Raw genomic sequence first — 72,089 nt, 5'->3', positions numbered from 1 at the left:
AGACAATGAAGGAACAGTGATAAGTTCCAAGTCAGGATGGTGAGTGACTTGGAGGGGAACCTCCAGGAGGTGGTGTTCCCAGGTGTTTGCTGTCCTTTTCCTTCGAGATGTAGTGGTCGTGGGTTTGGAAGGTGCTGCCTCAGGAGCCTTGGTGAATTCTGTCATAATATCCACTCATGTATAGAATGAGATGCAGACAGGCAGTGATTGACACACAGGATAACCAATGAACACACATGACACAGAACAACCAATCACCAGACAGGACACCACCACTATAAAGCCCACAGGGCATTAAGGCTCTCCCTCTCTCACAGGACACGGCTAAGGAGATAGGCACAGTGCACAGGCCAATGAACATCATCACCATGTGGTAGAGAGCTAGTCTGGTCAAGCCAGTAGGAGGTTATCAGTTATGTTAATAGAGTGTCAACCCACAGCAGATTATGTACAGCAATTAGCAAGTTCAATGAAACAGCGTTGGGCCATCTCCTGTGTCGGAAGCCTGGTTCTCGTTTAACTGCATCCAGTTGCAGTCGATGTTAGACCAACACAGATAACACATCAAGTTCCTGCAGTGCATCTTGTAGAAGGTACACACGTCTGCGTCTGTGCATCATAGAACAGTACAGCACAGAACAGGCCCTTCGGCCCTCAATGTTGTGCCGAGCCATGATCACCCTACTCAAACCCACGTATCCACCCTATACCCGTAACCCGCCAACCCCCCCTTAACCTTACTTTTATTAGGACACTACGGGTAATTTAGCATGGCCAATCCACCTAACCCGCACATCTTTGGACTGTGGGAGGAAACCGGAGCACCCGGAGGAAACCCACGCACACAGGGGGAGGACGTGCAGACTCCACACAGACAGTGACCCAGCCGGGAATCGAACCTGGGACCCTGGAGCTGTGAAGCATTTATGCTAACCACCATGCTACCCTGCTGCCCGATAATAATAATCTTTAGTGTCACAAGTATGAAGTTACTGTGAAAAGCCCCTAGTCGCCACATTCTGGCGCCAGTTCAAAGAGGTAGGTACGGGAATTGAACCCACGCTGCATTGTTCTGCATTACAAACCAGCTGTCTAGCCCACTGACCTAAACCGGCCCGGTCCGGTCAGTGGTGGAGGAATTGAGTGTTTGCGGAAGGGGTTCCAATCAAATGGGCTGCTTTGTCCTGGATTGTGTTGAATTTCTTGAGTGTTATTGGAACTGAACTCATCCAGGCAAGTGGAGAATATTCCATCACACTCCTGAAATGTGCGTTGTAGATTGTGGACAAGCTTGGGGAATCAAGAGGTGAGTTACTCATGACAGGAATCCTCGATAGTGGGGGATTCAGCAATAGTAATGCCATTGACTGGTAAGGTCAGATTCTCTCCTGTTGGAGATGGCTATTGCCTGCCACTTTGGTGTGTGACTGGTACTTGCTATTTCTCAGCCAAACCTGGATACTGTCCAGACCTTGCTGCATTTAGACATGGACTGCTTCAGTACCTGAGGAGTCGTGAATGGTGCTGACCATGTGCAATCATCAGCGAACATCCCCACTTCTGGCCTAATTATGGAAGTAAGTGACGTATCATCAATTGAACGCGAGACGAGTTGCTGTACAAAAATATGGCTTTAATCAGCTAGATGTTAGCCCTGCGGTCGATTACAGTATATGGACGACCGCCGGGAGTACTGGGTATTTATACCCCGCCCTGGAGGTGGGATTAACTCAGCCTTTCGACCAATCGGGGAGCCGTCACATGACTGGTCTCAACCAGTCGGACGAGAGGCACATGACCAACCAGGGCCAATGGTAAGCCGGTGTTCTGCACCAATGGCAGGCAGCTATGCTAATCGTACCACCACATTCACCCCTTGCAGAGAAAGAAGCCGGGGGGGGGGGGTGTCAACGAGAGCTGGGGGGGGGGGGGGGGGGGGAGAACTGGTGGTATGAGTAGTAATGAGAGAAGGAAAAAAAATGTATCCTTGGCTTCCCACTGGCCCAGACATTTAACAACAGTACATACTGTCCATACAAGGTCCCCCGAAGGGCCTGTACTGTGCTGTAATGTTCTATGTTCTATGGTGGTGTTGAAAGTTAAATGGACTCGATCAACCTTTTCGTTGCCCATGATGTCCTGGCAGACCGCCGCAGTGGAGTTGGTGACGCTGGTTCAGCCGATGGTGGTGGTTCAGCTGATGTCCTGGACTCCGGGAGCGATGGTCCTTGAACTGTCTCCGTAACCCGGGCTGGTGGTGGAGACGCCATGGATGGGGGAGGGGTGGCCTGGGTGGGGCTCTGGGGGAAAAAGAACGGGGGGGGGGTTCTATGGTGAAGGGGGGAGGGCCGCACGCCGGCGGGTGCCAGGTCCCGGAGGGAGACCGTGTCCTGCCGACTGTCGGGGTACTCCACGTATGCATACTGCGGGTTAGCGTGGAGTAACTGGACTTGTTCCACCAACGGGTCGGACTTGTGCACCCGCATATGCTTCCGGAGCAAGATGGATCCGGGGCGGCCAGCCACGTCGGGAGAGGGGATCCGGAGGATGACGTCCTGGGGAAAACAAGAAGACGTTCATGAGTTGTCTGATTTGTTGTGGTACAGAGGAGTGAGCGGATAGAATGTAGGGCATCGGGGATAACCTCTTGCCATCGGGAAATAGGGAGATCTCTGGACCGGAGGGCCAGCAGTATGGTCTTCCAGATGGTACCATTCTCCCACTCGACCTGTCCGTTACCCCGGGGGTTATAGCTGGTCGTCCTGCTAGAGGCAATGCCCCTGCTGAGCAGGAATTGACACAGCTCGTCGCTCATAAATGAGGACCCCCGATCGCTGTGTATGTACGCGGGGTAGCCGAAAAGGGAGAAGATGGAGAGGAGGGCCTTAATGACGGTCGATGTGGTCATGTCGGGGCAGGGAATGGCGAAGGGGAAGCGGGAGTATTCATTGATTACCATCAGGAAGTAAATGTTGCGGTTGCTAGAGGGAAGGGGCCCCTTGAAGTCAATGTTGAGACGTTCGAAAGGGCGGGATGCTTTGATCAGATGTGCGCGCTCGGGGCGGTAGAAGTGCGGTTTGCACTCTGCGCAGATGTGGCAGTCACGGGTTACTGTCCTGACTTCCTCGATGGAGAAGGGCAGGTTGCGGGCCTTTATGAAATGATAGAAACGGGTCACCCCTGGATGGCAGAGGTCTGCGTGGAGGGAGCGGAGGCGGTCTATCTGCGCGCTGGTGCAGGTACCATGGGACAGGGCATCAGGAGGCTCATTGAGCTTCCCAGGATGATACAAGATATCGTGGTTGTACGTGGACAACTCGATCCGCCACCGTAAGATCTTGTCGTTCTTAATCTTGCCCCTCTGTGCATTATCGAACATGAAGGCCACTGACCTTTGGTCTGTAAGGAGGGTAAACTTTCTGCCAGCCAGATAGTGCCTCCAATGTCGCACAGCTTCGACTATGGCCTGGGCTTCCTTCTCCACTGAGAGTGGCGGAGTTCGGAAGCCTGGAGGGTTCTGGAGAAGAAGGCCACGGGTCTGCCCGCTTGGTTCAGGGTGGCAGCCAGAGCTACTTCTGATGCGTCGCTCTCGACCTGGAAGGGGAGGGACCCATCGATGGCGCGCATCGTGGCCTTTGCGATGTCCGCTTTGATGCGGCTAAAGGCCTGGCAGGCCTCTTACGATGGCGGGAAGGTCGTGGACCAAATGAGGGGACGGGCCTTGACGGCGTAATTGGGGACCCATTGGGCGTAGTAAGCGAAGAAACCCAAGCAGCGTTTGAGGGATTTGAGGGTATTGGGGAGAGGGAGTTCCATCAGGGTGCGCATGCGTTCGGGGTTGGGGCCTTTCACTCCGTTACGCACTATGTAGCCGAGGATGGCTAGACGGTCGGTGCTAAACACGCACTTATCCTTATTGTAAGTTAGGTTAAGGAGTTTTGCGGTTTGGAGGAATTTTCGGAAGTTGGTGTCATGGTCCTGCTGATCGTGGTCGCAGATGGTAACATTATAGAAGTACAGGAAGGTAGCCCGTAATCCGTACTTGTCGACCATTTGGTCCATCTCCTGTTGGAAGACCGAGACCCCATTTGTGACACCGAATGGAACCCTGAGGAAGTGGTAGAGGCGCCCATCTGCCTCGAACACGGTGTACTTGCGGTCACTCGCGCGGATGGGGAGCTGGTGATAGGCGGACCTGAGGTCCACAGTGGAGAACACTTTGTATTTCGCAATCTCGTTTACCATGGCGGAAATACGGGGGAGAGGATACGCGTCCAGTTGCGTAAACCGGTTGATGGTCTGGCTGTAGTCGATGACCATCCGGTTTTTCTCCCCAGTCCGGACCACCAGCACTTGGGCTCGCCAGGGTCTGTTGCTGGCCTCGATGACCCCTTCCTTCAGCAACCTCTGGACTTCGGACTTGATGAAGGTCCGGTCCTGGGCACTGTACCGTCTGCTCCGTGCCACAACGGGTTTGCAATCGGGGGTGAGATTAGCGAACAAGGAGGGGGGGGGGTCCACTTTGAGGGACGCGAGGCTGCAGACAGTGAGGGGGGGTATAGGGCCGCCGAATTGGAAGGTCAAGCTCTGCAGGTTGCACTGGAAGTCCAGTCCTAGGAGTGCCAGTGCGCAAAGGTCGGGGAGGACACGGAGTTTATAATTTTTAAAAACCTTCCCTTGGACTGTGAGGTCCACGATGCAGCACCCGGTGATGCGGACGGAGTGCGAACCTGAGGCTAACCCGATTTTGTGTTTTACAGGGTGGACAGGGAGCGCGCAGCGTCTTACCGTGTCAGGGTGTACGAAGTTTTCCGTACTCCCGGAGTCCAGCAGGCAGCCCGTCTCGTGGCTGTTGAGGTGGATTAGCGTTGTCGTCTTGGCGAGCATGCGTGGACGTGACTGGTCGAGCTGAATGGCTGAGAGCCGTGGAGAAGATCCATCGCCGTTGTCGTCGTCGGCCAAGTTGGTGCTGGCAGAACCTTGTGTGCCAGTCCAGGATGGTGGTGCCCAGGATCCGCACGTGGAGTCGGGGCCCCAAGATGGCGGCGTCCAGGACCCGCACGTGGAGTCGGTGCCCCAAGATGGCGGCGCCCAGGACCCGCACGTGGAGTGGGTGCCCAAAGATGGGGGCGCTCAGGACCCACACGTGGCGTCCGGGGCCCAAGAAGGCGGCGCCCGCGTGACCCTCGTGGTTGCTGGGGGCGGTTTTAATGGTGCCAGCGGGCCGATCGGAGCGGCTGAGAGCGGGGGCAGAGAGGCGTGCAGGCCGGGCGCAGGGGCCCGGAGGCGGTGGGGGAGAGATTGGCGCGGTGCGCTGGAAGGGCCTGGAAAGGCCCATGGGGGGACCCCCGGTCGCTGAGCGGCACGGCAGCGACCGGTTTGGCCTGGCAGACTGACGAAAAACGGCCCTTCTTCCTGCAGCTCTTACAAAGGGCAGAGCGGGCCGGGCAGAGCGGGCGAGGGTGTTTGGCGAACCCACAGAAATAGCAGCGGGGCCCCGCAGACTTGTTGGGGCGTCCCGCGGCGCAGGCCTGAGGCGGGTCGGGAGCGGCGGATGGCGGTGGGGATGCGTGCCAGGAGGCCCAGGGCGCTGCAGTGCGTCTGGGGACATAGGCGCGGGCGTTTAAGTCGGCGACCTCCAGGGAGGTGGAGAGAGTCCGTGCCTCAGTTAGGCTGAGGTCGTCTTTTTCCAGCATCCGCTGGCAGATAGCGGCGGACTGCATCCCAGCCACGTAAGCATCTCTAATCAAAAGTTCCATGTGGTCACTGGCTGAAACTTGGAGGCAGGTGCAATTCCTCCCCAGGACAGCGAGGGCCTGGTAAAAATCGTTTAAGGACTCACCGGGGAACTGTTGTCTGGTAGATATCGGGCGAACACTCGGTTTACCGGTTTAAGAAACTGTCCTTTCAGCTTATCCATGGCCGCGTCGTAATCTTTTTCTTACCCTATCATCGCGTAGGCCGCCATTCCCACGCTGGAATGGAGAATATGAAGCTTCTGTGCCATGGTGGGGGGGCTGCTTGCGGACGCCAGGTAGCCATCGAAACACGCCAGCCAATGTTTGAAGATTTCCGATGCGTTCTGAGTTTGTGGGCTGATGCGGAGGCATTCGGGCTTGATCCGGAGCTCCATCTTCAAAATTCTAGCTGATTAAATTGATGTACCATCAATTGAACGCGAGATGAGTTGCTGTACAAAAGTATGGCTTTAATCAGCTACATGTTAGCCCTGCGGTCGATTACAGTATATGGACGACCGCCGGATGTACTGGGTATTTGTACCCCGCCCTGGAGGCGGGGTTAACTCAGCCTCTCGACCAATCGGGGAGCCGTCACATGACTGGTCTCACCCAATCGGTTGAGAGGCACATGACCGACCAGGGCCAATGGTAAGCCGGTGTTCTGCACCAATGGCAGGCAGCTATGCTAATCATACCACCACAGTAAGGTCATTGATCAAGTAGCTGAAGATGCTTTGGCCGAGGGCACTGCCCTTAGTAACTCCTGCAGTGATGTCCTGTAACTGAGATGATCGATCACCCAGCCACTATCTTCCTTTGTGCCAGGTGTGACCAATGAGATGCTGCTATCCCTTAAAGGCATATTAAAACAATGTATCAACCTATACTTCAGAAGATGTTTTGTTCCCCATCAATTTTGAGGATGCCTCTCTGAATCTGGTGAAACAGCTCATCTACATGGGTAATATTTTACATCCACTTTTAATTAGGAAGGAGGGAACTTTCATTTATATCACATTTTCACACCCGATGTCCCAAAGTACTTTACAATCAATTAACTACTTTTAAAGTGTTGTCACTGTTAGTTTAGAGCAGCTGTTGATTTCACTCCAATCACTATACATAAGCAGTTGAAAAAAAATACAGGATCTGTTTGTTGAGTTGTGTTATTTGAAGGTAGCCAAACCAATTGGAAACCTAAGACGGTAAATTAATTAATGTGTATGGTCAGAAAAGATTGCGAGGAAGGGAAGGCTACATTTATCAAAGTTATCTATGAAACAATAATTTAATATTAGGTTTTCACTCAATGGCCTGGATCTTCTGGGCAGCGATACTGCTGGCCGAATTGCGACTGCTCGCGAAGATTTGCCCAACCCAACAGCACTCTGCATTTCTTCAGGGATCTTCTGATCAAGGATGCCACAGAAATGCACAGTGTGGCATCTGCTTGGGAACTCCATCAGAGTGGATTAGAGCCAGGGCAAGAGCTGTGCCCTTACATACGCTCTTTTTACAGAACTAGCTGCAGTATTCTGATAATGTTCCGTCTTTTAACTGTATAATGTGGGTTTGTCAATGAATAAGTGAGTGAGTGAGTGAGTGAATGGTTAGGTAAATAGGTGGGTGAGGTTTGTAAATGGGTGAGGTGTATGTTGTGGGTGAGTGGGTATTCAGGCTAGGGGTGCAGTTGGGTGGTCAGGGGGTATTTGAGTTGAGCTGGGAGTTAGTCAGCTGTTTGAGGGGTAGTTGAGTCATAGTAGGTCAGGTTGAATGGGTATTTGGGTGGGCAATGGGGGTTGATTGTGCCGGAGGGTTTGGTGGGGTGGTCAGAGGGTCCTTGGATCAGGTCAGAAGGTGTAATCAGAGAAAGAGTCAAATGGGGTAGTCGTATTGTGGGGTAGTTAAATTAGAATGGGGGCAGTCAAGTTGTCAGGGGGTAATCGGGTTGAGTCAGGGGAGTAGTCGGGTGGTCAGAGATGTGATATGAGGGAGGGGACAGGAGCTGGGATCAGTTGTAGAGTTACCCAAGTGTAAGACTGGATTTTAAACAGTCAAACATTTCTAGGGTAACTATCAAGGTAAGTTGCATGAATCTATCCCAAGTCTCCGACTAATTCAGAGTCTGCGACATTGGTGAAGGGTCCCGGGCAACAGGGAAATTGTCTCCGACAAGCTTGAGACCATAAGATTTGGATCATTATTGGACATCTTTGAATATCAATAGACTCCCAGGTGATCCTTGTAAATATTGACACTCTCATTGTTATGCCTAATGAAAACTTCTGAAAGGTGCCTTTAAGTAACAAAAGGAAAATAATGTATAAAATATAGTGACATAGAACATAGAACATAGAACAGTACAGCACAGAACAGGCCCTTCGGCCCTCGATGTTGTGCCGAGCCATGATCACCCTACTCAAACCCACGTATCCACCCTATACCTGTAACCCAACAACCCCCCCTTAACCTTACTTTTATTAGGACACTACGGGCAATTTAGCATGGCCAATCCACCTAACCCGCACATAGACATAGAACAGTACAGCACAGAACAGGCCCTTCGGCCCTCAATGTTGTGCCGAGCCATGATCACCCTACTCAAACCCACGTATCCACCCTATACCCGTAACCCAACAACCCCCCACTTAACCTTACTTTTATTAGGACACTACGGGCAATTTAGCATGGCCAATCCACATAACCCGCACATCTTTGGACTGTGGGAGGAAACCGGAGCACCCGGAGGAAACCCACGCACACAGGGGGAGGACGTGCAGACTCCACACAGACAGTGACCCAGCCGGGAATCGAACCTGGGACCCTGGAGCTGTGAAGCATTTATGCTAACCACCATGCTACCCTGCTGCCCATGTTGCAAAGATTTTTTTAAAGATGCAATTTCTAACTTTTCTTTTTTAGCTGAAATTCTCTGAAGACATTGGAAACTGACTAGATGGCTACAATATACATCTTGCATTCCATCAATTCAATCAAGTTGGTCAGGAGTGACCGCCCCTTAACAAAACATTCTGACTGTTCTTGATTAATCCCTGCCTCTCCAAATTCAGATTATTTCTATCTCTCAGAATTGCTTCCAATAGCTTCTCACCACTGAGGTTAGTATGACTGGCCTGTGGCCTCCTGGTTTATCTCTTCCTCCCTTCTTCAATAATGGTACCACATTGGCTATCCTCCAGTCCTCCAACACCTCTCCTGAGCCCAGAGAAGAGTTAAAAATTATTACTAACGTCCCTGCTATTTGCTCCCTTGCTTCACTTCACAACTTGCAATATATTTCATCTGGAACTGGAGGTTTGTCAACTTTTAAGTATGACAGACTACTCAGAACCTCCTCTCTGTCCATATTAATTTATTTAATTTTATTACAGTCCTTCTCCAGGATTTCTATGCCCACATTTTCCCTCTCATGAGTGAACACTGACGCAAAGTATTCATTTAAAACCCTACCTGTGAGAGGGTAGCACGGTGGCGCAATGGTTAGCATTGCTGCCTGTGGCGCTGAGGACCCGGGTTCAATCCGGCCCTGGGTCACTGTCCGTGTGGAGTTTGCTCATTCTCCCCTTGTCTGCGTAGGTTTCACCCCCACAACCCAAAGATGTGCAGGGTAGATGAATTGGCCACACTAAATTGCCCCTTAATTGGAAAAATAAAAAATAATTGGATACTCTAAATTGGTTTTTAAAAAATCCTACCTACGTCCTCTGGCTCCACACACATTACTGTCAGAGGTAGGTTCTTTACCCAGAGAGTAGTGGGGGCATGGAATGCACTGCCTGTGAAAGTAGTTGAGTCGGAAACATTGGGAACCTTCAAGCGGCTATTGGATAGGTTCATGGATTAGGGTAGAATAATAGAGTGTAGATTAATTTGTTCTTAAGGGCAGCATGGTAGCATTATGGATAGCACAATTGCTTCAGAGCTCCAGGGTCCCAGGTTCGGTTCCCGGCTGGGTCACTGTCTGTGCGGAGTCTGAACATCCTCCCCGTGTGTGAGTGGGTTTCCTCCGGGTACTCCGGTTTCCTCCCACAGTCCAAAGATGTGCAGGTTGGGTGGATTGGCCATGATAAATTGCCCTTAGTGTACAAAATTCTATGATCTATGATTAACCTAGGACAAAAGTTTGGCACAACATCATGGGCCGAAGGCCCTGTTCTGTGCTGTATTTCTCTATCTATCTACCTATCTATCTACTGTGGTCCTTAACGGGCCCTACTCTTTCCCTAGTTATCCTTTTACCCTTAATGTACTTGTAAAATAACTTAGGAGTTTACTTTATTTTCCCTGCCAGTATCCTTTCATGTCCTCTTTTTGCTCTCCTAATTCCCTTTTTAAGTTCCCTCTGGCACATTCTGTACACTTCTAGGGCTTCTGCTGCTTTGAACCCTGGATATCTGCCATAAGCCTCCCTTTCTCTCCCTATCCAATGCTGTATATCCCTTGATATTCAGGGTTCACTGGATTGTTGGTCCCACCCTTTTTCTTGATTGGAACATGTTGACTCTGTATTCTCCCGATTTCCTTCTAGAATGCACCCCACTGTTCTATCACAGACTTAGCTAAAGGTGTCTGCTCCCAGTCCACACTGGCCAGATCATATCTTATCTTATTAAAAATCAGCCTTCCTACAGTTTAGAACTTTGATTTCAGACCCATCTTTGTCCTTTTCCATAACAATAATGGAATTATGATTGCTGTCTGCAAAATGTTTCCCCACTGATACTTCAACCACTTGCCTGTCGTCGTTATCTAAAATTAAGTCCAGGAATGCCCCCTCTCTTATAGGACCTTCTACGTACGGGCTTAAAACTATCTCCTGGATGCATTTGAAGAATTCCGCTTCCTCTGAACCTTTCGCACTATAACTGCCCCAATTAATGCTGGGGAAGTTGAAATTCCCCCACTATCACTACCCTATTACTTCCACATTTTTCTGAAATTTGCCTCCATATCTGCTCTTCTATTTCTCTTGGACAGTTAGGGGGCCTGTAGGACACTCCTAGCAATGTGATTGCTCCTTTTTTGGTTTTTGAGTTCTACCAATATGGCTTAATTTAAGAGCCTTCTAAAATGTATCCCCTTACTGTTGTAATTGATTCCCTGATCAAAATTGCGACACCCTCCTCCTTTCACATCCTTCCCTGCCTTACCTGAAGATCCTGTAATCTTGGAATATTGAGCTGCCAATCCTACCCACTCTCAATCATGTCTCAGTGACAGCAATAACATAATACCCCCATGTTTTATTTGTGCCCTCAATTCATCTGCCTTGTTTGTCAGACTCCTTGCAATGAAGTAAATACCATCCAATCTTACCAAACTCCCTTGTGACTGACCTGGTTTAGAATTTCTGTGCCTTCCTGATTCACTTGATGTGTCTTCTAATTTTGGCTGTGCATCTCTTCCTACTGACCCTTCACTCAGGAACCCAGCCCCCTGCCACGTTAGTTTAAACCCTCCCTAATAGCATTAGAAATCTCCCTGCAAGTACTCTGGTCCCATTTCTGTTCCATATCTGTTCCATACAACTACACTCAGGCAATGGAATGAAACACCTCTGATGTGGAATTATTGCGTTCAGATCAGCCAAAGAACAATTAACCGTATATTGGCTGGTTTTATCTTCTTCATGAACTGTAAAGAATCCTTAAATATTTTATTCTGCCATCTGTATTAATGTGTGTGTGTGTGCCCAGGTGAGTGTGTGTGATGTATGAATGGTGGTCGTGGTTTACCATGTTTTTTTCTAAATTCAGGAGAAAGTTTCAATAAACTTATCTTGTTTTTTGTTAAACTCAAGAAAACCTGTGTGATTAATTCTTTACAAAAAGCATGGGATGTGGATGCTGCTGTCTGGGCCTGCACTTATTGCCCATCCTGAGGGCATTTAAGAGTCAACCACATTACTGTGGGTCTGGAGTCTCATGTAGGCGAGACCAAGTAAGGACGACAGATTTCCTTCCCGAAAGCACATTCGTGAATCAGATGGGGTTTATGACCATTGACAATGGTCTCATGGTCACCATTAGACTTTTAAGTCCAGATTTTTAAAAATTGAATTTAAATTTCACCATCTGCCATGGCACGATTAAACTTGAGTCGCCAGAATATGACTCTGGCTTTCGAGTCCAGCGACAATACCACTCCACTGCTTCCCCTGATGAAAATGGGACTTTTACAATGTTGACAAGGCACATGCTCTCTAAATACACAGAAAATGCCTTGTTATGGTCAGATCTGGAGAGGGAGAATAGGGCAATCATTTCACCCCTCCTCACATGATTGTAACAGGCAGAGGTAATGAGCTGAATTTTTCCCCACCTCATGTGTCAGATGGGTGATTGGGACAGTAACAGCAAATCCTGTTGGGAAAGCTTGTCACTGCTGTTCCATCTCTGTTTAACATTCTCAGGGGCAGTGATTGGGAAACTAGCAACCAGGTCTATGGAGGTGAGCAGCCAATTGCTCCAATTAAGATCTCAATCCAGGGCCATTATTCCCATGCCAAAGGAACTGCCACTCCCACTGAGCCAGGAGTCCAGAAACCACTTGGAGACAAGCCTAGTTGCGCATGGTGAGCAACTGGGGCCATCTCTCAAACCCAATTTACAGAATTAGAGGCTGAAACAAATTGCCCTCTCCACCGATGGCACCTAACATCCCTGGGCCTTCTTTCAGTCACCACCCAATGCTGCGGGGCGGGGGGCCCTCTCATCAGGCTTCCCGCCTTGCGATCCTGCCAGCCATCCTTAATTAGATGGCAAAAGCACTCTGCATAAAACAGCCACACGTTTTGAACATTTTATACAAATGGTGAAAAACTGCTGATTCCAGATCTCAGAAACAAAAAAACCCCAAAAAACTTCCAGAACCATCTGACAGATCTACCAACAATATAAAAGCAAAATACTGTGGATACTAGAATTCTGAACTTAAAACAAAGAAAGCTGGAAATACAGTTCTGACAAGAGCTTATCAAGTTGAAACATTAGGAATCTTCTCTCCACAGATGCTGTCTGACCTATTGAGTATTTCCAGCAGGCTCTGTTTCTATGTTAGCTCATAGAATCCCTACAGTATGGAAAGAGGCCATTTGGCACATTGAGTCTGCCCAACCTAGGCCCTATCCCCGGCCTGTAACCTCTAAGGGGCAATTTAGCATGTCCAATCCACCTAACTTGCACATCATTAGACTGTAGGAGGAAACCGGAGCACCAGGCGGAAACCAACGCAGGCAGGGGGAGAAAGTGCAAACTGCACACAGTCACCCGAGGCTAGAATTGAACCCGGGTCCCTGGCGCTGTGAGACAGCAGTGCCAACCACTGTGCCGCCCAGATCAGTCAGCACCCATGGAAGGAACTGACGACGCTTCAGGTCTGAACCATGCATCAGAAGATTTCTCAATAGCGCAGTTGTTTTCAATAATTTGTTGAGACAAAGTGGATGAAATGTTATTCTTCAGCAAGCTGTGTTGTATGTCTCCTGGGAGACGACTTAATTAAGTGTCTGAAATAACAAAGCTGCCAATTCCCAATGCATACATCCTTCACTTAGGCAGTGTGCTAACCTGCTTGTGGTTGAGAACAATACCCGTTCATTTATCAATTGATTTTGTTGTTGCTTTTTAAACAACAACAATGAACAGGAGAAGGAACAAAAATTTGTCTCAGGCATTATTAGTTTTCAGAGGAATAAAACCATGACTGGAGAAGAATGTGAAAGAGCTGCTAATAGGGATCAACGTTTAAAAGAACATATAAAGGTCATTAGCACTGCAAGCAGTGGTCTCAACGCCAAGTGGAACATTAAAGAAAGTTGGCTTGGAGGTAACAGAGGCGAGAACTATTATTTTCCATAAATCTTCGAAATAAGAATGTTAGAGGGCTGGCTGGTTGCAAATGGATAAGCCAGGAAATTACAGCTCATTAGTCTTATCTCAGTTAAGGATAGACTTTGAGGGATCAATTTGCATGTCCTTACTGCCATATTAACTGGGATAAAAGACTGGAAAAAAGCCCATATTTGCACAAGGTCCAAATCTCCACAGAGTGGGCGAGGTTGAGGGTATGAGTAGAGATACAGTTTGAGCAGGAAACCAACGATCCGCTGTCGAATGCCGCAGCAGCTCATAACACACCCATACCCACCATCACAGCTTCCGAAGTCAGATTGGCCTTCCTGAAAGTGAACCCTCGGGACGGGATCCCTAGTCGTGTACTCAGAGCCTGCGCTGACTAGCTGGCAGATGTGTTTGCGGACATCTTTAACATGTTGCTACTCCGCTCCGAGGTCCCCACCTGCTTCAAGAAGACCACCATCACACCGGTGCCAAAGAAGAACCAGGCAACAAGCCTCAATGGCTACTGTCCGGTGGCCCTGACTTCAGTCGTAATGAAGTGCTTCAAGAGGTTGGTCACTGCGATTTGCATACCGCCGCGACCGGTTCACAGCAGACGCCATCTCCCTGGCCATACACTCATCCCGAGAGCATCTCGACAACAAAAACTCCTACATCAGACTCCTATTTATTGACCACAGCTCTTACTTCAACACCATATTCCCAGCCAAGCTCATATCAAAGCTCCAAAACCAGGACTTGGCTCCTCGCTCTGCAAAAAGATCCTCGACTTTCTGACCCACAGATCACAATCAGTAAGAATAAACAGCAAGACCTCCTCCACAATAGTCCTCAATACCAGGGCCCCGCAAAGCTGCGAACTATACTCCATGTACACACACGTCTGCGTGACAAAATTTGGGTCCAACTCCATCTACAGGTTTTCTGACGATGCGACCATAGTGGGCCGGATCTCGAATAATGACGAGTCAGAATACAGGAGGGAGATAGAGAACCTAGTGGCGTGGTGCACCGACAACAATCTATCTCTCAATGCCAGAAAAACTAAAGAGCTGGCCATTGACTACAGGAAGCAAAGTACTGTCCACACCCCTGTCAGCATCAACAGGGCTGAGGTGGAGATGGTTAACAGCTTCAAATTCCTAGGGGTACACATCTGCGAAAATCTATCCTGATCCACCCACGTTGACGCTACCACCAAGAAAGCACAACAGCGACTATACTTCCTCAGGAAACTAAGGAAATTCGGCATGTCCACATTAACTCTTACCAACTTTTACAGATGCACCATTGAAAGCATCCTATCTGGATGCATCACAGCCTGACAGCACGTTAGCACATGTGGCTACCACTGTGGCTTCACAGCGCCAGGTTTGATTCCCCACTGGGTCACTGTCTGTGCGGAGTCTGCACGTTCTCCCCGTGTCTGCGTGTGTTTCCTCCGGGTGCTCCGGTTTCCTCCCACAGTCCAAAGATGTGCAGGTTAGGTGGATTGGCCATGCTAAATTGCCCTTAGTGTCCAAAAAAGGTTAGGAGGCGTTATTGGGTTACGGGGATAGGGCGGAAGTGAGGGCTTAAGTGGGTCGGTGCAGACTCGATGGGCCAAATGGCCTCCTTCTGCACCGTATGTTAGGGGCTGGTTTAGCACAGGGCTAAAGAGCTGGCTTTTAAAGCAGTCAAGGCAGGTCCGCAGCACGGTTCAATTCCCGTACCAGGCACCCCGAACAGGCGCCGGATTGTGGCGACTAGGCGCTTTTCACAGTAACTGTATTTGAAGCCTACTTGTGACAATAAGCGATTTTCATTTCATGTTCTATGTTCTATGTATGGCAACTGCTCAGCCCAAGACAGCAAGAAACTTCAGAGAGTCTTGAACACAGCCCAGTTCATCACACAAACCTGCCTCCTATCCATTGACTCCATCTACACCTCCCGCTGCCTGGGGAAAGCGGGCAGCATAATCAAAGGCCCCTCCCACCCGGCTTACTTCCAGCTTTTTCCTTCGGGCAGGAGATACAAAAGTCTGAGAACACGCACAAACATATTCAAAAACAGCTTCTTCTCCGCTGTTACCAGACTCCTAAGCGACTTTCTTATGGACTGACCTCATTAACACTACACACCTGTATGCTTCACCCGATGCCGGTGTTTATGTGTACATTGTGTACCTTGTGTTGCCCTATTATGTATTTTCTTTTAATTTTCTTTTCTTTTCATGTACTTAATGATCTGTTGAGCTGCTCGCAGAAAAATACTTTTCACTGTACCTCGGTACACGTGACAATAAACAAATCCAATCCAATAACCCATGCATGAAATGGGCAGGAGTTTCATTACAACTTTCAAATAACATGGAGATAGCCTCTGCACCTTTTTTCAATCTTCACAGCACTTCCAAGTTGTTATTATATATAATGGACATCTCATATTCTTTGGCACTGAGCTATATTTGGAAGTCACTTTAAATGACCCAGTCAGAAGGTATATTCATTAAAGAGGATTACACAGCACAGAAACAGACCATTCACCCCTACCCCACACCAGCATTTATGCCTCAGTCATAGAATTTACAGTGCAAAAGGGGGCCATTCGGCCCATCGAGTCTACACCGGCTCTTGGAAAGAGCACCCTACCCAAGGTCAACACCTCCACCCTATCCCCATAACCCAGTAACCCCACCCAACACTAAGGGCAATTTATCATGGCCAATCCACCTAAATTGCACATCTTTGGACTGTGGGAAGAAACCGGAGCACCCACAGGAAACCTACACACACATCGGCAGGATGTGCAGGCTCCGCACAGACAGTGACCCAAGCCGGAATCGAACCTGGGACCCTGGAGCTGTGAAGCAATTGTGCTACCCACAATGCTACCGTGCTGCCCCACTCAAACCTCCTCTCAGCCTTTCTCAGCTAACTCCGACAGCATAACCTTCTATTTGCTTCTCCTTCATATGTTTATCTGCCCTCCCCTTAATGGCATCTGTACCATTTGTTCCAGTCACTCCCTGTGATAGCAAGTTCAATGGGCAAAATTCTCCGACCCCCACGACGGGTGGGAGAATAGCGGGAGGGCCTTCCCGACATTTTTGCCGCCCTCCCGCTATTCTCCCCCCCCCCCCCCCCCCCCGCCGAAGTCCCGACCCGAATCACTGCCGCCGTTTTTTTACGGCCGGCAGCGATTCTCAGCTGTTAGAAGGGCCGAAGTCCCAGCCCTTTCCGCCGTTTTTACGAACGGCAAACACACCTGGTCTTGCCGTTTGTAAACACGGCGTCACAAACTCGCTTTTTATAACCATGGCACCGATTGGCACGGCAGTACCACGGCCGTGCCAAGGGTGCCATGGGCCTGCGATCGGTGGGCACCGATCGCGGGCAGCGGGCCCAATGCCCGCGCACTACTTGTCCTTCCGCCGCCCCGCAGTATCCATTCGCGGGGCGGCTGAGGGGCAACCCGGCCCGCGCATGCGCGGGTTTCGCGCAAAAACGCGATGACGTCACCCGCGCATGCGCGGGTTGGAGTCTTCCAAACTGCGCATGCGCGGCTGACGTCATATGACGCGTCAGCCGGCGCTAACTCCGGCAAGCGGGCTTAACGATTTTCGTTAAGCCCGTCTTGCCGGAGCCTACGGCGTCGGGCTGCTAGCCCCGACCGGGGACCAGAATCGGTCCCCGGTCGGGAAGGGGCGCGCTGCCATAAAACCCGCCCGGGTTTTACGGCAGCTTTACGATTTCTCCCGTTTTGGGAGAATTTCGCCCAATATTCTTACCACTCTCTGGGTAAAGAATATTTTCTGAATTGCTATTTGAGCTCTTGGTTACCATCTCATAGAGCTGGCCTCTTCCCTACAAATAAAAACATTGGCCCTGGTCTTCCATGGAACAACAGTTATCCTCAGATTGCTGTTCCATTTAAACTTTCCCTCAACTCGATACCACTCCGCAGTTCTGGTTGTGTCTTCCAACCCAGCTCTGCCAGAAATGTGGGGCGAAATTCTCCGCCCCCCACGACGGGTGGGAGAATAGCGGGAGGGCCTTCCCGACATTTTTCCCGCCCTCCCGCTATTCTCCCACCCCCCCGCCGAAGTCCCGACCCGAATCGCTGCCGCCGTTTTTTTACGGCCGGCAGCGATTCACAGCTGTTAGATGAGCCGAAGTCCCAGCCCTTTCCGCCGTTTTCACGAACGGCAAACACACCTGGTCTTGCCGTTCGTAAAAACGGCGTCACCAACTCGCTTTTTATAACCATGGCACCGATTGGCACGGCAGTACCACGGTGCCCACCGATCGCGGGCAGCGGGCCCGATGCCCGCGCACTACTTGTCCTTCCGCCGCCCCGCAGTATCCATTCGCGGGGCGGCTATGGGGCAACCCGGCCCGCGCATGCGCGGGTTTCGCGCAAAAACGCGATGACGTCACCCGCGCATGCGCGGGTTGGAGTCTTCCAAACTGCGCATGCGCGGCTGACGTCATATGACGCGTCAGTCGGCGCTAACTCCGGTAAGCGGGCTTAACGATTTTCGTTAAGCCCGTCTTGCCGGAGCCTACGGCGTCGGGCTGCTAGCCCCGACCGGGGACCAGAATCGGTCCCCCGTCGGGAAGGGGCGCGCTGCCATAAAACCCGCCCGGGTTTTACGGCAGCTTTACGATTTCTCCCGTTTTGGGAGAATCTCGCCCGTGGAGTGTAGAGTTACTCGGAGAGCTCTGTTGTAGTGGAGTAGAGTTGGGGGTACAGCTCATGCCCCCTTTTAGTGGCACCAGCTCCAGTTCTTTCAAGGAATTGATTGGGGCACATATTGGGTCACCCAGGCTGCTGTTAACTGGTGGACCAAGAGGACCAGTGACCATATGACCTATTGATCTGACCTGGGCAGTCAGACAGAGAGGTGCATTGGTAAGTGCTGGAAATACTCAGGTACTCAGGCAGCATCTGGATAGAGAAACAGAGTTAACGTTTCAAGTCAGTCACCCTTCATCGAAATTGGGAAAAATTAGATATGTACAAGATTTTGAGCAAAGGGACTGGACAAGGACAAAAAGGAAGTTTGTGATAGTAGGGGCTGAATGCCTCACAGGGCCAAAGAGAATGGTGATGGGACAAGAAAAGAAACAAAAGATGCGCTGAGAACAGTTGAACTGCTGACTGAAAGAAAATTTAAAAGAAAAAGCTAAACACAGAAAGAAAAGGAAACAAAATAGGGGGACAGAATTTCTGGGCAGAAATTGTTGGACTCAATGTTGAGTAGGCCTGAAAAGCCTAACCGAAAAATGAGGTACTGTTCCTTAAACTTACATTGACCTTCATTGGAACAGTGCAGCAGGCCAAGGACATAGATGTCACAGCGAGAGCAAGGCAGAGAATTAAAATGACAGGCTGCTGGGAGCTTGGGTTCATTGTTTAAAAGGCTCTTTCGCAGATCGTGGGCATCACTGGCTAGGGATATTGCTCATCTCTAATTTCCCCTTGAGAAGGTGGTGGTGAATCACTTTCTTTAACCACTGCTGTCCATGCCATGTAGGTACAGCCACAATGATGTTAGGAAGCAAGTGAAAGGAGGTATTCCACAAAGCAGTTACTCAGTCTATGTTTGGTCTTCCCAATGTAGTAGAGAAGGAGTTTTTGAGGCCCTGAATGGTGAGAGGAGAGGAGGTAAGAGGATAGATGTTCCAAATCCTGCCTTTGCATTGAACTGCTTCATGGGAGGGGGCAGGGTGTTGGGGTAATTGAGCAGTGATCCAGGTTATCATGGAGGGAATGGTCCCTTTAGAATGCAGGAAGAGGAAAGGTGGGGGAGAGGTGGTGGCATCATTATGAGGTGTTGGAAGTGACAGAAATTTATCCATAGGATACAGAGGCTGGTGGGCAGGAAAGGTGTGAGAGCACAAATGTGGGAAATGTGGTTGATACAGTTGAGGGCCCTGTCAACCATTATAGGGAGGGAATTTTGGTTGAGGAAATGAGAAGATATCTCAGTAAAATGGTGTGGAAAGTATCATTCAAACATATGCTACAGAGGCAGAGGAACTTGGAGAATGGAATCCTTATATGGTGCAGGTTGTGAGGAAGTGTAGTTAAGGTAGCTGTGGGTGTCAGTGGGCTTATAGTGAATATCAGTTGACGGCCAATCACCATAAATGGAGAAGATAAGTCAAGCAAATCTGATGAAGATTGTGAGTTCTGCGTGTGAGCAGGTCATCTGTGTACCAGGAAAAGAGTTGAGCAAGGGAGCTCATAGGCTGCCGAAACTAGCACTCAAAGGGAATTTCAGGGGGTCACAGCAATCTATTCTCCAACAGTTAACTATGATTGCTGAGATGCTGCCCCTGGTGATTGGCAGTGGCTTGACAAAGCAAAAATCCACTGTTCTCTCGATGGTAAACAAGTAATTTTGTCCCAAGTCACAAGTGTCTTGGGGAGTGTTCCTTTAAGACAGGTTTTTGTCTTATCACATGGCTTCAGTGATGTCATTTTGTAGGTGGAGCTGAGCTGTGAGGTTTTTTTTAGTTTCATTTTCAGATTGACTGCTGTGGACTCAAGGAGAAAGAAGTGTTCCCTGTCTTTCTATATTTTCATTGTAAAAACTGTTCCAGAAGTAAACAGGTTGTGGCTACCTGCTTTAGTAACTTAAAGATATATTCAGGGAAAGACAGTCTCATTGAAGTGAGAATGCAGAGTGCTGGGCCACGCCCTTGAAAAAAGGTTTTTTAATTTATTGGATTTTGTTTTTGAATTGCAACAGTTAAGGGGGAATTCATTCAGTGTTGTAGATCACTGTAGCTAGGTGGTGTATTTAGGTTTGTAATTGATAGGTTTGTAATTTAGGTTTGTAACACACCAGCTGTGTGTTTTTATATATATGTTAACTAAGTTCTTAGAAGAAAGCTTGTTTTGATTGAAGTGTCTTGGAAGACTGATGGGTCACACCTGAAGGGAAGGCTCTTGTGCTCATCCTAGCTAAATTCAACATAAATGTTGTAGGTCAGGTGAACTCCATAATATACTTTGGAGTTTCTAGGTCCTGGCCTGTAACAAAATTGGGGGCTCGTCCAGGATAAAAGTCTATCTTTCGTGATTGGGTTGGCTTAGTGAACTTATAGACAGTGAGGGGAAAGAATATTTCTGTTTGCTTGTCAGGTGTTGAACTCAAGTTTAAATAGGAAGTGTGTGTGGATAATGGCGCTTTCAGAGGCTCGGTGGTTTTTGGGGGTGGAGAAGGTCACGTGCAGTACCTTACAAATGGAGACTAAAACATTTAGACATATAGGCTTTTAGAATTGGCAAAAACATTGCAGTTAACGTTACCTGACCAAAGTACGGAAAGAAGGGTAACTGTGGCAATAGCTGAGCGTTTAAACTTACCTGAGACACTGTCAGAATCATTGGAACTGGCAAGAAGTCAATTACAAATGAAAGAACTTGAAGATGAAAAAGAATTAAAGCTGCTTGAATTACAGATCAGGGCACAAGAAAAGGAGAGAGAGGAAAAGGAAAAGGAAAGAATAGCCCTAGCAGACCAAAAAGACAAAGAGAGAGACTTTGAACTTCAGAAACTGGCCAGGGAAAGTGAACATCAGTTAAAATTGGCAGAGGTAACAAGAAAAGTCCAGTCTGAGGATAGTGATGATGAAAGTGAGAAAGAGCAAGAACTTTGTAGTCGAAAGCTTGGTGGGGATCTATATAAATATGTCCAAGCATTGCTAAGGTTTAATGAGAAGGATTTAGAAGACTTTTGTATTTCAGTTGAGAAGGTGGCTAAACAAATGAAATGGCCACAGCACAAGTGGATAATACTAATTGAAACAAAGTTAGTAGGTAGAGCTAGTGAAGTGTTTGCATCACTATCATAGGAGGTATCTGGGGCGTATGAGGAGGTATCTGGGATGTATGAGGAGGTGATAAATCCATCTTAGGTGCATATGAACTAGTGCCTGAAGCCTACAGACAAAGGTTTAGAAATTTAAGGAAAGAATTTGCTCAAACATACATGGAGTTTGAACGGCTGATACAGAGTAATTTTGATAGGCGGATAAGGGCTTTGAAAATAGACCAAATGTATGAAGCTCTTAGAGAAATGATAATTTTGGAGGAGATTAAAAATTCAATTCCTGATGAAGTGAGAACTCATGTGGAAGAGCAGAGGGTTAAAACTGCGGGATTAGCAGCAGAAATGGCAGATGATTATGAATTAGTTTATAAATCAAAGTTTGGTTTCCAACATCAGTTTCAGCCTGTGAGGGATAGAAACTGGGGAAAAGAGAAATACTCAAGTGGTAAAGGGAAAGGGGATCTGATGGGAGATAATAAGGATAGTGACCTCCGATTAAAAAGGAAATCCAGGAGGGTGGAAGAGAAATGAAAAGTTTCAGATGTTTTTACTGTCATAAACTAGGCCATGTAAAGTCACAATGTTGGGGGTTGAAGAAAAGCACGGGGAAGGCTGATGTGGTAAAATAGGATAAGCCAGTTGGGTATGTTAAAGTGGGAAAAGAAAGCACAACTGAAGTGAAGGAGGTGCAAAAGAATGTACAGCCTGATCAGGAGGTGATTGAGAAGAAGGTGCCAGATCTCTTTAAAGGATTTACTTGTGTTGGTAAAGTTTACTCGTGTACCAGGAGGAGCAGGTAAAGAAGTCATAATTCTAAGAGATATGGGAGCTAGTCAATGTTTGATGGTAAGAGATGAGGAGTTATTTAGTTTGGGAGGAATATTGCCAGAAAAGATGATAATATGTGGAATTCAGGGTGATAAGAGTAGTGTTCCATTATATAAGGTGAGGTTGGAGAGTCCAGTGAAGAATAGTGAAGTGGTAGTAGGAGTAATAAAGAAATTATCTTGACCAGAAATACAGTTTACCTTGGGTAGTGATATAGCTGGATCGCAGGTGGGAGTGATGCCTACTGTGGTTGATAAGTCAGTGGAAAATCAAACAACTGAATTGTTGAAGGACGAATATCCTGGGATTTTTCTGGATTGTGTAGTAACAAGGTCGCAAAGTCACTGGTTAAGACAAGAGGAGAAATCAAAGAGTGAAGATAAAGTTGAAGTTCAATTATCAGAACCGATTTTTGATCAGATGGTTGGAAAAGAACAGATGGAGGATGAGGCACATATTTTTAGTTCAGGAAAGTTGGCAGAGTTACAACAGAAAGATATGGAAATAAAACAGATGTATCAGAAAGCATGCACAGAAGAGGAAACTGAGTGTATACCAGAATATTATTACCTTAAAAATGATGTCTTAATGAGAAAATGGAGACCTTTACATATGCAGGCAGATGAAAAGTGGGCAGAAGCTCATCAAGTGGTATTGCCGGAAGGGTATAGAAAGCAAGTGTTGCGAGTAGCACATGAGGTACCAATAGCAGCACATATGGGAGTAAGAAAAGCTTTGACAAAGGATCATCTGGACTCGAAACGCTAGCTCTTTTCTCACCCTGCAGATGCTGCCAGACCTGCTGAGATTTTCCAGCATTTTCTCTTTTGGTATCTTCAATATATCTATAAGACATAGGAGCAATATTAGGCCATTAGGTCCATCGAGTCTGCTCCACTATTCAATAAGATCATGGCTGATCTGATATAATCCTCAACACAGCTAATAACTAGTACATTAATATAATAATTTGCATATATGCGCAAGTGTAGGCATCAAACTGTGACATTTTAATAACACAGTCAATGGTGATCAGATGGGTGTCAATTTTTCTCTGGTTACCTGCATACTTTCGGGACTTTGTTATTTTTGAACCTAGATGTAATTTCAAGTTCTCCAGTAGATGTCTCTACGCTGGAAAGCATTACAATCTCTTTTTCCAAGGGAAGATTAGTAGTAGCAAACACTTCTGGTCCAATCTCTGCTTCTGTAGATGGACTAGAAGTTACACGATCAGTTGGAACGGGGACTATTACCACCTGAGGTAGTTCTGGCACTGGCACATTAACGCATGTTGACAATAATTGATCCGCATGGCGCCTCCACATGAGGTTGTATGTCATTTGGACCATGTAGGATATTGGACCCATCTGAGCCAACACCATTGCACAGACCCTCTTCTCACTAATGGTGTAGCTGCACGTTAACACTTGTTCTCCTTGTTGAAATTAGCATTTCCTTGAATTACTTTCTCATCTCAAGATCTGTAACTGTTGGTTTCACTCTACTATGTCAAATATCACCTCTGCAAATAGTAAATCAAAGATAGTCCTCAAGTTCCTTTTCATCAATAGGAAAGCTGGGGAACTTTGTGTAGTCACATGTGTGTATTCCAGTATGTTGCTAAAAAACTTGTTCACATGACAAACCTTAAATGCTGGAAGCTTTCAGTGCATGCTTCAAGGACTGGACAAACCTTTTGGCAAATGGTGAAAGGGTGCTGACCTTTTTGTTGAAATCCATACATCTTGGTCTTCGAACACTTGGGCTGTAAACTGTGAAGCATTGTCACTCAGATCTGCTCTGGTTTTCTGAATCTCGCAAAGATCTTGTTGAGTTTCTTAATTGTTTGTTCCACGTAGTTGACTTAATTAGGATCACCACAGGCCACTTTGAGTGTGTGTCTCCAATGATCATAAACATATACTCCTCAAATGGACCAGCAAAGTTAATGTGCAGACATCGCTGTGACATTTTAGAACACTCCCATGGATGAAATGGGGACAGCAGTGGTACTTTCCTTACCCATACCCAGGCAGTGTACTGTTTTACCTCTATCTCAGCATCAATTTCTGGCCACCAAAAATAGCTTTGTGCTCGTTCTTACCTTCAAACTACACTGTTCCAATACTCTTTGTTGCAAATTTGCAGGAATAATTACTTTCATTGCCCACAACAGACATCCGCCCTGTGCTGCTAATTCGAGTCTCCTGGAAATATACAGCTTTAATACAGGATGTTTTCCTGCTATCCTCTCCTTTAACACCATTCCCAGCACCTTCTCATTTCTGGTGTGTCATTGGACTTGAGCTCCAGTCACTGGAACATTCTCGATCTATGCACAATAAAAAATATTATCATGACTGGGTAGTATCTGATCAGCTGGTAAAGGCAGATGTGATAATGCATCCGCAGTGGTGTGATTTTCTGACGAATGGTATTTGATCTCATAGGAATGTGCAGATGGTGGTAAAGACCATTGTTGGAGTCTACTTGCAGCCAATGATAGCTGTTAAGGATCTGAGGTCTGTCAGCAATGTGAAGTGGCAACAATAAAGGCATTTGTGAAATTTCCATACACCAAATATAATACTCGGTGCCTCCTCTTGATTAATAGGGGGATCAGAAGTTATGGGAAAAAGTTAGCAGAATGGGAATGAGAAACATAGCAGCCATGATTGAATGGTGGAGTAGACTCAATGGGCCGAATGGCCTAATTCTACTCCTCTGTCTTGTGGTCCTCCTCCAACTGAGTGTAGTTAGATGCTACATTTGTTAATGTATGTGATGCAAAAGCTATTGGCCTTTCTTCCACATAGCATGTGTGACAGCATTACTCCAACACCATATGGTGGAGCATCTCATGCAATTTGTAATGGTAACTTTGGATTGAAATGTGCAATTAATGTAGGAAATAGTTAGAAATTACATTTTATATTTATAGTAATTTTATTCAAAATCATGCAAGCAGTATGTCTACTAAAGCTGTAATTAAGGTGTTGTAAAAGGGAAGTAACTGCTGATAATCTGACCATTTACTTGTTTACTTATAGATGGCAAATGGAATATTGTTTTTATTTGAACCATTCCCTGGGGTGTAGATAATTTGAGTGATGGTGTTTAGTTCTCACTAAGCAGATCATGGGACACCTTTGTGGGTAGTAGACAATATAATTAATGGGAGAAGCCAGGTCTGTCTGTAGTTTTGACAATTTTGCCATAGGATGTGAGTCTGACAAGGCAGAAGGATTTCAGGTTATTCCTGAAAGGGACTTTCTGCAAAGTCTGTACCCAGAGGGCAGCAAGCAAACCTGTTTTGTTCACTTTATTTATAAGTGGCATTTGAACTGCATTGGGTTGCTTGGTTGGAATATTTGTAGTGAGAGTTTGGGGCATAAGTTAAAGTTTTTCATTTATTTAAGAAATGTTTAACTGTTAATTGTAAAGCTATTTATTTGATGTTAATGTATCTAAATTAAAGTTTGTTGTCACATAAAAGATACCTTTGGTCAGAGTCATTACTCCTGGGGTGAAGTATACTTTCCTCACAGTTTTACATATTGCAAATTGTTTGGGGTCTGGTCCAGTATCCTGACAAATGTGCCAACACCTCTGACTTCTTCAGTGCTTCTTTTGCTGAATGATATGTTTTTTTACATTCAGATATCCATTGCCTATTTGCATACAGTATGGCATGTAATAGTTTCAAGAGGGTTGTCAGTTTCAGGATGAATTTTCCATAGTAGCTCATTAACACTAGGAATGACCTAAGTTGAGTGACATTCATCTGTTGTGAAGCCTCCATAATGGCTTCCATCTTTTTAGTGCTTTGTGTAAATCCTTACTGTCAATTACATGTCCTAGAAATTGAATGGATGTCTGAAAGAAATCACATTTATCTTTCCTGACACAAAGTCCATGCAAGGGATTTTAAAACCTTCTGAAACCTTTTAATAATGGAATTTTTCTGATATGGCTTCCCGTTCTCTGAGTCTTCATCAAACGAGTCAATTTTTAACGGTATCAGAATGCTCTCCCAACTCCCTTAAATTAATGGTACAGTTGAGTGCAGTTTAATTACCAATTTGTAACAACTTTAACTTGCACTGTAAGCCGTTAGAATATTTGGTTCTTCGCCCCGCTCCACCTCCGTGTTTTACTGAACTGCACATGGTAAACTCTGCAGCCTGAACTCCTCTGAAAACTGGTTTAAAATCGGTACGGGCTCTTTCTTTGACTTTTTCCCCACGATTTTTACCAGTTCCAATATGAGGTGCGATTTCTGGCTGTCTGTTAATCTGTTGGTCGATTGATCTGTTGAAGCAGCTCAACTCTTCTGCATCGACATGAACATTCTGAACGCCAAAGTTCTGCCTTTTCTCTTCCTTTTGAATTTTTTTTCTGATCTGTTCCTCATTGCCAATTTTCTTTTTCTAAATTGTATATTTAGACTAACAGTACAAAAGAAAAAGATTGCAGATACATGTGGGTTGAAAGCAACATTAACAGAGGTTTACCAAATAGATCTTCACTGTACAAAGGCTGGTACTAAACTAAGGGCTAAAACCCGCGAAGTAGCCGTTGACATTGCACATGTCATGTGACTCGGTTCTTAACAAGACATTGCATTGAACCACGATAACCCACATATATAACTCTCAGCCAGGGAAGCACGGAGGTGCAGTGGTTAGCACTGCTGCCTCACGGCGCCGAGGTCCCAAGTTTGATCCCGGCTCTGGGTCACTGTCTATGCGGAATTTGTACATTCTCCCCGTGTTTACTTGGGTTTCGCTCCATAACCCAAAGAAATGCAAGGCAGGTGGATTGGCCATGTTAAATTGCCCCTTAATTGGAAAAAATTAATTGGGTATTCTAAATTTGCTTTTTAAAAAATATATATAACTCTCAGCCTTAAAAATACCTAACGACCCAGCTCTAAATCTCTCTGCGTAAAAAAAAGTCCACAGACTGAGAGAAGAAATTCCTCCTCATCTCTGTCTTAAATGGATGACTACTTACTCTGAGATTATGCCCTCTTGTCCTTGACTCTCTCTCAAGGGAAAACCATCTAATCTGTCAAGGCTCCTGAAAATCCTATATGTCTCAATTGAGGGCAGCACGGTAGCACAGTGGGTAGCACTGTTGCTTCACAGCTCCAGGGTCCCAGGTTCGATTCCTGGCTTGGCTCACTGTCTGTGTGGAGTTTGCACTTTCTCCCTTTGTCTGTGTGGGTTTCCTCCAGGTGCTCCGGTTTCCTCCCACAAGTCCCGAAAGACGTGCTGTTAGGTAATTTGGACATTCTCAATTCTCCCTCTGTGTACCCGAACAGGCGCCAGAATGTGGCGACAAGGGTCTTTTCACAGTAACTTCATTGCAGTGTTAATGTAAGCCCACTTGTGACAATAAAGATTATTGGCTTTCATTCTTTTAAGCTCCAATGAGTAAAGGTCCAACCTACTCAACCTCTCCTCATAAGAAAATCCCTCCAAGCCTGGGATCAGCCAAGTGAACCTTCTCTAGACTACCTCCAATGCCAATATATCTTTCCTTAAATAAGGGGATCCAAAACTGTTCATGGTATTCCTAGCATGGTCTAAGTAGTGCCTTGTATAGTTTTAGCAATACTTCCTTATTTTTATACTCCATTCCCTTTGAAATAAAGACCAAAATTCCATTTGCTGTCCCTATTACCCGCTGAACTTGTATGCTAGCTTTTTGGGATTTATGTATGAGGACCCGGAAATCCCTCTGTGCTGCAACATTCTTAAGTCTTTCTCCATTCAAATAATATTCAGTTCCTTTATTCTTCCTGCCAGAGTGCATAACTTCACATTTTCGTACATTATATTCCATCTGCCAAAGTTTTGCCTACTCATCTAACTTGTCTATATCCTTCTGTAGACTCTGTGTCATTCTCACCACTTGCCTTCCCACTTATTTTTGTGTCATCCACAAACGTGGCAATAGTGCATTCTCTTCCCTCATCCAAGTCATTGATATATATTGTGAATAATTGTGGCCCCAGTACTCATCCCCATGGCACTCCACTAGTTACAGGTTGTCACCCTGAAAATGCCCCTCTTATCCTAACTCTCTGCCTTCTATCAGTTAGTAAATCTTTTACCCATGTTAACATACTACCCTAACGCCATCAGCTCTGATCTTATTAAGGAGTCTTTTGTGCAGTACTTCATCAAACACTTTTGGAAATCCAAATAGATTGCAGCTATTGGTTCCCCTTCATCTATCCTGCTCATTACCACATCAAATTATTCTAATAAATTGTCAGGCATGATTTCCTCTTCAAAAAGCCATACTGACTCTGCTTAATTATATTATGCATTTCTCAATGCTCTGCTATTACATCCTTTACAATGGACTCTAACATTTTCTCAATAACAGAAGTTAAGCTAACGGGTCTATAGTTTCTTTTTTGTCTCCATCTTTTTTTGAGTAAAGGTGTTACACTGGCAGTTTTCCAATCCTCTGGGACTTTTCAAGAATTTAAGGGTACTTGGAAGATTACTAATAGTGCAGCCAACATTTCTGTAGCTACATCCTTTAATATCCTGGGATGCAATCCATCGTGTCCAGGAAACTTATTGTCCTTGAGCCCCATTAGTTTCCCTAGTTCTTTTTCCCTACTGATTGTTATTGTATTTATTTCCTCCCTCCCGCTTTTGACCCTTGACTATTTAATAGTTTTGGGATGTTATTAGTGTCTTCCACCATGAAGACTGATGCAAAGTATTTGTTTAACTCCTCTGCCATTAACCCCCCATTATTATTTCCTCAGTCTTATTCTCTAAGGAACTTATGTTCACTTTGGCCTCTCTCTTCCTTTTTAAATATTTTAAAAAGATCATGTCATCCATTTTAATACTACTTGCAAGGTTACCCTCATAGTTTATCTTCCCCTTCTTTATTATCTTTTTGGTCATCTTTTGGTGGTTTTTTAAACTTTTCCAATCCTCTGGCTTATCACTAATCTTTGCCACATTATGGGCGCGATCTACCGGTTGTTTACGCTGGTGGGATATTCCGGTCCAACACTGGCGCACAGGTTGCCCAGTGGTGAGGGGTGCAGTCACTGGGAAATCCCGTTGACAGCAGTGCTGGTAAATCCCGCTGGCGGGCTGCCTCTGCCACCGAAAAACACGCAGCGATTGATCGGTAAATCCTGCCCTAAAGGTTTTTTCTTTCTGTTTAATACGACCCTTCACGTCCTTGGTTAACTATGGTTGAATTATCCCACTCCTCGAATCCTTCTAAAATAAAGTTGAGAGAAAGGCACAGAGGATTAGGCTCCAAGTTAAGGATAGAGCTACAGGAAGCAAAGTGGTCTTGAGAGAAGCCCAAGAAGATCCAAAAGGGCAGCTGAGGTTTTGTGATGTCATGCTGCGAGGGCAAAGATATCCTTTTGGAGCAGAGATGTTCTGCTTGCATTGCTGTAATAGCACGAGGTATCACTTGTATAACAAAGAGGTTTATTCAAAACAACAATGAGGTCTAACTATATACAGGCATAGAGGTGTATCAGACAGGCCTTTACACCTTGAGTCCCAGGTCCAAACAGCCCTGTCACTTGCCCCCAGGGTCCCACGCTTTTTCCCCATTGATCGTGGTTCGTGCACACTCATGTGATAGGACCCAACAAGTCATGTGGACTGTAAAAGATCACCCCTGTTAAAGGGGCAAGCTACCTCATCCCCCCCCCCCCCCCCCCCCCCCCCCCCCAAGTCTCTCAATATATATACCATGCAGGTTATTTACAGTTAAGGGTGGCATGGTAGCACAGTGGTTAGCACTGTTGCTTCACAGCACCAGGGACCGAGGTTCGATTCCCGGCTTGGGTTACTGTCTGTGCGGAGTCTGCACCTTCTCCCTGTGTCTGAGTGGGTTTTCTCCGGGTGCTCCGGTTTCCTCCCACAAGTCCTGAAAGATGTGCTTGTTAGGTGAATTAGACATTCTGAATTCTCCCTCAGTGTACCCAAACAGGCGCCGGAATGCAGCGACTAGGGGATTTTCACAGTAACTTCATTGCAGTATTAATGTAATCTTACTTGTGACACCAATAAAGATGATTAACTATGTACAATGAGGGAAGAAGCACCAAGGGGGTAATACAGTACGGTTAAGAGAGAGAGATCAGTGCTGTGACCCTCCAGCTTCTGGATCAAACCAAAATTTAAAATCTGATGAAGCCTCCTGCCCTTCACAGAACACCCCAGAATGGTCAGCACAAACCAGAATAGATTATCAGCTAAGAACATGGCAATGTAAATAGCTCATTGACTGCCAACGAAGTCCATCAAGATCTATCATCACTGTTTTCAGACCAAACATCACATCCTGCGGGGCAATTCCTGTTTTAACATTAAAGGTGAAGTCCATTTTAAAGGCGTAGGTCCCATTTATAGTCCGGGTATAGAAACTGAAATAGCAGAAGAACGGAAATTAAATGGAAAACAAGGAACAGACAGGAATTAACAGGAGGATCGTAACAGTTTCAATTAGTTCCCCTCACATTCTTCTAAATGTCAGGGCATTTCAGCTCAGTTTGCTCAGTCTAACATCAGAGGACAACCTTGTCATCCCAAGAAACAATCTAGTGAACCTTCGGTTTACTGCCCCCAGTTTTCTCCCTCCTTTCATTCTTGAATAGCAGTGTTACATTGGCTAACTTCCAGTTTGCTGGGAATGTTCCAGAATCTAAGAAATTCTGAAAAATTAGATCCACTATCTCAGCAGCTACATCTACTAACACCCTAGGATGTTGGGGCCATTACATCATCGGAATTATTGGCTTTTAGTCCTTTAAGTCTTCTCTGTTGATATTAATTACCTTCAATTCTACACTCTTATTTGCGCCTTGGTTACCCTCTACTTCTGGTATGTAATTTCTGTCTCATACTGTGAAGACAGACACAAAATATTAGCTCAACATCTCTGCCATTTCCTTGTTTCCCATGGTAACTTCTCCTGCCTGAGGGACAAATGTTTATTTTTGCCACTTTCCTGTGACGCCTGTGCTCAATCTCCCACTCTTTCAGCAAGTCAAGGCGGATGGTTATTACAGAACCAATGATAAGAAGAAAGTGGCTTGATGAGAACTCTTATATGTCAGAACCAAAGCCTTCTCCACACCTGTCGACTTCACCAAGTTTAACCAGTGCTGGAAACTAGCAAACTCTTCTACAGACTCAAATAGAGTCAATAGAAAACAATCAGCAACTGACCTGAGAGTGGTTACCCCATTAATAGCTTTGCTGAGGTAGTGGTGGGGAGGCCTTTCTGCTGTTATGTGCATGTTCAAATATATATGATTAAGAGAGGACTTTAGCAGGAGTGACGAGGCCAAAAAATGGCAGTGCTTTCTTTAAATCAGTATTACCCGCTCACACACACTCAGGGGCCCATTTAGCTCAGTTGGCTGGACAGATGGTTTGTGATGCAGAGTGAGGCCAACAGCACAAGTTCAATCCGTGTACTGGCTGAGGTTATTTGTGAAGGTTAAATAGTCACCAGTCAGCTCCCTACCTCAAAGGGGGAAAGCAGCCTATGGTCATCTGGGACTATGACTACTTTACTTATTTTATTACATGCTCACTGATGCTATGAAGTGCCTACTCAGCATATTTCCAGTGAAAATATTCAGGTTAATGACCTGATTAAGATGCTGCTTGGTGTGAGATGTGCCAGAAGTGTGTGCATGCGACAAGGATGTCAATTTAGTACCAAAGCAGCACACCTGACTGGATGATTGTCACAGTAATAGGAACGTGTGAGAACAATGCGCTAAATTGTTTAGAGCCATGAAAGCCATGTGAAACATTTTTAAATCTAGTTTTGATGCTCTAAATAATCAGTAACCAGCAGTGGGCATCACATCTGTTTTTCCCATAATGCAGTTCGCAAACAGCTCTATCAGTCAGGCATACATGCTCTTGAAGTAGAAATAAATCAAACAAAAAGAACAATATACAAGACTGGACATTGTGGCAACAACATTCTAGTACTTTCATTCTATGTGTGCTTAATGGAGCAGAAATAAAATCTAATTGCTAAGTCATTGGAACATGAGTCGTTGCAAACAACATAATGTTCGGAGATAATGGCCTATATCTTCCTGTAGGATTCACAAATTAAGTCGCTAGTGTGGCGCACAGGTATGACGACACGGAAGTATGGGCGTACGGGCATGCGCGCTGGAAAAACGCAGTATTTAAACTCCTGGCCAGATTTCTTTCCCTGCTTGATGCCCTGCACTGCGCTGGAGCTGCTGAATAAGAAATGGAGGGACATGGCTAGCTTGGACTATTTGCCCAAATGTTCGGTGACTTTTTACACCTTTTTATTTGCACTTTCCGCCTAACTTGCACATCCCTGAACACTAGGCGGAAAGTTACCATGGCCAATCCATCTAAACTGCACATCTTTTGATTGTGGAAGTAAACCAGAGCACCTGGAGGAAATCCACACTGAAGAACATAGAAACTCCAGTCACCCAAGGCCGGAATCGAACCCGGGTCCCTGGCGCTGTGAGGCAGCAGTGTTAACCATTGTGCCACTGTGCTGCCGCCGTTTCCTCTGGATGCTTTGGTTTCCTCCCACAGTTCAAAGATGTGCAGGTTAGGTGGTTTAGCCTTGCTGAATTGCCGCTGAGTGCCAATGGTTAGGTGGGTTTATGGGGATAGAGAAGGGGCTGGGTAGGGTGCGCCTTTGGAGTGTCGGCGCAGACTCGATGGGCTGAATGGCCTCCTTCGGCACTGCAGTGATTCTATAAACACAAATTTTAAAAATCAGATGTTCCAAGGACAGTGAGAGCAAAAAGCTCTGGGGCGTTTTAAAAATCCTCCAACCTCATCCATCAGGCAGAAGATACAAAAGTCTGAGAACACGCACTAAACGATTCAAAAACAGCTTCCTCCACGCTGTTACTAGACTCCTGAATGACCCTCTTATGGACTGAACTGATCTCTCTACGTATCTTCTCTCCTGTTGTAGCACTGCACTCCGTATGCTTCACACAATGTACATGTCTATGTATTTACTTTGTGTATTTATCGTATGTCCTATGTTTTTTTTCATGCATGAACGATCTGCCTGGACTGTATGCAGAACAATACTTTTCACTGTACCTTGATACATATGACAATAAATCTGAATCTATAATAAATCTAAATCATAGTCTAAATTAAAACATACAAACATTTTTAAGCATGCCACATGTAAGTTTATATAATAATACAGTGCAGCTTTAATTAGTTTCACAAATTTAAAACAAATAACCAAACCTATGTTCACTTCCAAATAATCGCCTTTAATCATAAAAAAATTTAAAATGACTTTAAAAGTATCAACAACAGTAATGCCCATTTAAAATAAAGAGCAACAAAAAATGTTTAAAAAACTTCTACAGGGACTGCATGGCGGTGCAGTGGTTGACACTGTTGCCTGCGGTGCTGAGGATCTGGGTTTGATCCTGCCCCAGGTCACTGTTTGTGTGGAGTTTGCACATTCTCCCTGGGCCTGCGTGGGCTTCACCCCCACATCCCAAAGATGTGCAGTGAATTGGCTACACTAAATTGCCCTTAATTGGAAAAAATATATAATTGGGTACTCTAAATTTATTTTAAAAACCTTCTACATATCTTTTAAACACTTGTTAACATACTTGTCTGTTGTTTTCTATTTAAATCTACTGTTTAAATGCCTGTCCATACAGGGCATTCCCAAGCTGGCCGCGTCATAAGGGCACAAGGTTGCACTCCTCCTGTGCTGGAGCCTGCGCAGACTGGGGTGCTGGAGTCCCGGGCTGCCACAGAGAAAGGAAGGTTGGATGCATCATCCAAGCGCAGGTAAGTGCGCACTTTTCCCTATTAAAATCGTTGGCCCGTGGCTTCCCATCACTAGCTGGAAGTTACGGGCCAATGATTCGAGCAGCTTGTTAACTTGATGGAGCCACTTTGTAAAGTCCTTTATGTATGAGCTGCAAGCTGACTTCAGCCAAATTATCCCATGTGTAGCTAGTTATGTGCATGCTGTATGGAAATTGATTTGGAATAAATCTACCCTAATTCTCATGGAGCGAATGAATGCTCTTGCCTATTTTTGTATGCGAATCACAATCCAGGTAAGTGGTTTGAAAAAGCATAATGCTCCAACTTAGAGGAGTTTTTGGGCCGTGGACTAAATCTGTTTCTTGAAAAGTTTTTTTCAGGGTATATGTGGTGTATATGGATTTCAGTAAAGCGTTTGATAAGGTTCCCCACGGTCGGCTATTGCAGAAAATACGGAGGCTGGGGATTGAGGGTGATTTAGAGATGTGGATCAGAAATTGGCTAGTTGAAAGAAGACAGAGAGTGGTAGTTGATGGGAAATGTTCAGAATGGAGTTCAGTTACGAGTGGCGTACCACAAGGATCTGTTCTGGGGCCGTTGCTGTTTGTCATTTTTATAAATGACCTAGAGGAGGGCGCAGAAGGATGGGTGAGTAAATTTGCAGACAACACTAAAGTCGGTGGAGTTGTAGACAGTGCGGAAGGATGTTGCAGGTTACAGAGGGACATAGATAAGCTGCAGAGCTGGGCTGAGAGGTGGCAAATGGAGTTTAATGTGGAGAAGTGTGAGGTTATTCACTTTGGAAAGAATAACAGAAATGCGGAATATTTGGCTAATGGTAAAATTCTTGGTAGTGTGGATGAGCAGAGGGATCTCGGTGTCCATGTACATAGATCCCTGAGCACAGTAAGAAGTCTTACAACACCAGTTTAAGTCCAACAGGTTTGTTTCAAACACGAGCTTTCGGAGCACGGCTCCTTCTTCAGGTGAATGGAAAGGCTTGTTCCAGAAATGTTTATATAGACACAGTCAGAGATGCCCCGGAATGCGAGCACCTGCAGGCAATCAAATCATCAAAGATGCAGAGAGAGAGGTATCCACATCATAGATCCCTGAAAGTTGCCACCCAGGTTGATAGGGTTGTGAAGAAGGCCTATGGTGTGTTGGCCTTTATTGGTAGAGGGATTGAGTTCCGGAGCCATGAGGTCATGTTGCAGTTGTACAAAACTCTAGTACGGCCGCATTTGGAGTATTGCGTACAGTTCTGGTCGCCTCATTATAGGAAGGACGTGGAAGCTTTGGAACGGGTGCAGAGGAGATTTACCAGGATGTTGCCTGGTATGGAGGGAAAATCTTATGAGGAAAGGCTGATGGACTTGAGGTTGTTTTCGTTAGAGAGAAGAAGGTTAAGAGGTGACTTAATAGAGGCATACAAAATGATCAGAGGGTTAGATAGGGTGGACAGCGAGAGCCTTCTCCCGCGGATGGAGGTGGCTAGCACCAGGGGACATAGCCTTAAATTGAGGGGTAATAGATATAGGACAGAGGTCAGAGGTGGGTTTTTTACGCAAAGAGTGGTGAGGCCGTGGAATGCCCTACCTGCAACAGTAGTGAACACACCAACATTGAGGGCATTTAAAAATTTATTGGATAAGCATATGGATGATAAGGGCATAGTGTAGGTTAGATGGCCTTTAGATTTTTTCCATGTCGGTGCAACATCGAGGGCCGAAGGGCCTGTACTGCGCTGTATCGTTCTATGTTCTATGTTCTATGTTCTAGGGTGACAATAGCTCTTTAATCCTGACTAAACATGGTTTAAAGAGCTTCCATACTTCAGTGTGAAGGGGTTTGCACTAATACTGAAGTTACAGTCTAAATTCAGCATCAGGCCCTAACTTAACATCAGAAGGAAGCGAGAGACCCCACAGGACAAAGACTCGCTCTGCTTAATTTTGGTGCTCAATTTACTCTGATTAAACCAGCTTACAATTCGTATCAATGCTAAACATGTGGATTACAAACGCACCTTTTGTCCCCTTTTTTCATTCTAGATAAAATAGGCACCTGTTGAATGAATCCTTTGGCCATTTTAGGCTTTCTATCTTAAGTAAAAGTACCCCCGCCATGGCCTTGGCTCAAGGGGCATTTATCCTACCCTGGTATCTTAGGTTTCTATGGGGAAAAGAGAGCACAATTATAATTTAAAGAGCCAAATAGCAATTAATTATAGGGCTTAGGTGTGATTTTAAGAAAATAATGAACACTTTTTTGAATTTGTCAACTGCTAGCACAGAGGCTGGAGGATATTTTGCAATGTAGAGATTCTGACCGACTGCAATTCCATCTTTGTTATGACTAATGGAGGATCTAGGTTAATTTTTCCATATCTCTTTGAATGTGACTAATGTTCCCAACTCTAATGATCTGGTGGCCATAGTTCATTCTATGAGCAGCATCAGCTGCAGTGGAACAATTTCGGTGGAACTCCACCAGCCATTTATCCCCAGATATAGCTTTGTCTATCAACATTTGCCTTTGGTTAACAAGCACTTTTCAATCAGTTAGTTAGCTTTTGTCTTGATTCCATGCATTGATAACTACTTTAATGCTTGATTTAAACTAAGGGCAGGATTTTCCAGCCCTTCCAGTCAGTGGGATCTTCCGGTCCTGCCATTGGTGATTCCACCACAGCGGGTTCGTCAGCTGTGGGACGGGCGAGCCACGCATAATGCCATAGACATTGGTGTGACTGAAAAATCCTGTCCAAAGAATTTAATTTAATTTTTATGGTCACAATGACATCAGGGTGGCCTCAGAATAATAAAGCCACTGTATTATATGCTTACTTTGTTGTTATTCCGGTATTACTTGGGGCCCCCTACTCCAGTTTTTTTTCCCGGTACTTTGATGACTGAAATGAAGCAGTCTCCTGCTGTCGCGCGGTACTGGAAAACATCATCAACTTTGCTTTCAGTTTCCACCCTGCTCTCACCTTCATGTGATCCATCACCAACACTTCCCTTCCTCAACTTCTGTCTCCATTTCTGGGGATGGGTTGCCTACTAATGTTATGTCCACTCATTCCCAGTTACCTCAACTACTCTTCGTCATACTCTAGCTCCTGTAAGGATTCCATTCTTACAGTTCCTTTGTCTCCATCACATCTATTCTGATGTTGCAACCTTCACAACAGTGCTTCTGATACATCTTTATTTTCCCCCAAACAACGGTTCCCCGGTTGTGGTTGACAGGGCCCTCAACTGTGTATGACCCATTTCCCGCTGTTGCCCCTTGCCCTCCCTCCCAGAATCACATATGGGTTCTTTTGTCCTCATTTTCCACTCCACCAGCCTTCACATTCAAAGGCTGGGAATTTTGCTCCTTAAATCCCCAAAGCACGTCCACCATCTGCAAGGCACAATTCAGGAGTGTATTGGAATACACTCGTATATGTGCGACACATAAAGTTACATGTGAGTAACCATGAACTAAAATGGCATATTTTAGTGGCACCCAAAACCTACATACAACCAAATAGCATGATCTGTAGACAACATAGCCTGGGGAGGCACAAGGCAGACAGTAATACATGCTGTATATACTCGCGTATCCTTCGATCTTGTGTATCATGCGACCCCTAAATTTCCGTCCCCAAAATATGATTTTATGGTATACCTCATGTATCATGCGAGTGACTTTTTTGGAAATTAATTTTGGAAACTAAAACTTCCAAATGGTATCATTGTGTGTGGTTTCTGCAGAGTTGATTCTGCTGTGAAAGCTGTTCGCGATTCGAACAGCTGTCCAGCTGGCTTTACTCGCGTTGTTCAGCCACTTGCCGTTTCCATTCATAAAAACATGAATGGAAGCGTCAAGTGGCTGAACATCTTCCCATCAGAATGCTGTGGTCACAATCAGTAGTATTCTGATGGGAAGATGGGAAGAGTGGATTCTGCTGTGATGGGAAGATGTTCAGCCACTTGACGTTTCCATTCATGTTTTTATGAATGGAAACGGCAAGTGGCTGAATGACGCTAGTAAAGCCAGCTGGATGCTATGTGACTTGTCTTGGCCAGCATTTCACACCCGCGATTTTTGTACCCCGCGTATCATGCGACCCCCGAAATTTAGGCTTCAAATTAGGTGCTCAAAAGTCGCATGTTACGCGAGTATATACGGTATTATATTTCATTCACATCAGTCTATTGCCACACAATAACATAGGAGGCTTGATTTGTTTGCATTCTTTCATGGGATGTGTGCACTGCACGCTCAGCCAGCATTTATTGCGCATCTTTAATTGCCCTTGACAATGCATGATGAGCTTCCTTCTTGAACCATTGCAATTCATGTGGTTAGGCTTACACACAGTGTTGATAGGGAGGGATTTTAACTCAGTAGCAGTGAAGAAATGGCGACATATTTCCAAGTCAGGATGGAGGGCAACAGCCGGGAACCTGCAGGTAGTGGGGTTCACATGAGTTGCAGCCTTTGCTATTCTAGTTGGTAGAGATCACAAATTTGGAAGGTGCTGTTGAAGAAGCCATGAAGAGTTCCTGCAGGGCATCTTGTAGATGGTACACACTACTGCCACTGCAATGGTGGTGGAGAGGGCAAATGCTTACAGTGCTGGATGAATGCCGATCAAGGGGGTTGTTTTGTCCTGGATGATATGGACCTTCTTGGAGCTGCACTTATAGAATCCATGGAATCTCAACAGAGCAGAAGAAGGCCATTCAGCCCATAGAGTCTGCACCGAACTTCCAAAAGAGTACCCTAACCATGTCTGTTCCACCGCTCCTATCCTCATGCTATCCCTGTAACCCTGCAACCTAGCCTGCACACGAGAGGGCAATTTAGCATGGCCAATCCACCTAACCTGTACATCATTGGACTGTGAGAGGAAACCAGCACAACCAGACACAGGGAAAACATGCAAACTCCACGCAGACAGTCACCCAAGGCCGCAATCGAACCCGTGTCCCTGGCACTGTGAGGCAGCAGTGCTAACCACTGTGTGCCACTTTTATCAGGCAAGTAGAAAGTATTCTATCACACTCCAGACAAGTGCCTTGTAGATTGTGGACGGCTCTGTGGAATACGGAGATGAGTTAGTTATCATCGAGTTCCCAGTTCTTGTGGCCATAGTATTTCTATGGCTGATCCAGTTACGTTTCTCAGGATGTTGATGGTGGGGGATTCAGTGATGGCAATGCCAACACATTTTGAGGGGAGCTATTTAGATTCTCTTTTATTGGAGATGGTTGTTGACTGACACTTATGTGGTATGAATGTTACTTGCCACCTATCAGCCTATGCCTGAATGTTTCTCTGGCCATGCAGCATGCAGGCACAGATGGCTTCAGGATCTGAAGAGTTGCCAATGGTGCTGAACGCTGTAATCATTAGCGAACATCCCAACGTCAATCTTATGGTGGAGGAAAGGTCATTGATGAAGCAGCTGCATATTGTTCGGTCCAGGACAGTGCCTTGAGGAACTTGTGCAGCGATGTCCTAGAGCTGAGATGATTTCCATCCAACAACCACAATCATCTCCCGTTGTGCTAAATATGGTTTTAACCAGTGGAGAGTCTTCCAGTTGATTCACTTTGACCTCAGTTTTACTAAGGCTCCTTAATTTCATACATGATCAAATATTGCCTTAATGTCAAGGGCAGTCACTCTCACCTCATCTGTGCAATGTTGCCTTTTTGCCCATTTTTGAACCAAGACAGTATTGAACTGGAGTTGAGTGGGCCTGATGGTGAGCATGTAAGTGTCACTTAATAAAATATTCTCTGAAAATCTATGTTTATTATATCTTTCATGATGGAAATTGGCTTGCCCTACTATGTGGTTGCAGGGGTCATGATTCGCCACCTCCCCATCCTGGTTCTTTTGAACAGAATGTAATTTGGTCTTGTGACCCGATTACCATGATTAAGCATATTGCAAAGTGTTTGTCACACTCATTGCTGTTCTCTTCATGTCAGAGGCAGCTAAGGGTTGGAAAAATATGGTGTAGCCTGATTTATCTTCTTAAAGGCAGTCTGTCCCTTTTAAAGGACTATTGCACTGGTAAATACTGCTGCAACTTAACACAAGGGAAATTAAATGCCAGGGTGAGAAAATGTGATAGATGCCACAGGTAAAACTTCCATCATCTGAAGCAAGTAAGGAAGAGATTCATGCCAGGAGCTCCACTCCCAGCAGTTGGTTGCATTCCACGAAAAAGTTCAATGGTGTCACCAGAGTTATCAAATTAGGCATCCTAACTCTCAGCTCCATTACTCTCTCCTCTCCTCACCTTTCCATTACCGGCAGCCTGACTACTCCAGTTACTCTCTTCCAACATTCCCCTCCTCTTCCTACAATCACTGCACCACATTTCACGCATTCTCACACAATTTAATTCCTCATATATAATAGAGTAATATCGGGGGGCAGCACGGTGGCCTAGTGGTTAGCACAACCGCCTCACGGCGCTGAGGTCCCAGGTTCGATCCCGGCTCTGGGTCACTGTCCGTGTGGAGTTTGCACATTCTCCCCGTGTCTGCGTGGGTTTCGCCCCCACAACCCAAAAAATGTGCAGAGTAGGTGGATTGGCCACGCTAAATTGCCCCCTTAATTGGAAAAAAATAATTGGCTAATCTAAATTTAAAAAAAAAAAATAATAGAGTAATATCTTCATGCAGCTATATAACTCAACAATTTCCACATGCATTACTAATTATGCATAACTGGGTGTCATCTAGCAAAACAAAATCAGAAATGTTGAAGTTTTGTTAAGTACCAGTTCAAATATGCACCAAGATCTTTAAAATAGCAAAGTTTCATTGGATTGGCTACATCACTCTTTCTAGACCCTGTGGGCAGGATTTCTTCCTTCAATGTGGGAATTTGGACTCTGCAACCCCACCTTCATCATGGTAGTATCTGCACATCATATTTTCATCACAAGGATATGGGAAAGGACTGGACTTGGGAAATGACCTCCTTAAGCAGGCCCAGGCATAACAGGGATGGACCAATATGAAGCCAACAGATTAGAAGGTCCATCTCCGTTTACTGGCACACTGGCCCATGTTTGTCTGGCCCTCTAGCTTTCAATGCAACACCCGCCTCCATGTTCCTCTGTGCCTGCATGCTGAATCGAAGGCCTCATTCTGAATGTGCGACTGAATTTCAAGAAGAATAATGGACTCAATCCTGTGGGGGCTGTTTGCTTACTTTGAAGGCACCTGCTCGCTTTGTTTGATTGCCAATTTTGAGAGTCTATTTAAAGTGGTTTTTCAATGCCTATTTGCTTATTTGGACAAAATTAAGAGTTAAGAGGATTAAAGGCTTCTTCAATTGATTTTTCACTGACCTTTTTTAATTGACAGTTTTCTGAAAATGTAAAAAGTGCAGTTTTTTTACAATGACTGATATTTTAAACATTTTTGAGCATTTCCAGAAATTGCCAGAGTTGCAAAAACATTAAATACATACTTAATATTTTTACAACATGATCACATCTAAACACATTTCAAATTTACTTGTCAAAAGGTTCGTAACTCCAGACTAGGGTTCCCCTCTCTATCATGACTCTCCTGGCAAGTCCTGAACCATGTCTTTTGCAAATGCTGGCTTGACTCCATCAAAATTGTGGGGGAGCTGAAACACTCACCCTTGCAATGGAGCCAGTAAGGTTGGGAGTGCTGCACGTGGGTTTTCTACCCTATCGTGCTCCTGCAAAGATTCCTGGAAACAGGAATGAAGCTAGAATCCCTGTATCATTTCCCACCTTCCATTGTTAAATACCTTTTGTCTCAGTTCTGGCACAGACTGAGGTCTTAAAATCCAGCCCATGGCTTCCAAAAGAAATGCTTTACTTTGATCTAAGCATTTACATTGTAGATAGAAGAGGTTTAAAAATGTCTCAAAATATAACATCAATACTTTTGATGTTTCACAGGAACGACGGAGGTTGAGGGGCGACCTGCTAGAAGTTTACAAAATTATGAGTGGTATGGACAGAGTAGATAGTCAGAAGCTTTTTTCTAGGGTGGAAAAATCAATTACTAGGGGATGTCATGATGTATATTGACTGGGATGTAAAGAGTTAACAAGTTAATGATAATGCTTCTTAGCATTAGAGGGAACCATAGAACAGGCAAATATATATAGAACATAGAATAGTACAGCACAGAACAGGCCCTTCGGCCCTCGATGTTGTGCCGAGCCATGATCACCCTACTCAAACCCACGTATCCACCCTATACCCGTAACCTAACAACCCCCCCCCCCCCTTAACCTTACATTTTAGGACACTACGGGCAATTTAGCATGGCCAATCCACCTAACCCGCACATCTTTGGACTGTGGGAGGAAACCGGAGCACCCGGAGGAAACCCACGCACACACGGGGAGGACGTGCAGACTCCACACAGACAGTGACCCAGCCGGGAATCGAACCTATGACCCTGGAGCTGTGAAGCATTTATGCTAACCACCATGCTACCGTGCTGCCCACGGTAGTCACATATATCATGTGACTTCTGGGTAGAAGATGGTTAGGCATGAACGAGACCAGTTGTGTATTTGAGAGTTCTGTAGTTAGAGATAGCATAGTTTCATATAGTAACCTTGTACTTTAGAATATGTTCAAATCTTATTTAGTAGTGTTAATAAATTAGTTTTGTTCTTTAGCAAAGCTTGGTGTTCTTTGTTTAACATTACGCATTCAAGCCATCCAGGTAAAGCAAAGCAGAGAATACCACATGGTATCAGGGGTGGAAGAACAACACATGCTACCAAGAGTGGACAGCTTTAAATATCAAAGTACCTCACTACATGGTACCAGAAGTGCTTCCTAAAGTAGAATAGTCAGGTTTAGAGAAAAAGAAAAAATCTCCGTTCGAAGAAAGAAAAAAAATTTGTGAATAAAAATCTCAACAAGATTCCAGCAGCAACAACCAGCAGCATCGAAAAATAAATACCCAGACAAAGCTTCATGGAGGGGCTGCAGACTCCAAAGTCACTCAGGATATCAGGTAAAGTAGATGTGAATTGGAAAATTTTCAAACAAACATTTGAACAGTACCTCTTAGCCTTAAACCTTGAAGCAGTTAGTGAGAAGCAAAAGATTGCCCTGTTACTAAATTTGTAGGACCACTGGCTATAGAATTGTATTACTTATTCCACTCTGAGAATGAATTTGAGAAAAATAAGTTTAATGTGGTAACTGAAAAATTTGATAGCTATTGTGAGCTTAAAAGAAATGAAAAGCTGTGTGAAGGACTGCAAAGGCAGCAAAACAAAATGCTACAAGATCCTAGTAATATATCCCATGCAAGCAAAGTAACTAAAAATAGATGTGCCAAAAAATTCTCTGGGGAACGTGGCGCAAAAATCCACATCAGGACTGCATCCATTAAAGCTGGGGCACAGCTAGACATTCTCAACCATTTTGCCTCGCAATGCGGAACATTGATGAAATTTAAGCGAACGGCTGAACAGGATGTTTGCAGCATCGAACAAGCAGTTTTCAGCATGAAATAAGAAAAACATTTTCACAAATCTAAAAATAAAGAAGATAAACTCAACATCACAGAAGATGAGATAGATTTGGAAGATACATTCTATATGGATATAATTGAAAGTGTAGACAAAGGTACACAGGAAATTTCAGAAGCTGAAAAAACAAACCCAAATCTCGACGAATGGACAATTCCAGCGATGCTGAATGCCACATTAATCAAATGCAAGCTTGTCACCGGAACAAGTGACAATTTTCCTTAGCCTCTCCGATTTGAACCACATGAGAATTCAACGACAGTTTTTGATCGAACAAAACAGTTGATTGCCGACAGTGGGAATGCGATTGAAACTCGAGGGGTATGTGACCTAGAAGTATGGGTACACAATCAAAGTTACATTGTGCAATTCGCCATTGTGGACACAGAGCAAGAGTCCATATTGGGAGCGAAAGTGTGTGAAGCCCTGAACCTCGTTAAGCAACTGTACATTCCAGACAGCGTGAAAGCAAAGGATCATTGTAGCTGGCCACGATATCGCAGTCATCCGATGAAGACAGTGAAGTAAGATGTTGAGCAAGAAGAAGACTATGAAGATCTATCTAGTTTATTTGCCAATAGTGACAAAGTGATCACAAGTAGCATACAAGCTGTGCAGGACAAAGGCGAGACTGTCCGATCTCAGCAAGTGCAACAGTGAACAGATCAATTGAGAGCACATCAATTGTGGACAGCCAACAAGAAAATGAAGACATCTTGGAAAAGTTGACTCCAGACGAGAAGCTCAAAGAGCTCAAAGAGACATCGGGTCGGATAATCGCCGAGGGTTGGCGTGAATCTCACCTCCGCCGTCCTCCAAATTCTCCAGCCCCCCAAAAGTTGGCCCGGCATGAATCATGCCGCCCGCCTCAGAGAATGGCGGATACCGGCGCGACTCAATGGGCCACGGGGCTGCCCGAATTCTCTGGCCCGCGATGGGCCGAAGTCCCGCCTGTTTTTTGCCAGTCCCGCCGGCGTAAATTGGAGTAGGTCCTTACTGGCGGGACCTGGTGGCGCGGGCAGCCTCCGGGGTTCTTGGGGGGATGTGGGGGCATCTGGCCCCGGGAGGTGCCCCCACGGTGGCCTGGCCCGCGATCAGGGCCCACCGATCCGCCGGCGGGCCTGTGCCGTGGGGGCACTCTATTGTTCCACACCGGCGGCTGTAGCAGCCTACCATTGCTGGTGCGGAAACAAAGCCCTCTGCGCAGGCGTGGGGATGACGCCAGCACACGCTGGCGGTCCCGCGCATGTGCCAACTCGCGCCGGCCGGCAGAGGCCCTTTCCCGCCGGCTGGCGGGGCGCAAACCACTCCGGGGCGGGCCTAGCCCCTGAAGGTGTGGAGAATTCCGCACCTTTGGGGCAGCCCAACGCCAGAGTGGTTCACGCCACTCCGTCCCGCCGGAGTTGCCCGCCCCGCCGATTACGGCAAAAATCCTGCTCCAGATTAGCCAAAGGGAGCTGTCATTAAAAAGACCAAAAATATGTCAGATAATCCAAAGGACACTGATAGTAAAAAGTTTGGAGACGAATCAGATAAACCAAAAAGGAACTGATCTTGAGAACACAACGAGTAACTACAGAACAACAGAAATTACACGAAGGTACAACCTAGAAACCAAAGAACAAGTAGCCAACGCATTGCAATTCAATGGAAACAAAATGTTAGAATTTTCGTCACACTTGCCAAACCATGCAGTATCGAAAGCAATACTGATAGCAAATGAGCAAGGCACTGTAAGACATTGTTTAGAAAAAAGCATAATTCCAAATTGGATGATTTGGTATTTGCACAAAGACCAGAAAGCAAGCTCATTTTTGACGTTTAAGAGACATCTTGACAAATATATGAATAGGTTTGGAATTAAGGGATCCGGATCCTGGAAGTGCAAAAAGTTTTAATGTGGACAGGCTTGGAGGGCCGAAGGGCCTGTGCTGTACTGTCCTTTGTTCTTTGAGCAAAAGTTAATTGCAAAACCATATAATGCTTTCAGCAACAAACTGTCTCTAGAGGGAGATTAAACTTCAGACAACCAATGGATAAAGACTTGTGGATTCTTCACTGGGCTCATTAGTTACTAGCAGAGGCACCAGAGTGACCGGTTGTAGATATGATGTGGCAGTGATCCGTAATACAAGGGACAATGTAAAGGAACTACTGCATCAGGCAGCTTGACGGATTTGTTTTGACATTGTTTACAGTACCTGAACCAAATTTGCATTGACTTGACTCTCATCCAGAATTCCAACATTTCACCTGAGCTATTACTGATTATTGAATAATGTGCTTTTTGTTACTTACTCTTGTCCTGTTTTGAGGATGTAGCTAATTTAAGCCACGTTTTACACTCTGAAACATGCCAAATGCGTGTTATTTGCACATATATATGATAGCATACATTCGTACCGGTGGATATGCACTCTCTGGCATCTCTAAATGCACGTTTCCATATTGTCCTTGATGTTGCTTATTTATTCCACACATATTTTAATGTGATAGGATAGAATTTATGGCATGGGTCCACTCTGGGTGGACCACCACCTTATTTTGTGCACACAGCTGTTCCTGTCTGTATATTCCAGTATAGGTCGAATTACGTCTGCATGCCCTCTCAGAGCTTACAGGTGGCATTTACAAGCACAGGTACATTGATCTAAAAGCCTGTTTTCTTTCTGTCAACCTGTGGTCATAAATTAACTAATAGCATTTACAGTAAGAATAATATCACAGATTTTTATTGAATTCAAATTTTACCATCTGCGCACGTCCCCAGAGCATAACTTATGGTCGCTAGGTTACTAGTCCAACAATAATATCACTACACCACTGCCTTGCCTGGTGGGTGATGTAACTGAAATGTTTAAAAGATAAAGGGATTCTATATCCCACTGTCAGAGCATGGAGCGTTGTGGTGTTATAGCCAACGATAATCCATGAACAAACACCACTAGAAACGTGGAACACAAAAGTCCATCGTGCTTGTATTCACTCTTGAAAGATTAGTCATGTTCACTGTTCTTTCTCCATCGCCCTTCAACTTTCTCCTTTTTAAGATATGTATCCAATAAAGTAAATTCAACTGGCCATTTACCTTATCGTTGTTTGTGGGGTCTTGCTGTGTATAAAATGGCTGCAATGATTAGCTGTATAACAGCAGAGACTATACTTCAAAATAATGAATTGGCTCTAAAGTGCTTGAAAATTCCAAGGAATGTGAAAGTTGTAAAATGTTTTCTTTATATTTACTTTCAAGAATGAAGAGATCTGGCAGAGATGCTTTGAAAGCAGCTCCCATAGTTTTAAAGAAATGACTGCGCAGCTTTAAGAACTTATTTTCCTTCCATGCGATTTCCTTTTACATTTGCTGTCAATGGGCAAACCTCTGAGAATGTTGGCAGGAAACATGAATCTGAAAATAGGACAAGGTGCATTAATTGAAACCCTAGAGAAGTCAGCAAGTCCCATTTTCCTGATCCTTGCCCATTTATCACTGGCAGAGCTACTCCTGCTCATCAAGTAGCTCCTCTTTCATTACCAAGCCACCTCTGTGCTGCTATGTGCAAGATTTTGCTAAGACAAACATACTAACTAAATAAAGACAACTCGCACAAAAGGCTACCCAAGATCTGAAAGAAATATAAACAGAATACTGCACACATCCGGCCTCCCAGCAACAGGAAAGGTAAAAGACAGAGGATATCATTTTACATCCAAAACAATAAATTACCCTTCCCCATTAAAGATCCTGACAGATGCGCTGTGCATTTCCAGCACATTCTGTTTTTATTCCAGATTTGAGAATCGGCAAGGTTTTTTTCCGCAATCATAGTAACATCTGGAAGAGACAGATAGGTTAACATTATTGGTGGGATCATTCATCAGAACTGACTCTTTAGCCTATACTGGCTGTAACCATGGCAACTTCCTCACAGCAATTGGCTTTAAGTATTCTATAGCTGCATGATAAAAATATAACACAGATGATGTCAGGACCTGTCCATCCTTCCTGAAGGCTGCTAGTCTCTGTAACAGAAAACGACAACCATACCCAATTAAAACCTAATTGTTAGAGCGACGCAAGTCTAGGGCCTGAAAATTCAAACTTATTCCTTTTGCTGTCTGCAATTTTATTTACACATCCTGATAAATAGTCTATGCCCAAAACAATTATTTTTCTTTTCTCTTTCCAAATTGTGATGCGACTTTTAGAGTGTATCTATGACATTACCTGTTTGTAATAGATTTCTATGTGTGTGGGGGTTTTATTGAATTTTGAGACCTCTTTTGCCAATCAGGACTGCATTAAATGAGTAGTGCATGAATACACTCCTGCAAAGGTCTCTAGTGTTCATACCAAAATTATTGATAAAAAACTTGTTGAAGAGTTTTATCTTATCACCGCACCTCGTGGGGGAATGAGGAAGAAATCATTTGGTCTCCTTAACTCTGACTGACCTTTGCTGAAAAGCACTGACACATGGATGTCAAGTGAAAACATTATCAAAGTTGGCTGTGATTTTTCAGAAGTGGATATCAGGCCTGAATTTCCTCAACTGTTCTCCTGATTTCCAGCTGTAATCTTTGTTGGAAATTCTGGGAATGACCCCATGCGTAAATGGCTAAAAAATCCATTTGTGTCATTCATATGTCAACCGTGGGTCAGTGATATAATTCTTGCCTTTGAATCAGAAGGTTGTGTGTTTGACTCCCACTTCAAAGATATGATCATATTATCTAATCTAGGTTCAGTGCAGAGCTCATGACTGCTCCATTGCCGGAAGTGCTATCATTAAGATCCATAGAGTTCCTACAGTGCAGGTGAAGGCCATTCAGCCCATCCAGTCTGGAGCAACCCTCCAAAAGAGTACGCTACCTAGGCCCATGCTCCCTGTAACCCTGTACATTGATCATGGCCAATCCACCTAATGTGCACATCTTTAGAGTGTGGGAGGAAACCAGAGCACCCAGAGGAAAGCCACACAGACACGGGGAGAACATGCAAACTCAACACAGACAGTAACTCAAGGTTGGAATTGAACCCATGTCCCTGGCGGTGTGAAGCAGCAGTGCTAACCACTGTGCCACCATCCCTCCTGAAGACGTTAAATTGTCTACTCTCTCACGTGAACACAACAGCACTGTTCAAAGCAGAGCAGGGAGGTTCTTGTGGTGACTTTGGCACTATTTATAATTTACAAACAACACCTAAAGAACAGATTATTATTATTTTCTTTGATAAATTTAGAATACCCAATTCTTTTTTTTCCCAATTAAGGGGCAATTTAGCGTAGCCAATCCACCTACCCTGCACATCTTTTTGGGTTGTGGGGTGAGACCCACACAGACACGGGGAGAATGTGCAATCTCCACACGGACAGTGACCCAGGGGCTGGGATCGAACCCGGGCCCTCGGCGCTGTGAGGCAGCAGTGCTAACCACTCGCCACTGTGCCGTCCCCTAAAGAACACCTTTTTTTCCACAGCTGCTTGTGGGAGCTTGCTGTGTGCTAATCGAGTGCCCATTCTTTACATTACAACAGTGACTCTGCTTCTAAAATATTTAATTGGCAGCAGCCTGTTTTGGGCACGTGAGCTGACAATGATCTGCCAGCCAACTTACTGGGCGGGATCTTAACAATGCCGGTAAACATTTAAGACCTTCTGGGGTCTAGGGTAATTCATTGAAGGGTCGTTTCTTCAACAACAGACAAAAACGTGGGTAGCACTTTTAGAACTTCAGTAAGTGCCTTCAGGAGAAAAGAACAAAATGGGAAAGGACAAATATTTTTAGCTTTGTGGATTATCAGACTCACCATAGTAAATATTGTGGTGTATGCGTGGAGCTCTATTGTTTAGACACTGCTTGAAATAATGTAAACTTGTGGAACAGGCTTGAGGGGCTGAATGGCCTACTCCTGCTCCCAGTTCTTATGTAACTCTCTTCCGCCCATCTATCACTGAAGTTTTTTCCCGAAATGTCAGAAACAGCGTGATGCTCTGGCTGCCCCAACCCCCCCCCCCCCCCCCCCCCCCACACCCTCTGCCAGCCCAGCCAGTGTCAGGATTGGCAGCCGACGGTTACACCTCTGCGTGTCCTACCTCTTCTCTCGCTCATCAGCCACGGCGCCTGTTCCCAATTTTTTAAAAGCAAAATGTAAATCTCGTCAACGGGAATTCTCCCTGGCAGAGGCGGAGAATCCCAGTGGCCTCAGAGAATACCGGGTCGGGCCCGCTAATAATACGGCAACGACATTTATTGTGCATGCCGATTGGAACGCATTGACGCTGTTGTTGAGGCACTGGAGAATTGCGCTTTGGCATGAACCCAGCGCCTGCCTTGATTTTGGCGTCGAAACTGATTCTCCGCACAATCAAGGCCGGGATTCTCCCCTACCCGGCGGGGCCCCGGCATGTTGGAGTGGCGTGAACCACTCCAGTGTCGGGCCGCCCCAAAGGTGCGGAACTCCCTGTACCTTTAGGGGCCAAGCCCTCACATTGAGATGGGGGAGAATTCGGGACACGGCAGGGGCGGGATTGACGCCGGCCCCGGGCGATGCTCCGACCCGGCGGGGGTCGGAGAATCCCGCCCACGTTTCCCGATTCCGGTGTCAGCCGATGAGAACCCCACCCCTGATTTTTTTAAAATCTGGAAACAATTTCTAATAAAATTTAGTGATATTTTTATCCCTCTTCTCCTGTGTCTTATTTCAACAATTATCTGACATAGGAGTGCAGTAGAAATGTGTGAGTCTGACTGATTCCGGAATTCGGAACTTAGATTTTCCTGAAAGCAGGCCGAGGAGAAATTATGTTCAATGTCCTCCAGCCTATGCTGCTGCTAGTGGCTGTCTAATTGAGTAAGACCAGGAGACTAGAGAGGCCACTTGTCAATGGCATTTCACATTGAAGCCACATCATGCTGCCATGAAACCCGCATGCGGTGTTGCGCTGCCAACGGAACCAGAGATTCCTACTGCCAGCGAACGGCTGGAGAATTCCAGCCAATATCTCTCACCCACAGCATCCCCTCTCACAATGTTCAATGCATGACATCCACATTACTCATCCAGCAGCACACTAAGGATTCAGCTCTTAGAATATACCAAACCTTCGTACATCCATTAATGCTGTCAGCCTCGCAGCGCCTCTCTCTGCCTCTACACACCTCCAGCTTTCAGCTATGGAAGGCACACCACACTAAAGTATAGACACAAGAACTCAAGAAATAGGAGCAGGAGTTGATCATAAGACCCATTGAGCCTGCTCTGCCATTCAATACGATCAGGTTCGATCTTGGGTTTCAGCTCTATTTTTCTGCCTGCTGCACATTGCCTTTGATTCCCTGAGAGAACAAATTATTTTTTTTAAATATAAATTTAGAGTACTAAATTAATTTTTTCCAATTAAAGTGGCCACTCCACTTAGCCTGCACATCCTTGGGTTGTGGGGGCGAAACCCACACAAACACGGGGAAAATATGTAAACTCCACACGGACAGTGACCCAGAGCCAGGATCGTGGGACCTCGGCGCCGTGAGGCCGCCGGGCTAACTACAGCACCCCGTGCTGCCCAGAGAGAACAAATTCTTGTCTATCCCAGCCTTAAATATATTCAACATGCCATTTGCCTTCCTAATTGTTTGTTGTAGTTGCATGGTAATTTGTTGCATTCCTTGTCTCAGCACACCCAAGTCTCTTTAAACATCAAAATATATTCAAGTTTCTGGGGTTTGCACATTCTCCCTGTGTCTGCGTGGGTTTCGCCCCCTCAACCCCAAAAAATGTGCAAAGTAGGTGGATTGGCCACGCTAAATTGCCCCTTAATTGGAAAAAGTAATTGGGTAATCTAAAATTTAAAAAAAAAAGTTTTTAAAAAAATGTAAGTTTCTCGTTTTTAAAAAAAATATTCTGCTTTTCTATTCCTACTACTGAAGTGAATAACTTCACACTCCCCCACATTAGAATCTATCTGCCATCTTGTTGACTACTCCCTTAATCTTCTGTATTTCTATGCAGTCTCTTCGTGACCTCCCCACAGTTTACCTTCCCACCTGGCTTGGTATCATCAACAAAGTTAGATACATTACTCTCTGTCTCTTCATCTAAGCCATTAGTATGGTTTGTAAATAGCTGAGGCCCCAGTACTGACCTTTGTGCCACTCCACCAACCTACTGACAACCTACTTGAAAATGCTTCGTATATATTCACATTCTTTTAAAATTATTTATGGGATGTAGTTGTCACCGGCTAGGCCAGCATTTATTGTCCATCCCTAGTTGCTCTTCACAGCGCCGGCCCTAGGGTTGCTGGCGCCCCGGGCAAGCTGAACTTCGGCGCCCTTGGGGGGGCGGGGCCGAGGAGGGGGGGGGCCGAGGGGGAGGCGGGGGGCGGGGCCGAGGGGGGGGCCGAGGGGGAGGCGGGGCCGAGGGGAGGCGGGGCTGAGGGGGGGCGGACCCGAGGGGGGGGGACCCGAGGTGGGGGCGGGTGGGCGGACCCGGGGGGGGGCGGACCCGAGGGGGGGGCGGACCCGAGGGCGGGGCGGACCGAGGGCGGGCGGACCCGAGGGGAGTGCGGGGGGAGCGGACCGAGCGGGGGGGCGGACCGAGCCGGGGGGGGCCGCCCTGGGGGAGGGCGGCCACCGCGCATGCGCTGGTTGGCATCGGCCCAATTGCGCATGTGCGGGACCGAGTCTCTGGCGCCCCCTAGCACATGGCGTCCCGGGCGACTGCCCGAGTTGCCGGTGCCTTGAGCCGGCCCTGGCTCTTCAGAAGGTGGTGGTGAGCTGCCTTCTGGAAAAGCGGCAGCCCCTGAGGTGTAGGTACATCCATAGTACTGTTAGGGAGGGAATTCCAGCATTTTGCCCCAGCGTCTGTGAGGGAATGGTGATATATTTCCAAGTCAGGAGGGTGAGTATTTTGGAGGGTGTAATAACGCGAGGTATCACCGAGGAAGCTTCTTGTATTCAAAAGAGCTTTATTGAAAACAGGAATGAAGTTTGACGATATACAGGCACAGAGGTATATCCTACAGGTCTTTAATCCTTGACTCCCGGGTCCACCTGCCTGGCCCCTACTCCCAGGGCCCCGCGTTTTTCCCCATTGGGCAGGGTTCATGTGCTCCCGTGCAAAAAGCCCCCGGTGTGTCATGAGGCCTGCAAAAATTATCCCTTAAAGGTGCCACGCTACCACATCTTTTCTTCCTTGAGTTCCTCAACAATATATACATCACAGGTTAATAACAGTTAATTATCTACAATGAGGGCAGAACTACAAAAGGAGTAGAACAAAGAGCCCTTCATAAGGTCACTCTATCAAATAACGTCCTGGGTCTGGTGGAATGCCTCAGTTCCCTGACAGGTTCACTACCAGTGAAGTAGCATCTTCGTCAGTAGCAGGAGGTTTCCTCGAAGTCTTGACAGGTGCGTTGGGGGCGTCTTCCTCTCCAATCCCCTCATGAATCGCCTGGTTCATTTGTTTCAGACTTCATCAAAGAGGTGTTAGTAGATCCTACTAGATACACCTGTTTAGTCATTGGGGCTGCAGCTTATTTGCACCTTATGTGGTCTTTGTGCTTTCAAACCCGTCCCCTTCTACATCCACCAGAAATGAGACAGGACCAAATTTTGCCACAATTTTCCCAGGTATCGACAATGGACCAGATGGGAAATTCCTTTCAAAAACTAGGTAACCGGTTTTAAACGATATGTTGCCTTTGGCCGACTTGTGGCATGTCTTTTGCGCATCTTACCTCGCTTCCACCCTCCTTGCCAAATTGGGAAACACCATGGGCAGGATTCTCCGTTAGCCGACGGCGAAATCAGGAAAGGCGATTGGCCGGAGAATAAGTTCCGATGTAAACACCATAATGGCTTGTGATCAATTATGATGATGAAATGGTAGCTGTAAATGTACTGATGTAATTTTTTAATGCTGTATATCACAGCTGGGCCCTCTATCAATTTGTGCATACATTCGTTCTGCCTCGGTGAGTTTTCAGGAGGAAAAGGCAATGGACCTGTCAGTGAAATCTTCCATCTCATGGGACAGGACCGCCCCTATCCCACTGCTGCAGGACAAGGTGATGACAAAAACAGGAGTTGGGGAGGGGAAGGTCTCAGAGGTACATAAGAAGCTGGATTGGTAAAGTGTTCCAACAAGGGAGGTGAAGAGGAAGTGGGAAAAAGAGTTGGGAGAGGAGTTGGACTCTGGGAGGAGGCCCTGTGGAGAGTGAACACGTCCTCGTTGTGTGCCAGGCTCAGCCTGATCCAATTCAGGGTGGTCCACAGGTCTCATATGACTGTGCCTATGACTGTGTTCTTGAGGAGGTGGAGGACCGGTGTGGGCACTGTGGGTGAGGTCCTGCGAATCATGTGCACATGTTCTGGGTGTGTCCGAGGTTGAGGGGCTTTTGGTGGGGATTTGCGGACGTCATGTCTGAAGTCCTGTAAGGGAAGTTGGCTCCGAGTTCAGAGAACATTCGGAGTGTTCGAAATTATCATTTCATTTCAATCATTCGGAGTGTTGGAAGATATGGGAGCTGGGGGGGGGGGGGGGGGGGGGAGGCCAGCGTTTTGGCCTGTGCTTCCCTAGTGGCCCGGACAGAGATCCTGCTGGGATGGAGGGACTCGGAGCCTCCAAATTCAGGGGTTTGGGTCAGCGACATGGGATGGTTTCTTAGGTTGGAGAAAATCAAATTCACCTTAAGGTGTTCATTACAGGGGTTTGCTCGGAAGTGGCAGCCATTCATCGACTTCTTTGAGGAAAATTAGTCTGTCAGTAAGAGGGGGGGAATGGGAGGTGGGGGGGAATGGGGGGGGGGGGGAGGCATTGAAGTGACGAAGAAGGGTAGGAAAACCAATGAAGGGAGGGCCATGAGATGGAGTGTTAATATGGACCATGTTGGTTGGGGTCTGTGTTTGGGGGGAGATGGCTATATCATTGTGGTCTTTTTGGCCGGGATTCTCCGAGCCTCTGTGCCGACATTGCGCTTGGCACGGGGGTGGAAAATGGGGCCTCAGACCTGCGATCAGATCCGTTCCTGGGTCACGAACATCCGGCGACCGGAGAATCAGCTCTAGTCGTGCGGTCGATACAGCGCAGGTCGGGGGACGTTGAAAGAGGCCCCCGCGATGCATTCTCCACCACCAACTTTGCAGAGAGTTCTTCTATCCGAGGGATCAGTTACTTGTCCGGCTGGCTTATGGTGAGTTTGTAATCACTGCAGATTCTGACAGAACGGTTAGGGTTTAACAAAAGGCTGATAGGGGCCGCCCATTCAGAGAATTGTACAGGTTTTATTATCCCTTATTCTTCCAAGCATGACATCTCCACCCTCGGCTTTCTGGTGTAGACCTAGCTCTGAAGAATTTCAGTCTGGATTCGAGGTTTATGTAAATTTTGGCATTCACCCCTCATAATCAACCATATTTGTCTTGAAACACATCATTGTACTTACACAGGACGTCTTGAAAAATGGGGAGCGCGATTCTCTGCCCCCCACGCCGGGTGGGAGAATAGTGGGAGGGCCTCCTGACATTTTTCACGCCCTCCCGCTATTCTCCCCCCCCACGCCCGACCCACGCCACAAATCGGCACTCGCCGTTTTTTACGGTGAGTGGCGATTCTCCGAAGCCGATGGGCCGAGCGGCCGGGCCTTCACGCCCGTTTCAACACGGCAGCAAACACACCTGCCCGTGTGGGGCCCGATTGGCACGGCAGTACCACGGCCGTGCCAAGGGGGGCATAGGCCCGTGACGGTGCCCACCGATCGCGGGCCGTGCGTCCGTAACGGACGCACTCTTTTCCCTCCGCCGCCCCGCACGATCAAGCCGCCACGTCTTGCGGGGCAGCTGAGGGAAAAGACGGCAACTGCGCAAGCGCGGGTTGGCGTTGTCCAACCTGCGCATGCGTGGCTGACGTCATCGGCCGCGTCAGCCGGCGTGACGCTTGGCATGCGGCCTTGACGACCGTCGTCAAGTCCGCGCCGCCGTGATGCACGGGGCCGCGCTCCTAGGCCCGCCCGGGGGGGAGAATCGGCCCCAGATGTGGACGTGAAGGCTGCTGTGGGTCACGGCCTGTCCCACGGCAGCCTTTACGATTCTCCGCATTTGCGGAGAATCTCGCCCGTGGGACGGGATTCTCTGGTATGCGGTGTGAACCACTCTGGCGTCGGGCCGCCCGGAAGGTGCGGAACCTCCACACCTTCGGGGGCTAGGCCGGTGCTGGAGTGATTGGCGCTGCGCCAACCGGCGCCGAAGGGACTCCGCCGGCCGGTGCGAGTTGGCGCATGCGCAGGAGTGCCAGCGTGTTCACAGAACTGCTAGCGTGATTCCTGCACATGTACAGGGGGTTTCTTCTCCACACCGGCCATGGCGGAGCTTTACACAGGCTGGCACGGAGGGAAAGAGTGCCCCCACGGCACAGGTCCGCCCGCAGATCGGTGGGCCCCGGTCGTGGTCCAGGCCACCATGGGGCCGGATCCCTCGCGACCCCCACGAGGACTCCGCAGGCCGCCCTCAGAGAAAGGCCCCGCCGGTACAGATCTTGTGTAATTCATGCCGGCGGGACTGGCTGAAATCGGGCGGCCGCTCAGCCCATCGGGGACCCGGGGGCCACAGCCAATGGCCCCCGACCGGCGCGGGGCGATCCCCGCCCTTGCCAAAAAATCAGCACCGGAGAATTTAGCAGCCAGTGTCGGAGCGGCGGGGCGTGATTCACGCCCGGCAGGGGGTCGGAGAATCCCGCCCGTGATATCTTGAAAATTTCTAGCCAGCTGGGCTTCATCTGAAATCACCAGTCTTGCCCCATGAGGCTTGTCCCTTGTCCCAAAACAATGATCATGGGCAATTGAGCAGACTGTTGGTGAAATGACACTGGTTTCATCATGGTGCCTACAATCTTTAAGGTCTCCTCTGTAAACTTTACCAACTTAGACTCAAGGGATAGACCCTTCCTCAAAGACACTTGTAGTTTTGATCACTCACTACTGTAGCCGACACTCCTGTGTCAACCTCCACGCTCAATGGTTGCCCATTGATCATAAGGACTATTTCTATGGGAGTTGTCTTGTTTATTTTAACCATATTCAACCAATAAATCTAGGATTCCTCTTCAGAACCTTTCTCCACTTAATGCACTGGAGTCGTGATGTTTTTAAAACTGGGTTTGCTCTGTCTGGCGCAGCAGAGTGACTGAATATAGCCCTTCCCATTACACTTGAAACACACAAAATCTCTGCAACGGCATACTTCTTAAAGGTGACCACCGCACCCCTCCACCTGCAATTGTAATCCTCATTAAAATTCCTGGGCTGGCAGCCTGCTTTTCTCCCTTGCTTCTGCACGGTGGTACATTGGTTAGCACTGCTGCTTCACATGCCGTTCAATCCCGGCCCCAGGACATTGCCCATGTGGAGTTTGCATATTCTCCCCGTGTCTGCGTGGGTCTCACCCCAACAACCCCAAGATGTGCAGAGTAGGTGGATTGGCCACGCTAAATTTCTCCTTAATTGGAAAACAAATTGGGCACTTTAAATTTTTCTAAAAATCATGGAACAAAATGATAGCAACAAAGTAAAATAAATCATAAAAAAGGGAATCGACAGGAAGGGCCCTTACATTGGGCACAGAGGTACATCCTACAGATCTTGACGCCCGGGTCCACCGTATAGGCCCTGGTCCCAGGACCCCGTGCTTTTTCCCCATTGGTTGGGGTTCACGTGTTCCCACGCAATAGACCCCAAGCGGGTCTCATGTTGACTTGTTCTAATCATATAAGTCCTTTGAAGTGAATTCTTAAGTCTTCATTAATAATGGATCCCAGCATTTTTCCAATTGGCCTGTAATTCAGTTTTCACTCTCCTTCCTTTCTTGAAAAGCAGAATCATTTGTCAACTTCCAATCTGATGGGATCATTCCTGTATCTAAGGAATTTGAAAAATTGCAGCCAGTGCATCCACTTCCTCAGCAGCTATCCTTTTTAAGAACCCTGGGGTGTAGACCATCTGGTCCTGGTGATTTATTCATTTTAGTCCCATAGGTTTCTCAAATGCTTTATTTCTGTTGATATTCATTCCCTTAATTTCCTCACTCTTTTTATCCCCTTGATTACTGTCTATTTCTGGTCTGAAACTCCCTCTCTGTCAAACAGAGGCCATGAGGCTTTTCTTCAGCAAGGAGACCGAAACTGGTGATGTAAGAGGCTGGTTTAGCACAGGGCTAAATCGCTGGCTTTGAAAGCAGACCAAAGTAGGCCAGCAGCACGGTTCAATTCCCGTACCATTCTCCCCAAACAGGCGCCGGAATGTGGTGACTAGGGGATTTTCACAGTAGCTTCATTTGAAGCCTACTTGTGACAATAAGCGCTTTTCATTAGGGCAGCACAGTAACATTGTGGATAGCACAATCGCTTCACAGCTCCAGGGTTCCAGGTTCGATTCCGGCTTGGGTCACTGTCTGTGCGGAGTTTGCACATCCTCCCCGTGTGTGCGTGGGTTTCCTCCGGGTACTCCGGTTTCCTCCCACAGTCCAAAGATGTGCAGGTTAGGTGGATTGGCCATGCTAAATTGCCCTTAGTGTCCAAAATTGCCCTTAGTGTTGGGTGGGGCTACTGGGTTATGGGGATAGGGTGGAGGTGTTGACCTTGGGTAGGATGCTCTTTCCAAGAGCCGGTGCATACTCGATGGGCCGAATGGCCTCCTTCTGCACTGTAAACTCTATGTAAAAAACTTGTACAATTGTAGTGAGACATCTTTGCTGCTGTACTCAAGTCCTCTTGTAATGAAGGCCAACATACCATTAGTTTTCTTAACTGCTTGCTGCTTCTGCATGTTTGCTTTCAGTAATTGGTGTACAAGGATACCCTGGTCCCTTTGTAAATCACCAACTATCCCCATTTAAATAATACTCTGCCATTGTTTTTCCAACTGAAGTAGATAACTTCAAACTTATCCACATTATACTGCATCTGCCATGTATTTGCCCACTCATTCACCTTGTATGCATCATCTTGAAGCCTCATAATATCCTCCCCACCATTCCCATTCCCACCAAGTTTTGTGTTGTCAGCAAATTTGGAAATAATGGGCTGGATTCTCTGATTTTGTAGTGTCTAGTTTTACAATGAAAAAGCCGGTGGCGCGCCCGCACTGATGCTCCGCCCGGTGGGGGACTAGCAGCGGCGGCGGGTAAAACTCCCGGCGATCCTGACATAAACGGCCGGAGAATTGCCCATCCCATCAGAACCCTTTCACCAACCCCCGACCAACTCCAACAGTCCCCCCAGCCCTCTCCGGAGTCCCCCACCCCCTGCCAGCAGCATGGCTCCCCCCAACTGAGACCTTGCTGGACACAGTCCGCAGCCGCCATGCCGGGTTTATGAAAACTCAGACCCGCGTGATCGTGAACTTGGCCCATCGGGGCGGAGCATCGGGGGAGGGCCTCAAAGCGACGTGCTGACGCCATCGCAACGGCGGGAAGCACGCTCCTACATGATGCCGATTTGGAGGGGGCAGGGCATCCGAAAAACGGCGGCGGTCCCGATTTGGTCTCAAATGGGGATTCTCCGCCCAATCGCTGAATACGATTTTGGTGTTGGGCAATGGAGAATCCTGCCTCATACATTTGATTCCCTCATCCAAATTATTGATTAATATATTGTGAATGGTTGAAGCCCAAACACTGATCCCTATAGTACAAATATTCTAGAAACTCTTGCCAATTGATTGTCCCAATCTATGTGAGGATTAGAATCCCCCACAATTAATACATTATTCCAAGGTCCAATAATTTATTTTTTCATGCTCTGCCCAATTGTATATCTACAATGGTTTGGGAAGGGAGGGTGGGGGGGTGGGGGGGGGGGTGGTCTATAAACTACTCCCGCCAATGTTTTCTAACTCATGCTCTTCCTAAATTCCATCTATCCAGAATCTACTTCATGATCCTCTGTGACCAGATCCTTTCTTACTAGCATATTTATGTCATCCTTTTCTATCAGGACTATCTGTTATTCTGTTTGTCTTTCTGAAATACTGTGTACCCTGGAATATTTAATTCCCAGCCTTGGTCACCTTGTAACCATGGGCAGGAATTTCCACACACCCTGCCATGTGATTCACTGCGGTGGCGTCATCCTGCCAATGGCCTGTGATGGGATTTTCTGGTCCTGACCTTATCACTGGATTTCCCGTTTAATGCACCCATTTACAGCACTTTTTGCCAGATTCAAAACTTTTCACAAATGACTCAAACAAGTTTTATTTTCTGGTAAGTGTTCGGAGCATGTGTGCTCGATGTATTGTTCTCCTGGTGCTTCTCCTCGGTGACACTGCACAAATGGACTATCTAAAATCGACTGCTGCTCAATTATGGATAATCCCCAGGAGAAGACCTAAGTGTAAAGTAAGGTGGTCAACCAACCATACTGCACCTATTTCTGAGCATCTCTTCATGGTTTGTATGGGAGAAAGTCTCTGGGTAGCAACTGAAGTGCTGTGAAGTGGCTTCCTCCACCCAAAGCATCATTATATTTAAGCTGCAAAAGGGAACCATCATTTAAATGGACCCCAAGACCAGAAGCTTCCTGTGTGCAAAAGGTATTTGGGGTTAGGAGCTTCGCTGTAAATGCCCATTGAATTGCCACATCCTCCAAAGTGGGCAAGTGACAAAAGGTCTTCCGGCACCACTGCACTGATATGTCTAACTTTCACACCTTGCAGGTTGGTTTGGAGAACTTCAGATGATATTTAACATGCTGATATTCAGATAACAACTGTGTTTCATCAACAAGCACCACCAACTCAGGATCACAAGCTCTGCAACTGAGAAGGTATGGGAGCTGGCTCTCTGGCCAGCATGATTCTTGCTCCTCCACTTACCGCTCCATTTTATTTTAGTTCTCACTCCTGATGAGGGCTTTTGCTACCCCATTTTCCTCAGCTCCGTACCTAAACCCCTTCATGTTGATTGTGTTAATGTGAAGTGAGCCGTGTCACTGCTGCTGATCGGTATTGCCTTTTCTTTGCCATTCTCGTGCTTTGGCTGGTTCTTCCTGAACACAAAAATGAAAAGAACAGAATGATATATGAGAATAGTGCCTGCATCGCCCATAGAATGTAAATGAGTCAGGCAAAGAAGGAATGTGAGGAGGATGGTAGTAGCTCTTAGCTTGGAGATGGCTTTTGGTTGTACCTTGTTCCCCAGCTTTAATCTTCTCAATCTGTGGGATTTCCAACATCCTGTTATGGGCCAGGGTTTAGAGAACTCCAAAGTGTATCATGGAGTTCACCTGACCCACAACTTTGAATAGATTGTGGTTATGGGGAGCACTTTGCAGGTGTGATGCAATAGAGATCTACAGTACTTTTAAATTAAAACACTTTATTTATGAAACCAGTTAACACTTTATAAACCCACAGTAAACATTTTAACAACTATCAACACCAATAAATCCCCCAAAGCATACAGTACTCTATAAGTAACTCTTAATCTTTCCTTACAACATCCATAAGACAAAAAAGAACCCTTTTTACAGAAAAACATTAGATTTAACTGAGAGCAGATACCACTTTGAAATTACCAAATGAACATTCTTTAGTTTGCAGAGATTCACACACATCTTGGGCGGGATTCTCCGACCCCACGCAGGGTCGGAGAATTGGCGGGAAGCGGCGTTATTTCCGCTCCCGCAGGTTTCCGAATTCTCCCGCCGGTAAAAAACCGGCGTTGTGCAAATCCCGCCGGCAGCCTGTGAAAACAGCTGGCGCCGGCGGGATTTCATTTTTTTTAAACTTACCTTAAATCTCCGGCCCGGATGGGCCGAAGTCCCGCCGCTGGGAGGCCTTCTCCCGCCGCCGAGGTTTACACCACCTCTGAAACGGCGGACTCAGCGGCGCGAGCGGGCCCCCGGGGTCCTGGGGGGGGCGGGGGGCAATCAGACCTGGGGGGGTGCCCCCACGGAGGCCTGGCCCGCGATCGGGGCCCCCCGCTCACTCCGCGGGGCAGTGCCGTGGGGGCACTCTTTCTCCTTCCGCGCCGCCACAGCTTCCGCCATGGCGGACGCGGAGGAGAACCCCGCATCGCGCATGCGCCGGCAGTGAGGTCAGCGGCAGCTGGCCGCTGACCTCACTGCCGGCGCATGCGCCGACCGCCGAAAGCCTTTCGGCCAGCCCCGCTTCCGACTGCGCCGGGTGTTTGCGCCAGTCTACCGGTGCAAACTGCTCCGGCGCGGGGCTGGCCCCCAAAGGTGGGGAGAATTCCCCACCTTTGGGGAGGCGCGACCCCTGAGTGGTTGGCGCCACTCCCCTACGCCGGCACCCTCCGTCACGCCGGGTAGGGGAGAATCCCGCCCCTTGTGACTGCAGCTTCTCCAAATCTAAAACGAAACTAAACACACCCTGTAGCAGACAGCCCAAAGCAAAAGTTAAAGTAGACAGACAGCCCAGCTCCACCCACTCTCTGACATCACTGATAAACATCCATTTCTTAAAGGTACATCCACTACAGCTATTTTATAAACAACCATTTCTTAAAGGTACTCTTACATGGCAATCCCCTCTCTTAAATGCAGTGGGAATCTCCTCCAATTCTGGTTTACTTCTGTTATTGGTTATGTGATGGCTGGTCCTTTCATTAAAAAATTAGAAAGATGTTAGGAACTGTAAGGAGTACATCCAATGACACCCAAGTGATTATACTGTGGTCAGTGGTTGAGCATGTCTTCAGATCACCCCTTCTCCACTCACATAACTTTGTCGGAAGCTTGAAGGAAACCTATTTGCCGCACTTCCAGCAAAAGAGACAGGTGTGGAGTGGGAATAGCTCTGATGGAATTCAGAGTCATTTGTAGGGATGAGAATATGGGGCAGAATTCTCCGACCCCACCCCCCCTGCAGGGTCGGGGAATCGCCCAGAGCCTTCGTAAAGGGGCTGGTTTAGCTCACAAGGCTAAATCGCTGGCTTACCAAGCAGGCCAGCAGCACGGTTCGATTCCCGTACCAGCCTCCCCAGACAGGCGCCGGAATGTGGCGACTAGGGGCTTTTCACAGTAACTTCATTGAAGCCTACTCGTGACAATAAGCGATTTTCATTTTCATTTCAAATCCCGCCCCCGCCGTGGCCGGAATTCTCTGCCACCCGGGAATTGGCGGGGGCGGGAATCATGCCCCGGCGGGCCCCCCGCGCATGTCGGCGGACCCCCTGCGGCGATTATCCGGCCCGCGATGGGCCGAAGTCCTGCCGCTGTCAGGCCTCTCCCGCCGACGTGGTTTAAACCACCTCTGTGCCGGCGGGAGCAGGAGGCGGGAGTGGGCCCCGGGGTCCTGGGGGGGCGCGGGGCGATCGGACACCGGGGGGTGCCCACTGACCAGCGGGCGGGCCAGTGCCGTGGGGGCACTCTTTTTCTTCCGCCACGGCCTCCACCATGGCGGAGGCGGAAGAGACCACCTCCACCACGCATGTGCCGGTGGTGACGTCAGCGGCCGCTGACGTCAGCGGCCGCTGACGTTCCAGCGCATGCGCGGACTCACGCGATCTGGCGAAGGCCTTTCGGCCAGCCCCGACGCCGATCGGTGTGGTGCCAAAGGCCATTGGCGCCAGTTCACGAAGCGGGAGTCACTCCGGCGTGGGCCTAGCCCCTAAAGGTGCGGAGAATTCCGCACCTTTTTAATGGTCCAATTTAAAGGTGCGGAGAATTCCGCACCTTTGGGGAGGCCCGACACCGGAGTGGTTGGTGCCACCCCGCTACGCCGGGACCTACCGTCCCGCCGGGTAGGGGAGAATTTCGCCCATGGTCCTGGATGATGCAGATAGGTTTTGTCAGATCGTACTTTGTGTGAAATTATTTTAAGATTTCAATGAGAACTTACGCCTCACTGCAATAAAGACAAGCGCAGTAAGCATTCAAAGGGCTGCAAGGCAAGCTGAAAATTTTGGAGCAGCAGTCAATGTGTAACAGGGTGTGAGGAATCACTGTGTGAAAAGCAGATTGTGTCCATCTAAATGTCATTGATTATTGGCGTATTAAATTACTTGGCTTTTTGCATCAGATTTGATGCCAGTGGGCTGAATTTGAACTTGTGCGGGTTTGGGAGTTTTGGGAGTGAGTTGTTGGGTGGGTGGGGGGGGGGGAGGGTAAAACTGACAGAGCGTTGGAAAGGTTTCTCTCAGTCGCTAATTTCTGCATTTAACTGCAGCATATTCAGTTGGTTGTGACAGCACCCCTCAGGAGAGATGTATTGTCAATTTTAATATGTTAATGGCTCAACCACAGTGAAATTAACTTGGCTCTTGCCATTTAACTGTGGGTTTTGTGGAAGTCGCCAGTGACAATTGAGGGGGCTGAAGACGTAGGGGCAGGGCCGGCCCAAGGTACCAGCAACTCGGGCAGTCGCCCGGGGCGCCATGTGCTAGGGGGCGCCAGAGACTCGGGTCCCGCGCATGCGCAGTTGGGCCGGTGCCAACCAGCGCATGCGTGGTGGCCGCCCTCCCCCAGGGCGGCCCCTTCCGTCCCCCCCCTCCGTCCGCCCCCCCCTCCGTCCCCCCCCTGTCCCCCCCTCCGTCCCCCCCCTCCGTCCCCCCGCCTCCGTCCCCCCCCCCCCTCCTCCGTCCCCCCCACCCGTCCCCCCCCCCGGCCCCGCCCCCCGTCCCCGCCCCCGGCCCCCTCGGCCCCCGCCCCCCCCTCCCCGGGCCCGCCCCCGCCCTCGGCCCCCCCTGAAGGGCGCCGAAGTTCAGCTTGCCCGGGGCGCCAGCAACCCTAGGGCCGGCGCTGCGTAGTGGGAAGCTTTATGCCCTCTTGCAGGTGTATTGGAGGCAGGGGTGAATATCAGATAGGATGGGTGGCGGGCCCACTAACTTTTCCAACTACTTCCGTAGTGGGCGGCAGGGTAGCACAGTGGTTAACACTATTGCTTCACAGCTCCAGGCTCCCAGGTTCGATTTCTGGCTTGGGTCACTGTCTGTGTGGTGGCTGCACGTTCTCCTCGTGTCTGCGTGGCCTTCCTTTGGGAGCTCCGGTTTCCTCCCACAGACCAAAGATGTGCAGGTTAGGTGGATTGGCCATGCTAAATTACCCTTAGAGTCCAAAGGCTTTGAGTGGGGCTGCTGAGTTATGGGTATGGTGCGGAGGTGTGGGCTAAGTGGGGTGCTCTTTCCAAGGGCCGGTGCAGATCCGATGGGCTGAATGTCCTCCTTCTGCACGGTAAATTCTATGTCTATGTCCGTGTTGTCCACCATGATACATTGGGTGGGTAAGGCATCAGCCAGCCCGCCCACAGACTGTGAGGCTTATTTGTCAGCTCGCAACTGGCTTTATTGCTTGTCCTACTGTAAAAATCAGCTTATAGTGGAGAGGTACGCCAATAATTACTGAAAACTCACAGCTGCTTTCTTGTCTGCTTATTTGAAAGGCTTTCGAGCTTTGTCCATCTGATCCCTGCTTTAGATCAGTGTAGGTATCACAGTTTTATGTTGTATTTCAGACGAAGAACAGAGCGACCATCAGTGGCATCAGTAGAAACAGAGCAGCAGGAATAGCACCAACCTGTTGTCACAGGCCTGAGAGACGGTATCAGTGGAGAGGTGCAGCTCATTGGAAGCCATGCCCAGCACATGGGGTCTGCAGGCAGATCATTAACATCCTTGACTTGTTGGAACACTACTGTCTCAGGAGGCTTATGGTGCCACATCAGGTGGTGGCAGACATTTTCAGCCTGCTGGAACAAGACCTACCATCATGTAAATAATTATTTGCCCCTTATTTTCCTTTGTAGTTCCTGTTCTTTTTGGCTTTTATAATTTTTGTACCTGGACAATTCTGGGGCCTATGCCTTTAAGATGGACTTTGCCTTTAATTTAAAGAAACAGGCTGTGATGTTGAGCTGACATCAGTGATGACACATCTTCACTGGCAGCCAATAAGCTGTTTTATTTTCCCACGTCTTAACTGACACGCAATGTTGATTGGTGGTGATTGTACCAGAACGTTCCTTACCTTGTGAGATCGAGTTTTGGCTTTCAGTTTTCATTTGGATTAAGAGCGCAGATGGGCCACAGTTCTGATCTCCCTCTAAAGACTTTAAGAAAAGGCCTTTCTCTCTGCACAACCTTTGAGACCTGTGGAAAAGTCCAGTCCAGCACCACCTGCAGGTAGGGTGGATGTTTGAAAGCCATTTTTAAACTCTCATGTGGTGAACTCTCGTCTTATCTGAGTGAGGCTGGTAGTTAATTTGGTGGAGGTGGGAGCAAGTCAGAATTAAACAAACCTGAGGTGGATCTTTAGTGAGAAGGTTCAGGTTAATTCAAGTTAAAGTGACCCCCCAGAGGGGATCCAACAGCTTGAGAGTCCTGCCCGAATGTTTCAGCCAGAAGAACCTGGTGCTTTTGACACTCCATGTCCTGGGAAGATAGCCAGCTACAATAAGTTCAATATCAGCAACGAGGACACTCATCTCTCTTTCTTCCATTTTAATCCCGATCATTTTACCCCTTTCTCTTTACCCTATGTGTGTCTGTCTTGCGTGTGTTTGGGTAGAGAGTAGGACGGTAAAAGGGGGAGTAATAGATTAGCTGGCCGATATTCGATGATAATCATCACATGCCTTATCTCTATTCTTGTAAAAAAATAAACATTTTTTTGTGTTTCACTTAAAAATCTGACACCTGTAATTCATTGGGGTAGTCAAGGTCAAAGATCTCAGAAACCTTCTATAAATTATTGGTTAATTCACTTGTACTATGACTCAGGGGCCTGTGGGGCTGGAATGGACTATGTACTAGACTAGGGTGCCATAACACCAGTGGCTGACTGGAAGGATCACATGATTGGTTTTCAAGTTTTACTGTTATAAACAAACTAAAAGAAACATTGTCTAAACATATTCAGTCGGCAAATCTAAGCCACAGAAAAACAATTTCCCCAGAAAATCCATCTCCACAGTTATACTTTACTCTGTCCCTAAAATGGAAACTTCATTATCCACGAACCAGTCCAAAGCTTTTCTCAGCTTTCAAAGGCTAGTTTTCATTATCCTCTTCTATATGGGTTACTTCCAATCCCTGAACTGACTTTCATAGTGGGGGTTGCGCTGGCAATCCCTCCCTCTCGCCAAAGCTAGGCAAATCTTCCAGCCTTGGTTAAATCCTCACAAATTTGGTTACTTCAATCCAAGTCCCCCCCTTCCCCCCATATTCTGCATGGTGACAAATAGAGACTAGTTGTTTTCTCTCTGCTTACTTTCTATCAGATTATTGCAGATTGACATATTCCTGTCAGGTTCAGGGCTATTTTAAGAACATCCTATAATGTAATATTATAGTGGTTTGTTATGGCCTGCTCATCTCTCAAATCCCATCTCCATGGCATTGTGAATCACATGGGCCCGTTATCCAGGTAGAAACACTGATTAGTTAACTCCTAAACTATTCTATTTTGGAATGAAATTGTTTTAAGTGTACCTGTTTATAAAACCTGACATTCTTAACAACTTACTATTACTTACATAGATACATAGAATTTACAGTGCAGAAGGAGGCCATTCGGCCCATCGAGTCTGCACCGGCTCCTGGAAAGAGCATCCTACCCAAGGTCAACACCTCCACCCTAGCCCCATAACCCAGTAACCCCACCCAACACTAAGGGAAATTTTGGACACTAAGGGCAATTTAGCATGGCCAATCCACCTAACCTGCACATCTTTGGACTGTGGGAGGAAACCGGAGTACCCGGAGGAAACCCACGCACACACGGGGAGGATGTGCAGACTCCGCACAGACAGTGACCCAAGCCAGAATTGAACTTGGGCCCTGGAGCTGTGAAGCGATTGTGCTATCCACAATGCTACCGTGCTGCCCTTGGAGAGTATCAATCTATCCAACATGAGCACAGTTGCCCTGGTCATTGTGTACATGTATGAATGCAGGTTTTCCACCTTCTTCCTGGAGTCCCTATTTTCATCTTTAACAACCAAGCCACCCTGTTGTTGGACAGAATTATGAAGAGTTTCCATAGTCCCCTTTATTCCTCCATTTTACCCTAAACTAATGAGAGACTCCCAAGATATAATAATCTTACAAATTTATTTGCAACAGAGCTTTGTAGGGTCTCACAGTTGCCGGTCCACTAATGTATAAGACAGTTGCCTGATGCCTTGTTTGCCAACGTTAACAATTCTGTCAACTTGCCACTGATGATGCCAGTCAGAATTAGTTGGTACTCGGGTTAGAATCTCTAACTGGATTATGAAATGTGAAGGGCATCATCAACTACACACATGTGACAAATAGGATATTCCCTGATCACTTAAGGGAAATAATCAACTGCAAGGATTTCCACTGCATCCACCACAAAAATATTTTTCTGCAGGTGCTGTGCACATTTGTCCTATGGCAGTCACTCTCCTGATCTTTTCATACCTGTTGGCTGTTTAGAGATAAGGGTCACTCTCTCAAACTTGGCTAATGCTACCTTCAAAGAACATAATCACTGACTCCAAGGAGAGATACAATGAAAGCAGTATGAGAGCAAAAGGAGTCATTGAGGAATCCATTGGCATATTGAGGATGCACTTTGGCATTGAATTCAGGCGCCTGGACAGATCTGGAGTCACCCTTCAGAATGCACCAGCCAGGGCTCGCACTACATTGCTGAGGTTTGAACAAAACACACAGAGAATAGGGCCACATCTGATCATTCCGAGTGGTAGGAGGTGGTGGCAGTGGAATGTGATATGGTCAAAGAGCCAGCAGTAGCACAGATTGGTGTCCCCATTATTGCGAGGTTCAGTTACGTTCCATAACTCTAGTCATTTCACAGCCACATGCAAGAATCTCTCCCCCCCACCGGCCCAGCTCACCCAGCACAAAGCAATCCTGCAATCAGCACTTTAACAGAAACCTCTGCCCCATTAATCAGTGTCAATTCACACTTAACTATTCAGCATAAGTGAAAATACTTGATTGTCATGCAGCAACCAAAAATGGGCAACGCAAGGAATTGGTAGAAAGGAGTAATATTAATGTGAGTCAAAAATAAAACAGCAACTTATCAATCGAACACCCAGGTGCATTCATTTGTGCAACTGCAAATCCTCACTGTGTCACTTCCTGTCCTTCCATGTGGTACAGCCTTTGTAGCTTCAACACAGCTAGAGGCAGGTTGCTCAGATCCCCACTTAAACTGCTGAGATGCTCTTGGCCGACCCCCTCTGCAATATCAGGGCTGTGAGGGTTCCTCCCAAAGACTACGCATCTGCGCAGGGGCAGACTCCGCCATCAGGACATGAAGCAGCATGTAGGATACTGACTGAAATAGGGACAGTCTGTACATATTTGCACGAGTCTTTAAACAATGCATTCTCATAGTGAGTGACTCCCATAAAAAAAATCATCATCATCTTCCTGCTGCACTTTCGGCATGGCATTTTTATGGTCCTGTGGAAGATTAAAAACTTATGGAATTGTCGAGCGCTTTATTTCAGAAAGCCAGTTGGTTAAGGATAGAACTGGAGCTAATCTTTACATACTTTTTATATTAATTTACAGAATTGCACATTACAAGCATACATCTCCTAACCCACCAACCACTGTTTCAGTCTGTCTCTGTTTATAGGGATGCAATCACCAGTTAATGCCCACCACCTGCATACAATTCAACAAAATTAATGTACAATTAACATCAAGGTTAGAATGTTTCAATTGATTATTATGCAAATTATCATATTGCACTGATCAAATTAACATGAGTGAGTTTTGTATGCTATGTGGCTGCCTGATAACTAATTCTGTCGCCAGATAGCTGAGAGGCCCTGTCTATCAACCGGTGACAGTCAAACATGCTGAGATTCCACTGTGTCCAATGTCTCCTCCTCAGCGGCTGTCAATTATCAGCTAGAAAGCCCCATTCAGCTGCGGAAGTAAGGGTACAAAGCTGAGCCCTTTGCTGAGAACAGCACGCTCAGCCTCAGAGAGGGGAAGGTCGGAGGGTATGGGAACATGCGGCAAGGGCTGGGGCTGGGAGAATTGGGGTAGAGGGATTGGGACTGGTGGAGGGCCTAGGATGGGCAGTGGTGTTGATATTGGGAGAAATGGGGTACCAGGGATTGGGACTGGTGGAGGGCCCAGGATGGGCAGTGGTGTTGATATTGGGAGAAATGGGGTATGAGGGATTGGGACTGGTGGAGGGCCTGGGATGGGCAGTGGTGGTGATGAGTTGTTGAAGCTTGCGTTCCTTAACATCTGCAAGAAACAGGAAAAGATTCTTGTTAAGGTGTCAAATGATGCGAAGGATGAAACGAAACTGGGGACAGGGACAGCTTTGAGAGAGAGTAAAACGGTGCTGCTGGAGAGAGATGTCGAGTGTCTTCATGTGGCGCCGCATGGCACTGCGTGTGGCTTTCATGATGCGGTGAGAGCAGCACTTCGAAGAATGTTGTATATCCTGGAGGTACCTGTAATCCTGGAGGTTACATGCAGGGTGGAATTTAAGTTGAAATCCCCATGGGGTAGTCGGAGATGAAGATAGTCACTGAGGAAAGAAATATGGCTGTGGAAGAGAGTCTTGGTCAATACCTTGTCCAACACTAAGAAATGGAAAGCAGTGAAGGTTGGGAGTGGGGGAGGGACATACGGAAATCCTGTCGGACAGAAGAGCAGTACTTCTTCAGGGCAGGCATTCCTGGAAGAGAGGTGGCAGTGAGTTAAAAGCAAATTAGATAAAGAAGGATGGGTGAACCTGCAAGATGAGTTGATGTGAGGAATAACGTGCAATGAGTATTGAGTAATGGGGAGCCAGTGTGAGGGTATTGGCATGATACCCATATCATGTTGTAGTTGAATGTGCCACTGTACTCATTCGAGCTGTCCTGCTTACGTCATTAAACCACCTTTGGCACTGAATTCAGGAGCATCCCCTGCGGGCCCTTATACCTCCGAACAACATATCCAGGAAAAGAGGCACAGCCTTTGAAGGCCTGGACTCCATTTTGTCAATTCCTTCTGTATGGTTCCCAACTCTAAAATCCATCAGATTACAGATTTGGAGCTGAAATTGACTCATGCAAGAAAGCTGCAAATAATATGGGAACATGGTGGCTGGGTTAAAATGATAGTCATGCTGAACTTCCTTCAGGTTTTACCATGTGTTACCAGAAGCCCTTCCTTCACCACCACGTGTCAAGAACTTAAATTGCATCCCGGTGTCTCTAGGCGGTGCACTCTGAATTGAGTCAATGGCCCAGATCTTCCAATCGGTAATGGAGAGCGTGCGCCTGCTGCTGACTGCAATTTAATCTGCACATTTCAGATTTCACACAGGAACCATTGCACCTTCCAGTGCCAGCAGCAGTATGGATGCAACAATGAGAAAAATCGAGATGCCAGTGATGGATGTACATCCAGCAAATCTATGCCTCTTTTTTCATCAGCAACTAAAGGCATATCCCATATGGTCTGTCTTCAATTCATTGCCGGGAGTGGGTGTGAACGATGGCGGGAGTGGGGATGAACATTGCCGTGAGTGGGTGAACATTGCTGTGAGTGGGGTAAACATTGCCGGGAGTGGGGTGAACATTGCCGGGAGTGGGGTGAACATTGCCAGGAGTGGAGTGAACATTGCCGGGAGTGGGGTGAACATTGCCGGGAGTGGGGTAAACATTGCCAGGAGTGGGGTGAACATTGCCGGGAGTGGGGTGAACATTGCCGGGAGTGGGGTGAACATTGTCGGGAGTGGGTGAACATTGTCGGGAGTGGGTGAACATTGCCGGGAGTGTGGTGAATATTGCTGTGAGCGGAGTGAACATTGCCGGGAGTGGGGTGAACATTGTCGGGAGTGGGGTGAACATTGTCGGGAGTGTGGTGAATATTGCTGTGAGCTGGGTGAACATTGGCGGGAGTGGGGTGAACATTGCTGGGAATGAGTGTGAACATTGCCGGGAGTGGGGATGAACATTGCCCGGAGTGGGGATGAACATTGCCCGGAGTAGGGTGAACATTGTAGGGAGTGTGGTGAACATTGTCGGGAGTGTGGTGAACATTGCCGTGAGTGGGGTGAACATTGCCGGGAGTGTGGTGAACATTGTCGGGAGTGTGGTGAACATTGCCGTGAGTGGGTTGAACATTGCCGGGAGTGTGGTGAATATTGCTGTGAGCTGGGTGAATATTGCCGGGAGTGTGGTGAATATTGTTGTGAGCTGGGTGAATATTGCCAGGTGAGTGGTTGAATATTGCCGGGAGTGTGGTGAATATTGCTGTGACATGGGTGAACATTGATGGGAGTGTGGTGAATATTGCTGCGAGCTGGGTGAACATTGCCGGGAGTGTGGTGAATATTGCTGCGAGCTGGGTGAACATTGCCGGGAGTGTGGTGAACATTGCCGGGAGTGTGGTGAATATTGCTGTGAGCTGGGTGAACATTGATGGGAGT

This window comes from Scyliorhinus canicula, chromosome 5 (assembly GCF_902713615.1).
Source record: "Scyliorhinus canicula chromosome 5, sScyCan1.1, whole genome shotgun sequence".
Classification (NCBI taxonomy): Eukaryota; Metazoa; Chordata; class Chondrichthyes; order Carcharhiniformes; family Scyliorhinidae; genus Scyliorhinus; species Scyliorhinus canicula.
This window is presented reverse-complemented; position numbering follows the sequence as displayed.